Source organism: Pistacia vera, unplaced genomic scaffold (assembly GCF_008641045.1).
Source record: "Pistacia vera cultivar Batoury unplaced genomic scaffold, PisVer_v2 Contig1196, whole genome shotgun sequence".
Lineage (NCBI taxonomy): Eukaryota > Viridiplantae > Streptophyta > Magnoliopsida > Sapindales > Anacardiaceae > Pistacia > Pistacia vera.
The window spans coordinates 1-61,078 of record NW_022195244.1 but is presented as its reverse complement, the minus strand read 5'-3'; the positions used below and the strand labels follow the sequence as shown (position 1 = coordinate 61,078).

Genomic DNA, 61,078 nt, shown 5'->3' with positions numbered 1-61,078 from the left:
AATAAGGATTTGCTGGTAGAAACAACGTTGAGCTATTCTTTGTTTATTTCCATGTATTTGGATGGATTTTGTGTTGGAATGTTGTAGAAATGCTTGTAGGGGAACGCGTTTTTTATTGTTTGCACTTGAAGGACGGTAAGTATGAAAGATTCTTTGTCTAATACTGCAGACCTGTATTGGATTTATTTCATATATTCTTAACTCTAGGTGTTAAAATGCTTGTTAATACTGGATTTAATAGGGTCTGTTAAATAGTTAAAGTGGAAGAGTCTGTGGGACTGGAAGTGTAGGAAAGAAATATATGTTATAGTGATTTTGGGTTTGAAGCTGCACCTCTGGCTGATCGCAAACCCGGGGCCATATTGGGATGAAGTGTAATTTTGGCTCACATGTTTTACTTTGATGTAGGAATTGAATTAATTATAAAGTTAATAAAAGCTGTGTGTGAAAATTGAATTAAGCAAATGTTTTAAAGTTGAGCCTAAACGTTATCAAGTTCATACTGTTCTGGGGCAAACCATCAATTGTGCGATACAGATTCTTAATATTTCATCAAAATACATTTTAAACTTCAACAAACACGTAATGAGAGAGAGCCTCTTGTTTGATGGGAAAGAAAGAAAATAAAAACAAATAATGTAGGCATTATTTGTATTTATCAAAGTTAATTCAGCAAAAAAGTGTTTAACTTTATGGGGAAAACAGCTATATCCGACTTGGTTGGCCTTTCCCCTAGCCACAAGTCATCCCCCTATTTTGCCACATACGTGGGTTCGGTCCTCCAAGGCCTGTTAGAGCTCTCTTCAACCTGCTCATGGCTAGATCGATCGGTTTAGGGTCAAATAGGAAGAACTATAAGATTCCACCTCTGGAAAGCGCCTACACTAATGGCTTAAGCCGCTGTTCCCATTTCCTCGCTGACCCTCATGCAAAAGGTACGCCGTTAGAGTGAGTGCGCTTTACATTTTTAAAACTGTCAGAAACATTGGAAAATAAACTCCCAAGCAAGGTTGGGTGTTTTAAAAACCGTTACTAAAACCCCTCAAAATACTATAATGATTTACCCTCAAAACCGCTACGATGGTTTACCCTCAAAACCGCTACCTGAAACTCCCAGCAGAACTTTTGTGATCTGGTGGCTTCTGAAAAATGCTTTGGGTTTCGCGGAAACAAAATGCATACACTAAGCGTCATTTTACTATCTCTCTAAATTGATTTCATTTCAAAAACTAAAAACCAAAATTAATTCTACCATGATGATCAAGAGCTGCAAGTTATTATCATGCACAGCAGCCAGCGCCACAACCAGCAGACATCCTCCGCGGGAAAGTTCAAATCAGCCAAAGAAGATTTCTTTTGACACATCGTCTGTCCTATATGTATATATATATAATTGTGGTAATTAAATATAAAGAAAATGTTGATGATAGGACTTAAAATTAACACCAATAGTGACGATGGTAAAAGAGCAAATGATGCTTCATGAGCTCTTATGTTCGAGTCCTCCTATAAATAATAGGGATGGTCATCGAGCTTTTGTTTGGTCGCCAATTGACAATTCCAAGGTCTTGAGGGATTAATTGAGGTCGTGCAAACTGACTCAGAAAAATGACCTAATTAACTATGGACTAGTACTTGATCTACCAAGGTTTCTTGGAATTTATCATGTTAAAGAATTTCAAGATTATTTATGCTAAATAAATCATTATTTATTTATTAAAGTGGTAAATTCAAGTGTATTAGCCGTAACAAATTGGAAATTGGGCATAACCATTAACCAAGGTAAAATGTAATGGTAATCACAAAATTTTGCTTAATAAATAAAAATAGGGGAAAAAATTGAATATTCTCATCAAATAATATTGGGAATATATTTAAAACCTAAATCTACTTGTGTATTTAAAATTAACAATTTAAAAGTACAGAGATTTATTTAGAATATAGATTTAAAAAAAAAAAAATCATAATTAACATAATAACTTTTTTTTTTCCCCTTAATATGGAGGCAAATCTCAGAATCAGTTATAGGTGACCAGCCAACAGGCCCTTAAGCTTGTGATAAAATTCACAAACCCCTGATCAAAACCCTAACAATCAAAAATGAGACGAACTCTGCTAAAAAATGTTTCTCTGCTTACGCGAAACCTTCTGCACAATCCAAACCCTAATCCATCACTCATTCCACTCGCTGCTTCGACTCGGTCTCCGCTAGACTCTACTCGTCCGACTCAAACGACTCCTCTAATGACCAAGACCTCCCTGCCCCTGCTGCTGAATCCACATTGGCAGCTCAAACCCAGGAGAAGGACGTGTTCTCGATGTTCAGGATGGGGTAATAAAGGTAAAAAAGTTTATATTTGTGTTTTGAATGTGTTTGGTTGGTGGGAAAATGGAGGAAAGGAAAGCAAGTTTTCTGTGTCTGATTTTTTTTTTTTTTAATTGATCTGAAATTTATTCTGGTAGAATCTCAGCTAGGATTTATTAAAAGTTTCGGGTTTGGTTTATTTTGTATTGCTGAAATGTATTTTGGAAAAATTCGAAGCTTAGATTGAAAAAAGTTGTACCGGATTTCTGGGATTTAAATTATATGTGATTTAATGTTTGTTGTTTGATGTCAGAGCTGAAAATGCGGATAGAGAAGTATTAAAGGCGATGAAGAGCGTTGCCAGATATTCTGAAGCAATTTGCGGGGAAGTTGACAGGGAAGCATGAGGAGACTGATGAGAGTTGGTAGAGAATCGGGATGAAGCCACTGGACGATGCAAGGAGCAAGAGGTTGAGGTCGGTGAGGAGTTGTATAAGACTGATGAGAGATTGAACATTTGTATGATGCAGAGGATATGTTATGAGAAAGATGGTGAAGGATGAATACTTCTACATGGATGACAAGAAGTGGGATGAGATGATAGCGAAGGTGTCAGCAGGTATTTGAAAGACACAAGAGAATGTGAGGAAATTCTTGAGGATGCTTAGCTGGGACAAACTCTGCCAGGTACTTTTTTCTGTAACTTTCTTATTGGGATTATCATCTCATTATGTGGTTCTTGAAACAAGGTATTTATTTATTGCTCTTCGTAGACCATGCTGGAAGTAGATTCGAAACTAGATTTGTTTTACTAGCGTATTTGATGGGTAGAATTATAAAATTTCATCAATTTTCTTATGTTCATGTTTGCTTTGAAATGTTTCTGAGAACGTTTGTGATATTTCAGAGTGGAGTTGTGTTGCGCAGCAAATTCTGTATGCAATTATGCCATATGCTTTTTGAAAGATATCTGGGAAAACAATATAGCTTCCTGAGATGGCTAGTAAAGTCAAAAGGACTAGTTAATGATATTGTTAGGACCTTTCATGCTGTAATATATGATGGAATCTGTGAAGGCCTTTCAATTAGTCACAAATATTGCCTGGATCTTGCAGTTTTGCAATTTTTACATAATGGTATTATGGTCCTGGGTCACTAAGAATCTGAGGTGTTGAAAAAAGAAATAAATTATGAGTCAGGGGGGTAGCCTTGACCGGTGTTGCTAGGAAAGCTTAAGTAGTTAAATATTATGAGGCAAGAAGGTAACTTAGACTGTATTGGACGAGAAAAATTTGGTATATCTAGTGTTTTAGGATGAGATAAGTGGAGCAGTCATGTTGTTATCAGAGGATCCTGAGTCAGAAATCTATGGCGTGTTTTGAATTCCACACCTTTTATAACAAAGTCATTGAGGCGACCAGAATGTGAATTCTGAAGAAATTGACATAATGAGTTGTAGATCTGAATATGATTGTTACCTGTCTGCTGTCAACATGATGGATGTCCATTGTACATGCAGTCATTATGTGTATGTGAAAATAATGGCTGGTTTGAAATCCCTCTTCCATCCTCCCTTGTAACTTTGGGTTTCTAGTAAAAGGTTTCCCTCTTTCCATATCATGCTTTTCTGTACTGTTTTCCACTATGGTTTATTTATTTGTCAATCCCATAGACTATTTCCGGTGGAAAATATTTCCAAGTCAATTTCGTGAGTGAAATGAAAGCATTTGCTTATTTTTTGTAAATATATTTGCTAACTTTTTAAGTATTTATGACTGGTAGTTGCATATTCTTTTGTATTTGCATTGTCTGGATTTTTCCAAATTCTAATTCTTTCCCAGATGATATCAAGAAAAGTGTTGAGGAGAAGTTCAATGAGCTGGGTGATATGTGTGAAAGAGGGGAGCTTGAACCTGAACAAGCATACGAGCTGTTTAAGAAGTTTGGATGAGATAGTCTCTGGATACATGAAAAAGGTTGAAGCAGAGGGTCTTCCACAGGTTGATTTATCTGCAGTGCGGACATGAAGAAGGACATTGATGACCCACCAGGAGAGGGACAATCCTTAGATGGCAAACACGGGTTGTCTTTCTTCGTGGTGATGCTTGGCATCCCAAAAACAGGAAAGTAAAAATGTCTGTTACTGTGAAAGAGCTCGGGCTTTCAAAACATCAATTCCGTAGGTTAGAGAACTAGTTGGGAAAAGGTATCATCCAGGGAAAGATGAGCTTACCATCACCAGTGAGAGGTAAAGCCAACACACTACTAATATTATCACATTTTTTATCCAGAAAGTTTTACACTGCAAGTGTTGGTCCTTGACAGATTTTTGAGAAAAATAACTTTGCTCCTATTGCTGAAATTTTCTGATATTCTATTCCCATGAGCCCTCACCGTAAGAAAATTGGCATATTTATCATGAAATTTCTGCTGATTTGCAAGTATGAGACTACAATCAACCTATTTTTCTAAGTGCTTGGGGAAATGTAAAATATCACTGTACATTCCTCTTACCTTGACTGAATCATCCGTAGTCTTGTTTTGCTAAAAAAAAAAAAAAAAAAAAAAAAAAAAACTATCCGTATGCTTTGCCAGACTGAAGCTTTACCAATAGTAATACTCCAGTTAGACTTTTGGCACTATTTGTATTCTGTGCCGTTGAAGATAACTATAGAACATTATTCTTTGCAGGTTTGAACACCGAGAAGAAAACCGAAAAGATTGCCTAGGACTCTCTTTTCCCTGATTGAGGAAGCCGGGAAAGCAAACAAGATGGTGGAGGGATGCTCGAACTTCTTAGTGAAGGATAGAACTCAGAGCAAATCCAGCATTCATGGAGAGGTTGCATGCCAAGACAATGAGTCACAAGGACTAACTTGTGAGTGCATGAAATTTTGAATAGCAACCACATGGAGAAATAAACTTCCAGGTTGAGGACTTCAATTTCTGGATATAATTTGCAGCAGTTTCTGTTCTTGCAAATTTAGGGGCAAAACATCTTTCCTGTAGTGTATGGTGGCATCAATATACATATCATATGCTGATGCAGCTAACCGGCTTATGTTCTTGTGGTTGATTAACACAGAGATACTTATTTTTTCGTTAACAGGTGGGAGCTTCATAATTCGTTCTTTGCGCTAAAGATTCTGTGATGTATATTATTATTCAAAAAGGTTTCATTATGTATGTGTGAACAGAGCAAGGGCTTGAAAAGTTACCAAGTTGGTATAGATCTTTTGTATATTTTGATGGTATTGCCTCTTTTGAGTAGGACTAAGAAGTGAGGTTGTCAAGGTTATATTATAATATTTTTTAATAATTACCAACTACAAATTGTACCGTGGATATCAACTGAAGAAGGAATTTTGGACGACGTCAAAATCAGATCAAGAAGGAATCTTGTCATCGATGGGCGGTGTCAAAGATAGGAGGGTTACTTTCTGTGGCATTCTGTATCCACTAATTGGAAACTAAAAAGGTAAAAGTAAAGAAGAGAAAAAAATGAAGTGAAGAAAGAATTCCAGCAAGCTAAGAATCTTGATATATTTTATACAAAATAAGATGACTTGGAATAGTGCCAAGATGCACTACACAAAAATATGACAGTAAGATAACAAACAATGCGCTAATACTCGAGGAATCAAGCACGTGTATAACATTCCTCAAAGGGTACCAAGGTGGCAAAACTAAAGAGCAAGTTTAATATTGGAGCGAAAGAAGAAAATGCAGGTTCATAAAGTTGACAACAGAAACCATCCTAAGTTTCTCCAGATGGGATTATTCACAGCCTCAGAACATCATCACCAACCATTTAAAAGACTGTTAATAGTGCCATTACAGTAGCAAAAATGGAAAGCAGGCTTCTTCTTCAAGATCAAGTAAAGGAAAAATACCCAGATAGCATAGAAGCAAAGAACTAATCTTCTTCTTCTTTTCTGCAGAGAGAAGAAATTGCAAATGCTATGGGAAAATTGTAGAGTTTGCTTGTAGTGCTTGTATGTTGTGCCTTGTTGCCCCCTTTCTCTTGCTGGTGTTCATAGGCTACCATGCATGGTTGTATGGCGAGTTGCGAAGCGTTTAACTCACAGGGCTGTTGTGGATCAGATAAGATTTATGCAACATATCTCATTTCAGATATGATCTGAGAGTTGCCATATAAATCACAGTATTGTGTCAACTGTTGGATGCTCAAAGGAAATAGGATAGGATGATGAATAGACCTAAAAAGTTGCAATGTTTAAGGCAAGCTTCTGTTGAGTTTACCAGTAGTTGAGTTACAATCTCATCAATTTTGTGGCAGTTTCGCGTTATATAATTCCTTATTCTTCAGTCAGGCTATAATATTTAGTAAACTATTCTATGTAGCACTTACTTTTTGCAATGGTATGAAAGAAGACATCTTTGTAATTGTAATTGCATGAGTGATAAATATCCATCAATTATTACATTATCATTAGTTCTTTAAAAGTTTGTGATCAAAAGAGAGAGGAAGAATCAGTGGTAAATTGTTCTCTGAAATGAAAACTTGTAGTTTTGATTAAATCAAATTTTCACAGTAGAAAAAAAAAATTGCAAAATTTATGTCAGAATGGGATTCGAACCCCCTTCGGACCAGTACCTGAAACTGGCGCCTTAGACACCACTCGGCCATCTTGACTTTATATTGCTGTTATTTCATTTCGAAACTAAATGTTATATTTAGTGGTATTTTTCAAGCTGCACCTTGAGAGATACTGAAATTAAATTCAGTATAAGCCATTAGAACCACTCAAATTTTAAACTATAAAGGTTCATTAATTAATTATGAGTGTTTGTGACTGATAATTAAGAAAATTAATATAACAAAAGTAGATAAAAAAAAAAAAAAAATATATATATATATTATAGATTCTTCAAAATTAGAAGAGTTGACTTACCGTAGTTGAAATCACAAAGCTTGAATAGGGTTTATTTAAAAGTTAATGCCTAAACGCATTTAACTCGATTTAAGTGCATTGTCACAAGGATGATCGAGATAGGGATACAAATCTTCCTCCCTTTTACCTTCTATGATTATTGATACTTAATGCTAATTTTTACCTTTATGTTGCATATTATATTAATAATGCCATCTTTTAGACTTTTACCTTTCGGTCAGTATTTAATATATAACTTAAGTAAAAATATTTAATACTAAAATTCTTATTAGCACTATATTAACTCATGTAATGACATTGTTCATTAGTCATCATTCCTGAGTTGTTACAAAATCGACATTTCAAATTTTTTTTTTTTTTTTTTTAACAAAAATATCAAAACCAATTTACGTGCACCTCGATTAATTCTCAGGGGAGATTAACACAACAACATACTTTTACGGCCTCCCACTTAAATCGCAGACGTTCAAATGATGAATTGAATCTAAGACAGTTCGGATATCCACACTATCCTTAATTCACCCTAATTAGCTAGACTACCCAATTATGGGTTATTTTGAAAAATGTTGCTCTCCTTTACTAATTAATCCATATCAGCCATATGTTAATTTCTGATTTATTCATTTACTCAGCTCGGTTTCACAATCCAGTTTGTTCGGCATTTGATGTTTGAATGAGTTTATTTTATATTGTGACTTTTAAAAGCGATTTGGACTGCTTTTGTAGAAAGTTATTTTCCTTTAAGAAACCTTTCTGTTGTGAATTTGTTTAGTAATGTAGTATGTGTGTGTGACTTTTGAAAGCACAGGATATTAAGTAAATGCACTTCCTATGAATGGTTTCTAGCAATTTTTTTTTTTTTTTTTTGGGTAAAAAACAAACATATATAGCATAAACTTGACAGGATACATTTACTATAAGATGAATAAAACATAAGATTAATTTATATCTTAGTGATTTGGTGACTTCTGAAAAAACGCTTTGGGTTTCTTCCATAGAAAGGGCTTTTTGAACCATGAAGTGGCTCTTCATTATTGTAAATATTTGTATTTTAAACAGAGAAATGATATTGAACTTCATTTCCATGCATGATTTATTAAATGTAAATCATGGAATATATGTTTCTTCATGGAAACAAAAAGCATACACTAAGCGTCATTCTACTGTCTCTCTAAATTGATTTCATCTCGAAAACTAAAAACCTTAAAATTAATTCTACCATGATGATCAGAAGCTGCAAGTTATTATCATGCACCGCAGCCAGCGCCACAGCCAGCAGCACATCCTCCGCCGTGAAAGTTCGAATCAGCCGAAGAAGATTTCTCTTTTGACACACCGTCTGCACAAGAAAAGATTATAGCTGAAAGTACCGAAACAGTGACCAAAACTGCCCAGAAAACTACACAAACACCTCTAAATCCACCAACAGTATCTCCATTAACGCCACCACCACTAATAACTTCTCTCAATTCTCTCAACATCTACTCTTTCTTTCTTTTCTCTTCTCTTCTCTCTCTAATAAGTGAGCAGTGTGAATGTTTGAGAGTATGGTGTGGAAGAATGAACGCATTATTGCCCATCAAAGAAGGCCTTTATAAAAGCATGCAGCACATAATAAGGTCAATGTGTGCAGAGAAAAATTAAAGATATTTACTCAATTATTTTGCAATTGCTTAGATCTCTTAATCTCTCTTTCTGTCTTTTTTGTATACATGTTTTTAGATTTCATAACTTTATGTGATTCTTCTTGCTTGCAATAAAATGGCAGAAATTTGAGTGGGTCAACACACAGCCACTACAATCTATAATGCTTGTATTGCATATACTCCCACTCTTTCTTGTCCAATTTTTAGTCAACACATATATAGAAAGCTAGCTAACGTGACAATTATTTTTTTTTCTTAACCACAGCCAAATCATAAATCTCTCTTTCAATCAAAGTTTGTGGTCAAGCACTTGAGTTTTATTAATTAACAATCGTGGCCACAAATTTTCAATTAACATATATATTATTTAAAAGAAAATAAGTCTAGAATCACAACAACAAAAACATTCATTTACAAGGGCTAAATCTTTTCGGTAAAAGAAGAATCCCCTCATAAATACGTTTTTCCGAGGGTTTTTTATGTCGTGGCTGAGTCTTGAACTGGGGAAGCTAAAACTGGACCGATCTTATTTGTTCTTAAGTAATGACCAGTGTGATTTAAAGGGTTTAAAAATTCAATTATTTGCCTAAGTGGGTTCCTCTTAAAGCCAGCATAATATACCACAAATCAATAATTTAACATTAAAATTTGACCTTCTACTCGTTTCCACGTTTCAGTACTTGATAAAGAAGAATTAAAAATGCATTTTTTCTTCTATAATTGTAGAAATTTAAAAAGGTATTGGATCTTGCCAATATCATAATGCTCAATTTTTTCATCTTTCTCTCCATGTGTTTTATGACTTCTGTCTGTGTTTCCATTCAGCATCACAAAGTGCTACTCAACTCTCTCAATTAATTAGTTTTCAAAATCTGAATTAAGGTTTTGAATGAAGTGGTGCCCCCCTTTAACATAATTAAGTGGATAATTAACTGGTTTATCATAATTAGCTGACTAATGAAAAGGTGGTCATTTGTGTAACCCAATTAATTTAATGTAATACACATGTATTCTCGACTGCTACGCCTTTACTTTGGAGTCAAATTAAACAATCAACTGCACTAGTTGTTTAATGCTGCCAAGGGTTTTGGATCAAATGGCCTTACTTTATTGATTTCATTTGCTTTAAGCCAGAGACTTCTACAAGCTTATTAGGACATAAAATCAGAAAAATAGATCCGTAAATAATTTAGGGGGTCAAATAATAATAATAATAATAATAATAGGACAATTCAATAATTTATATAACATATCTATCAATTTATTCAAACTTAATCAAACATTCTCAATAATCTTCAAAGTAATCTATCTTTCCATTAATATAGCATTCCTAGTAATACAATATTTCATGAACCAAACGCACCCTTAAATTAATCTCAGGAAACTTTACTTGAGTCTAGATGCATGTGTAGTTCACAGAGTTAGTGCTTTAAATATATGTAACATAATAAAACTATATAAAAGTTTGAAAATTTTGATGTATAAACCTAAAAGGTAGGCCTTAATTCTTATTAATTATGAGACATTTGGATCATATAATATTTTATTATAAGGGGATATCATATTAACAGAAAGATAGATCATCTTGAAGATTACCAAGAAAGTTTAGAAAATGTGTTTGGTTGGTTAGAATAAATTAGTGAATAATATGTTTGGTTGAGAGGATAAATAGGTGGGTATGTTATATGTATTACTAAATTACCCTCCTTTTTAAATATTAATATAATATTATTTTTTGTTTCATTTTTTTTAACCCCCTACATTTGAAATTTTGCTAAAATACCCCAACCATATAAAATTTTAATTTATAGCAAAATCACCTCCACCCACCCCAAGCCACTGCCGGTAATCAGCCACCACCACCAGCCGTCGCCGATAATCAACAAAATGGCAGACGACCAGCTGTATATGGTCGATCGTGCACCGGTAAAGCCATTTTCAAGCCAGGGCTGTCAGTCGAGCCGAGCCGCTCGCGAGCCGACTCGGCTCGACTCGTTAAATACTCGACTCGGCTCGAATTCGACTCGAGTAAGTTACCGAGCCGAGTTCGAGTCTACCCTAACTCGGCTCGATTCGACTCGCGAGCCAACAGTGGCTCGTTTAGGAAATTTCTACGCATAAATACAAGTTTTTGGTTTTTTTTTTGTAATTTGACATGTAAAAGATTAAAAGGTTTAAAAAATCACAAATAAACCCTTAACCAAATAAACCCAATTAACCCAAAATCAAATCGTGTAAATTCATTCTCACCAAATCAAGAACCCTAAAACAAGAAACCCAAAACATAATTTCCTGATTATCACACCAAGCCACCCACAAACACGAGAACTACCAAATCACTGATAACCACCGCTTCTTGTTGCCTTGTTCATCGTCGACGACACTGATTTTTGTGAAGAATTTGTGAGGAGTTGTGTATCTTGACGACAATAGGTTCGTTCCTTCATTTGTAGTTGGGTTTCGTTTTTGGATTATTGTAGTTCTGTTTGGTTATTTGTAGTTGGGTTAGTGTAGAGATGTTTAAAAAATTGTTTTGATTTGGTTTAGGGAATGGACAACGACTGTAAAATTGTTTTTGGTGTGATCCGCAGTTGAATAATGAATGATGGTTATAGCTGTAGATCTTGTTCAGCTGTTGCCTTTGGCTTTCCCTTTTCATCATTTGGAGACCCCTTCAACTCTTTCTGCCTGCTTTTACATGTTTGTTTTTTTTTTATCTCAATGCTTTACCTTTGCCTGCTTTTTAGTACCAAATAGTTTCCTTTTCAATAGTGGTTTGCATGTTGTAGTTCCAGTGTCTAGGTGCAGGAAGATTCAGTAGAGAACCTCTTCAATAGCAGTACAACTTTGTTGCTTGTTTTTGTACATATAGTGGCTTCTTTAGTAAATTATGGTCTGCCTTTGTTTTCCAGCATGTTGTGCTTTTTACCTTGTTGATGACACACACTTGTAAGAGTTCACGAATTTCACATTTGTGCGAGTAAAACTAGAGGAGATTCTTGACATGTGGGTTATGCACATAGAGAAACATTTCTTTTAGTCTCATGTTTATTTTCGAGGTGGACTCTTACCTTCCTGCAAATAAGTGAAAATTAGATTGGAAGAGATTTAGGCAGCCATCTTTCTGTGAGAAATAATTACTCTTAAAATTTTCTCTAGTAAGAAATTATTTCTTCTTTTTCCTACAACAACAAAGTTGTGGCAAAATCTCTTTAAAGCTACTTTTAATTTAATCATAGCATGTGAGACATATTGGTTGGATTATTAATTAACTAAATTGAAGCATGCTGATGGCTGAGAGACCGCAATAGATAACAGGTTCATCCACTGTGAATTATAAATGTGCACATTTATGTTTTCTGAATAAATATTATATGACATATGTTTTATTGTTTCTTGCTGAATGTAACACCATTTTTGTGGTTTAATAATGCATTTGAGTTGATTCTTATTGGAAATTTATGGTTTTTTGCATGAGCCTTGTGCATTTATCATCCTGCATTCCTGCTGTGTCTACAGTTAGCTGCCCCTGTTTGTGTTGGCTGGGTTTTTTGCTGCCCTTACTTTTGCTGTTTGTGTTGGCTAGGCTGATTTGTTGTTGCCCTTGTTTTTGCTGTTGATTTTTTCTGATTTGTTGCTACCCCTGTTTTTGCTGCCATTTAGTTGCTTGTGCTAATGCTTTTTATTTAGTCACCCCTACTTGTTTTTGTAGTTAATAAATTGTGTTAGGCAGGACCATTTACAAGTTTTATTTGTTTTTTACAGGTATGGCATCCAGCAGCCACCCGACATTGGATGAAACAATGAATACGCAACCAAATGTTACTTGCTCGCCGAATGAGGATGCAAATGTTAATCTCTTTCAAAGGAGAAAGAGAACCAAGACATCTATAGTATGGGCTGAATACAAAGAAGTGGTCCTTCCTAATGGTGAGAAGAAAGCAGAGTGTATCCAATGTAAATACAAGCTTCAAATTCATGCATCCGGAAGCACTACACATTTTGGAAGACATTTACAAAGGTGTGTGCAGCGAGCCGCTTCACGTAGACAACAACATAATAATTTTCCCCCTGCTGATTCTAGTGGGGGAACATCTGTCCTTCCTGCTCTTACCAGTAAGTTTGACATGATGGTGATGAGGGAATTGATTGCACAATGGGTGCTTATGCATGAGCACCCATTTACCATTGTGGAAGAGGAGGGTTTGAACAATATGTTTAAATATGGGATTCTAGGATGGTCAAGGGTTTCACGCAATACATGTAAAAATGATTGTGCGAAGGTGTATGAAATGGAGAAACAGAAGTTGAAGACATTGCTAAAAGGTGTAAGGAGGATTAGTTTGACCACAGATTTGTGGAATTCTAACAACCAAAAGTTGGAGTATATGGTTTTGACAGGGCATTGGATAGATGATAATTGGAAGTTGAACAAAGGGGTTCTTAACTTTGTTCGTTTACCTACTCCAAAAGGTGGTGTGCAGATTGCTGATGCAATTTACAAATGTTTGGCAGAATGGGAGATTGAAGATAAGGTCCAAACGATATAAGTGGATAATGCTAGTAGTAATGATGTGGCAATTAGGGTGTTGAAGCAAAATTTTACAATAACAAGGCAGTTGAGTTGTGGGGGTAAAATGTTTCATGTCAGATGTTGTGCACACATCTTAAACTTGATGGTGCAAGATGGTCTTTCACAGATTAGGAGAATCATCGACAAGATCCATGAGAGTGTGGTATACATTAATGGTTCAGAGGGTAGGCTGAAGGTTTTTGCAGAGATTGTGCAACAATTGCGTTTGCTGTGTCGAAAACTTATCCTTGATTGTAAAACAAGGTGGAATTCAACTTATGACATGTTGGAAATTGCAATTAAGTTTAAAGAAGTGTTTCCAAGATACAAAGAAAGGGATGAGGGTTACGAACATTGTCCAGATAAAGAAGATTGGGTGAAAGTAGAGAAAGTCTGTGAGATTCTAAGGGTTTTTAGTACAATGACCAATATCATCTCAGGGAGTAATTATCCAACATCAAATGTATTTCTAAGGCAAGTATGTAGGATCAAAATTTTGTTGGATAAAAAAAGTGAAAGTGAAGATGAATTTATTAGACAGATGGTGAGAAAAATGAAAGAGAAGTGTGATAAGTACTGGGGGCAATGTAATTTGTTGATGGTTGTTGCAGCTATATTGGACCCTAGGTACAAAATTAGGGTGATTGAGTTTTCTTTCCCTAAGATGTATTCTGAAGTTGAGGCATGGGCAAATGCTACAACTATTCGGGATACTTTGTATGAGGTATATGGGGAATATGCTAATGATTGTCAGTCATCTAGTGCAGTTCGCAGAGGTACAATTGAAAGGGTTGGACTTGAAGTAATTCCCGAGGGGTCTATGGGAGGAGCTGATGATTGGGAATTTGATGATTTTCTGGATGAGGTTGAAACTATTGAGCCAAATAAATCTCAGTTGGATATTTATCTAAGCGAGGCATGTTATAAGTGTCAGGGTGATTCAGAAAATTTTGATGCTTTGGATTGGTGGAAGGCAAATGCTTTGAAGTACCCTATCTTGTCTAGGATGGCTCATGATATACTAGCTATTCCCATCACTACAGTGGCTTCAGAGGCTACTTTCAGCGCTGGTAGTAGAGTTATTGACACATATCGATCTTCGTTGTCTCCCGAAACAGTGGAAATGTTGTTATGTGGAGCTGATTGGTGTCACATTCTAAATGGAGTGAAAAAAGGAATCACGGTACATTTTTAATAATATATTTGTTATTTTATTCTACAATTACTCTTATTTCATTCGAACATTGATATTAACTTTTTTTTGTTTTAAATTTCAAATACAGAAGGAACCAGTGGAGATTCAACTTCCGAAAGTTTGAGTTCTATGCTGTTTTGATGATAATTTCGATGTATTTTGATGGACATTTGTGGTTTTTTTTTTCTTTTTTTGGTCTTGGATTATATAATTTGTTGTGTAATACATTGTTTATGTTGATTTGGATGTGATTTTTGTTGATTTAGATGCAAATTCATTAAAAATTGGATCTGATTTGTGTAAAACAAGATGACAGTTATATTAAAAAAGGGCCAAACGAGCCATAATCGAGCCAATTCGAGCTCGTGTTAAACAAGCCGAGTCACGAGCTGAATTTTCCTGACTCGACTGACTCGTGACTCGACTCGAACTCGTCTAATGTTTAACCGAGCCAGGCTCGTTTAGGGTGATACTCGGTTCGACTCGGCTCGTTTACACCCTTATTTTCAACCATGGATCACAAATCCATGGCCGTTTCTATAGCCACTTCACGGCCAAAGATGTGACCGTAAAACGGCCACAAATCTGGGCGACCATGAAACGTAGGGATCTATGGTCGTTTCACGGCCAGATCTTTGGTCATGAAATAGCCATAGAAATGGCTAGATTTGGTTGTTTCTGACCCTGGATCATAGATCCATGGCCGAAAAAGGCCTTATTGGTGCACAACCGGCCAAATTCGTCGGTCGTGAACCATTATGTAACTGGCGTCAACTGTCGGCGATGGTGAGTAACAGCCAGTGGTGGTCTTGGGTGGCTGGAGGTATTTTGTTAACTTTTAAACTTTTTGTGGCTGGGGTGTTTTAGCTAAATTTCCAAATGTAAGGAGGCTGTGTAATTGTTATTTGGTAGACATTTGAAGGAAATTGTGTTCAAAATGTTATTTAATTAAGGGCAATATAGGTATAAAAATCAGATTATCTAGTAATGTTTTAATCCCAAGGGTGGGGGAGGGTATCAGATTACCCCTACATTACCAACAATAAGCACTATTTGCAATAAAAGATTCCCATAATATTTTATTACTTGCAAACCAAACACCCGAATCTTGCAAAATAAATAAAAATTATCCATGTTATCTTATATGCCCCCGATCCAAAGGCACCCTTAGAGTTAAATCTAGCATATAAGGTTTTATTGTTTTTGTGCGGTTGAGGACCAGATTTTAAATAATCTAAGGGTGCATTTGTTTTGTTATTTCTATCCATATTCTCAATCATATTCCCAAAATACCTGTTTGTTTAATTATTTGGGAAATACTATTATATTTTCTAATTACTTTTAGACCCCTTAAGTTTATTACTTTAATTAAACACCCCTAGAAAAAAAAATATAAAAATTAACAAAAACACCCCCACCCACCCATAGTTGCCAGATTCTGGGAATCTGTCACAACGGCATAGAAACGATCCGAAATGGCTGGTAATTTGTCGATCTGGCCTTTTCTGGTCAGATCTATAGTGGATCTGGCCGTTAGCGATGGCCAAAGAAATGAAATCTTGGCCATCGTTGACCGACAACGACGGCTATATCTTTGGCAGTCGTTGACTGCCAAATCTGGCCTTTTGTGACTGTCGACGACTAAATCCACCATGGATCTGACCTTTTCCGGCCAGATCCATGGTGGATTTGGTCGGAAAAGACCATATCGACACATGACCGGCCAGATCTGACTGGTCTGCATCATAACACCATTTTCTGGGTAAGTGAGAGTGTTTTTGTCATTTTACAAAAATTTTATATATTGGGGTGTTTAGTTAAATTAGCAAACCTATGGGGTTTTTTTGTCAATTTTTAAATTTTACCTCACAATCCTCACTCTATTCAACTACCCAATATTATTCTCAAAATCTTATCCAAAATAACAAAACAAATGCACTCTAAGATATCCACAGGAAAGACGGACTCTGCTTACTATATAAAAATTTACATCAATCCATTAAAACATGATAGTAGTATAGTATTGAACGTTTTGAATATTTAGATACATAAGAACACATGAGATTGACATTATACACATTCATCTTTACAATTACAATATACATACAAGTATAACTAATTATAAAGTACAGAGAAATGTTACTGAAAATGAATTTATCAGGTTTAATAAATTAATGTTCTTTCACTGGCCCTCTTGGAATCTTATTCAGAACCCGGGAATTAAACCTTTTGAACACTTTCTTCATTTTACGCATCCCTTTATCCGCAAGAATATAATCAACATCGTCTTCATATCGCTCATACAGAAACGGCAACGTTTCCAAGCACAGTAAACCTTTAGACACAACAAATCATTAAATCATGAACATTAATCAAATTCTAATTATTAATTAAGGTACAATTAAATTTATACTTACCAAGATAAAGAAGATTTAAAAAGCTGAAATAGGTTCCAACCACAGACAGCATGTAGAGAACACTAATTGTCTGGAGAGAACACATAAGGTGTAATTAATTGTTAACAATATCCTTTAATTAAGTTAATTAATGACGCGAACAGTTGTTAATTAAGTAAATAAATGTACCAGAATGAACAGCGCTGGATCTTTCCCATATGCAATGTCGAGAAGCTTTATTACCAAATAATTGTATCTTGCTCGGAAGGTTGAAGCTACATCTCTGAATGCGGATTCACTCAGTACTATTTCAGGAATGTTCGGTTGTTTCCTGAAATAATTTACATGTAAATTGTGATGAAACATTAGCTGTAATAGCTAGAAGAATAGTTGTTTTCAATCGCTCCTGAAATTTTCTGAAGTTTCATAAAATTTAGCGAATCGCATTAAGTTAATATAAAAAAAGAAATACCATTTAAAAAATTCAGCAGCCCTGCTCCATATGAAGGCCACAAGCATTGCTGTGATGAAGATGTGACACAGAAGAGTCACGAAATTGTACTCAACAACCTCAAAAAGAAACCATATTACTGTCATCCCTATCAAGAGCGAGGCTGATACTCTTTTGTTCCTCCATAACAAGACGTCCGCAACTGAGAATTTAGTCCAGTAAATTATATATCATCGTTTTGCTGTGAATGCAGTAAGTTTAAACTCAAGTTAATGAATAAAACATTATATATATAGTACCTTTTCCTCCTCCAAGAACGGCATGTACTGGCCTTTGTCGCCCAAACAACCTTACCGGCCGCTGCCCGGTTCTTGATAGTGCTGCAGTGTCGTTCTCAGAGTCGGATGACGATGAATAAATCGGCATTGTTGTTTAATTTTCTATGTTAAATTGTTATTATGTGCTGGTGATATTTGTTCATTAGCACCTGTTTTTAAATATATGGAGATGAAGAGTTCTAGGAATGTTAAGAGAATTAAGGAAGTGGAATGAAGAAGTAAGGAATGGCTTGGAGCTTCGCTTTGAAGGTTGCTTTGCATGCCCGCCACTACAAAAGGTTGCCTATCTTGTGATGAACCCTTCTATTATATTGGCCAACAGTTGCATTAATTTGAGAGAAAGAATAACTTCGTGTCATGTCACCCTATCATGTGTACATATATTATCTTAGGAGTCTAGCACACCAACGTGTAACTTTGAGAATATATTGATGTATTATCTATGTAACATATGCTACCCACCTTAACGAGTGAGATTTGGAGAATTTCAACCATTATGTGAGTTATGATCTTTATGTATTGTTTTACTCACCTTATTTGGTTAATTCAGAGCGTGTGCCCCGACTCAAACTTAGGTATTGTCTTTCTAAACGAGATAGGGATATTATTTGGGCGATGTGGTATTATCTAACATAATTTTATTAATTTAGCATATATTCGAAAGACTCCCTTGTTATAAACTTATTATTATTTGATGGGTCTAGTTAATATGTGTTTAGCTGAAGGAAACATTACAATATCTAACTAGTAAATTGAATCTCGTTTACTTAGAAGTGGAGGCTAGGGGTGGTTTGATGCTCTAGGGATCACGTGAGCTTGAATTAAACTTTGTAAAGTTTAACTCCAAAGGTCAAAATACTTGGCCCTTTTCCCTCAAACTGAAAGCGTTTGTCTCTGAAACGTATATACCTGAAACCTTATTGGTATATATACCTCCAATTTGAGTGTCATCACTTCCTCACTGAAATGGTGACTAGTGCCCGTATGGATGGCGGAGGCAGATTAAACTATGAATGTTTGGGGAAAAAAAAAAGAATATCTTAATGTGATTATATTATAAACTGGTCATAGTTAAAGTACATTTTGTATTGATTTTCAGATGGAAGAGCAGTTTCTTCTTTGGAAAAGATGCATTCGATTTCAAGATGTCGTTTTATTAAAACTAATATTCCTTAGATTTTCTAAAGGTAAACCCCCTTTCATTCACGTAAGAGTTTATTTTCGAGGGTTCTATTCAGCTCGTTCGAAGCTTGAAGGTTGGACAGGTAAACTTCAATCTTATATAAGCAGTTAAAATAAAGATAAAATAATTGATATTATCTTATATATAGATACGTTATGTAGATAAAATTTGATAATTTCATTGAAGATCGCTTGCATAAATGTATAAAATTATATATATTGAGACATAGATCTTTGGCTTTTCTATGTTTTTAATTTTTAAACAATATCTTAAGGCTTAAGACTTTTCTTTATATATACACTGTTCTTTAGAATACAAATATAAGTTAATTACATTAATGATTTATCAATTAAAATACGATAAAAGACAATAAATCCCTCGAATATTTCGTTACATATAAATTACATCACATTATGTAGATACATTGTATTCTATATTAAAGGAGTTGTACTATTACGTACGTGTCAAATTATACCTGAATAATCTCGTTTAATTAATCATTTTTCTTAACCTCTGGAACTTTTGTGAACAATTTCTTCAATCCATGGATCCCTTTGTCTGCAAAAGAATCAACGTAGTCCTCATATCGATCATACAGAAAGGGCAACGTTTCCGAGCAGAGGAAACCTTTAGGCACAACAAATTTAGAGAAACAATTTAATAGGCCAATTCAAGCTTCAATTTTTAAATCATGGAAATTAAATTAATGTAATTAATTAAGGTGAAGATTCTTACTGAAATAAAGGAGATTTAAGAAGTTGAAATGGTTTCCAATTACGGACAATATGTAGAGACAAACAATACTCTGATGAGAAAATAAGAATAATTAATTGTTAATGAAATTATCGCCAAGCTTAATTAATATAGGTAAGCTTAATTGTATTGTAGCCTCCTAACTCTTTTGATGTAAAAAATTAATAATATTACCCCATAATTTAAAAATCAACAGAAGAAATGTACAATTAGAGTAATTTTGCCTACACTTATAGTCTTATATCATTTCAAAAAAAGAAAAAAAAATCTAACATTAAAATAAAAAAATTTAAGAACAGTCTTAATCCTTTGATTTAAGAAACTAATAATGTTACCTCTAATTTTTAAAATTAAATGTTTAGATCAAATAGGAAAGAAATAACATTGTTAGTTTTTGAGATCAGAGGATAATATTTTCTTAAACATTCTATTATATGGTTGTAAAGCATACCAGAAATATGAGAATTGGATTAATTTCAATAACCAAATCTTTTCCATATGCAAGGTCGATAAGCTCCATTAGTACCTGTTATTGTAGAATTGTGGAAGCACTTTAAAATTAATGACAAATTAAATAATTCATTAATTACACACAGAACATAATAATTTAATATGATTTGACGTAAAGTCTATTTTAAAAAAAAAAAAGAAAAAAAAAAAGAGAAATTCATTAACATACACGATAAGATTAATAATACTGACAAAATCCTTAAGACTCCTAAGGTGTAACACTCACAAATTGTCTTTGCATGAGACAATTTGATTGTCAACGTATAGGAATTATAATCGTAATTAATCTCTTTAGAAAATATACTTTTATCCCCTTTTATTAGTTGTATTTGTATTTTAACATATATATATATTTTTTAAAGAAATATAAGCTCATAATCATAAGAAAATTATAAAAAGAAACCAAGCGAAATTCTTTACAACACCTCATTTAATCTCTCGCAGAAGGTTGAAACAACTTCTCTTAATGTTGATTCACTTACTATAGTTTCCTTGAGAAAAAACCTGAGATTTTCACATAACAGTTTAATGAAGATAATGTCTTGGATATATAAAAATTACAATTCTAACAGTAAAATTATGTTATAATGCAAGAGGAAGACGTTTTAGTGTGAAGAAGAAACAAATACCGATAATCGAAATATATTTGAATTCTGAACCAAATGAAAGCTACAAGCAACATGGCCATAGAAATGTGACAGGAGAGAGTCACCAAACTGTACTCCATAACCTCGAAAAGAGACCATATCACTGTCATTCCTATCAACAGCGAGGCTGCTGCTGTTTTATTCTTCCATAACAAGATATCCGCAACTGAGAATTTAATTCAGTAATTTTGTTAATTTTTCATCGACAATGAGTTGGCAAAATTGAATTACGTAAAATACATGAGGTACCTTTTCCTCCTCCAAGAATGGCATGTACGGACCTTTGACGCCCAAATAACCTTAGTTGTTGTTCGGGGGGCATGTTACTGGCGCGGTTTCGTCCCTGGAGTTTGGCTGCACTGTTAATTAATTTTTATGTTAATTAATTTGGCGAATGTGCTTTTGAGATATGCATTTTACTTCAATTTAAATAAATGGACATGAAGGCACTAGGCTTCTCAAGAGAATTATGTAACTCCATTGAAGAAGTAAGGAATGTCCCGGGGCTTTTCTTTAAAAGAACAGAAGTTTGAATATCTTTTTGAAGAAGCCTTCTATGATATTGGCCAACCATTGCATAAATTTCGGAGAAAGAATTTAATTACTGTGTATATTTAACTTGTTACTTTTTTTGAAAGTATTTTTATTTGAAGGTGTTATGCCTGAAAAGTTAGGACTGGCGTGGACTCGTCAACAAGAGCCAATCAGGGATCAGGAAGGTTTTGTACCATTGAGGCACTGTCACGTCGCATAGTGAAGGAAGAGGTATGGTTCTTGTCAATGTAGCAGGTGAGTGCCAGACTTGCGAGTGGTTAGGAATTATCCACCTGCACGAACCCTATGCAATTTGAGCATATTTCTTGTGCAGATAACTAATGGGATGCAAAGAAGGATTTGCACGGCACCTACTCACTTGTAGACTTGTAATCATTACCTTGAACTCTCCCATTATAAATAGAGGACACCCCTCTCCTTTATGGAATTGGCTAATCTTAGACTAAAATAGCTTGCACATTTTCTCTCTCTTTTTGTATTCTCTCTAGATTATGACTCAGTTCGCTGCACGCGACGTGATTTCACCCATCTATTAATACAATAGCAGTGGATATAGGATTCGCTTTTGAGCATCCGAACCACTTTAAATATCGCTTCTCATTGATTGTTTCATTTCATATTTCCTTATCACATGTGATTTCTAAGTTTGCTTAGCACTTTGCACGTGTGAGTCATTGTTGTCAAAATCAAGCATCAACAGTTTGGCACTAGAAGGAGGGCCTGATTTAGTATCTACTCTTCATCAGAAATCTCTGACTAATCGTTCCTACCAATCAGCAAATGACTCGCGGTTTTGAACCTGAGCGAACTGACTATGACAATGAGGAAATCACCCAGGTACAAGAGGACACTTCTCCCAAAGTGTCGTAAGTCCAACAGAGTATCATGACGAATATTCCTTCAAGCTCGCGGCTCGACCCAGCCGTCATGCGTTACTTGAAAAGGTTCAATAATACTCTCCAAACAATTAGGCGAAGGCTAAGCTGTTTGGATCAGGTCATGCCACCAGAATCCAATGAGGCGGTGCCAACGCCAAAAAAGCCTGCAGGTCGCGTGAAAACGTGAAAGCCCATATTGCGCGCATTGTAACACATCAAAGAAGGGGAAAGCAAGTGGCGAACATCAGACCAGAGGGCTCTGAGGGACCAGTGAACACCGGTCGCGCAAAGGGTAGAATACCCCTGGCACTATGACTCAACGGCATGTCACAGCATGAGTCGTCCCACGTCACATCGCATGGGCACTCCCACAAAGGTGCAAGGTGGGAAAATTCCCAATATCACCTAAATGACGACCTCGACCGTCGTCATCCGAGAAATCCCAATCGTCTGCGGGTCGGTTCGGACCACTGCAGTGATCGAGAAAATTCCCCAAATCACTCAATGCCATAACAGGGCTCTAGTCAGCGTGTGTCAAGGTTTACCGAAGCTTTCAACTGAGTCGAGGAAGAGCCTGATTTGTGGTCTTTCCTCAATCGCAACCATAAGGGTCGAACCCACGTTGGGGAAAATGATCCCTAAGCAGCTTTGCTGCCTCAGATTGAGGAACTATAGTGAGCGTTGGATCAACTTAAGGCTCAACAGAATGAGTGTGGGAAGGTCGCGAAAGCGTCTCCCTTTTCTCCAACAGTGTTAGTTGCTCCTTTCCCATCGAGATTCAGAATGCCCGACATGCAGGCATTCGATGGGAATTCAGACCCACAGGATTACTGTACGAGTTCAACAACCTCATGGAACTCCACCAAGTCTCTGACTTGGAAAAATATCGTTGCTTAGCAGTAACCCTAACTGCCATGCCAGCGCTAGTTTAGGTCGCTTCTTGCCGGATCAATTAGCTTATGGCCTCAAATAAGCTCGTCATTCCTGAGACACTTCCAGGTGAATAAGAAGTTCTCAATGTAGTTGAGCTACCTAAGCAACATATGGCAGGAGAGGGATGAATCCTTCCAATCTTACATACATAGATTCCACAGGGAACTCCACAAAGTGGCTCATACTCCCGAAGAGTCAGTTCAGACTCTCATTATTGCGGGAGTTCGCCCGCAGATGGATTTGTGGAAGGAACTAAAATCCGAAGACGATGTTTCCCTCTCCCGTTTCTACAACTTCACCGAAAAATAACTCCAAATTGAAAATTCGATGGCAGTTTTTAATCGCCACGACCCCAGTCCCTCGAGCAGTGCCCCCAACCGGGGGGAGAATAGAAGGACTGATCGCAGATGGGCTAATGACGATCAGTGGAAAGGAAAAAAGCAGCGGTTTGAGCCCAAGAAATCTTATGCCCCAGTTTCTCATCGTGATCGCGACAAGAATTAGTACACTCTTCTGAACGCCTTAGTATCAGCCATTCTAGATAAGTCAAAGGAGGCCAGCTTGCTCGAAAAGCCAAAACCCATGAAGAATCCCCCCTCAGTCAGAAACAATAAAAAGTAATGCCGCTATCATAGGGATAATGGGCATCACACTGATAAGTGTCGAGCCCTCAAGCAGGCAATCGAAGATCTCATCAAGTAGAGGCACTTCAAAGAATATGTTAATGGCCCAACTCCCGTTCAGGAGAAAGATTAAGAGGAACTAGGGAAGAAGCACCGTGGTCGCAAATAACTCTATTATGTGGGGATCATCTTTGGAGGACCACACCTTGTAGGGAATTCTCGAGATGCCCAAGAGAGGTATGCTCAGGAAGCCCGTCATGACCTCCTGAGTGTAATGAGCATAGCGTCGCAACCCACTAAGGTTCGCAGAAAGGAGGAGATCACATTCTCTGAGAAAGATGCGGTGAGATTGCATCATCCCCATGAGGATGCTCCCGTTATCATGCCTGAAATAGGCCGGTGCGAAGTCCATAGGATGTTAGTGGACAATGGGAGCATCGTAAATATCCTGTTTCAGCGAGCTTTCAAGAAAATGCAATTGGACGAGGCAGACCTGAAGCCTACCTCCATCCCTCTTTATGGTTTTACTGGGCATCATCTGATTCCTAGGGGAACGATCTCGCTCTCGGTCACGTTGGGAGAAATCGAAAAAATGACCAAAATAACATAATTTTTGGTAGTAAACTGTCTATCTACCTTTGATAGAATTTTGGGACGACCTTTGCTGAGAAACTTCAAGGCAGTCACCTCCATCTACCATTTGAAAATGAAGTTCCCCACCCTAACGGGATAGGGAAAGTAAACGAATCTTAACGCGAATCTTGCAACTACTACATAAGAGCAGTACAGATGGAGTGCAAAGGAAGAGGAATACCAGTTGGCATCCCTGAACAGGCAATAGCGATCAGTAGGATCGAGCCACAGATCAGCCCGGTAAAGGATAGCATAGATTCTCGCATCCAAAAGTGTCTTCACAGTGGGCTAGTCGAGGATTTATCTGAGGTATCAGTTGATAAAAATGAGTCAACCTGAGTGTTGAGAATCGAGAGTAATCTCAACCCTCAACTCGCCAAAGACCTAACAAGTTTCCTCAAAGAAAATGTCTACATGTTCGCATGGACTCATGCTGACATGATTGGGATCAGCCCGAATGTCATATGCCATACGCTGAATATTGATAGTGTGGTCAAGCCGGTTCGCTAGAAGAGAAGAGCAATGGACCCTAAACGTTATGCTACACTGAAAATCAAGGTAGATAAGCTCATTTTGAATGGGTCCATTCCAGAAGGGCTTTAACCCAGCTGGGTTGTAAATCCGGTCTTGGTAAAGAAGGCTAGCGGCAAGTGGTGAACCTGTGTTGAGTTCACCAACCTCAACAAATTCTATCCGAATGACAGCTTCCCCTTGCCAAGAATCGACCAACTCGTCGATGCTACCTCCAGGCACGAGCTGCTGAGTTTTATGGACGCCAACTCGAGATATAATCAGATTCTGATGTATGCATCAGACGAAGAGCATACCTCGTTTGTTACAGATCGGGGGCTGTATTGTTACAAGGTTATGCCCTTCGGCTTAAAAAATGTTAGGGCAACTTACCAGCAGCTGGTTAACCGAATGTTTTCTAAGCAGATCAGAAAATCGATGGAAGTCTATGTTGATGACATGTTGGTCAAATTGTATGTCGCTTCAAATCACATAGCACATCTCGTTGAGATGTTCAGCGTACTCCGAAGGTATAGAATGAAGCTCAATCATCTCAAGTGCTCATTCGGAGTATCCTCGGGAAAGTTCCTGAGATATATGGTTACCTAGAGAGGAATAGAAATTAACCCCGAGAAGATCCAAGCTCTCATTGATATGAAAAGCCCGACCAACCGATAACAGGTTCAGAGTCTCAATGGGAGAATAGCTACTCTTAGTCGCTTCATATCAAGGGTAACAAATCGCTGCTTGCCATTTTTTAATATACTCATGGCCAACAAAAAATTCGAATGGACTCCAGACTGCGAGCAGGCTTTTCATAGCATAAAAGAGTACCTCGAAAATCCACCTCTCCTATCCAAGTCTCTCCCCAAGAAAATTCTACTCCTGTAGCTGTCCGTCTCTCAGCATGCGGTCAGTGCAACTCTTATTTAGGAGGAAAGCAAAGTCCAATGGCTGGTATATTACACGAGCAAGCGACTGCTGGATGCCAAAATGCGGTATCTAGAAATGAAGCGATTAGCTTATGCCCTACTGATCACCTCTAGAAAGCTACGACCCTACTTCCATGCCCACACAATCCATGTCTTCACCAACTATCCACTCAAGTAAGTCTTTTAGAAGCCAAAGGCTTCGGGTAAGTTAATCAAATTGGCAATGGAACTAAGTTAGTTCGATCTGCGTTATAGACCAAAAGCAACCATTAAAGAGTAGGTTGTTGCCGATTTTATTTCGGAGTTCTCGTACCAACCAAATCAGGAATCCAAGCAGCAGGCCAATGAAGTCACCCAGGAAATCATTCGAAACTTATCAACCTAGAGCCTCTATGTCGATGGTTCCTCGACCAAGAAAAGAGTCGAGGTAGGTCTTCTGCTTCTCAGTCCCGAAAGGACTCGCATCCATGAAATTCTTCGATTTGGGTTCCAATCTACGAACAACGAGGCCGAATACGAAGTGTTACTCGCTAGCCTACAATTGGCAAAAGAGATGGGGTCAAGCACGATCAGTATTCACAGCGACTCCTAGCTGATTGTCAATAAGATATTGGGAGAATATTAAGCGAAGGAAGAAAACATGATCAGTTATCTGAAGAAAGCTAAGGCTGCACTCAAGTCTTTCAAGCACTTCACGATCAGAAAGATTTCTGGAGACAGTAACTCTGTCTCAGATGCCTTAGCAAGAATAGCCTCATCGCTAGACTCAGATGCGTTGGAAAGCATTCTTATTCGATACATAAAGATTCCTAGTATTAGCTCGCTTGAGCAGGCTGTGGCTACAACAGAGTCAATTTTCTGGATAACTATGATTATTCAGTATCTCCGAGATGGGACCTTGCCCAATGACAAGACTGAGGCAAAAATCTTGCGCACTAGAGTTGCTCGTTACACACTTATAGGAGAATAGTTGTACAAGTGAGGGTTTAGCGCCCTTCTCCTCTGATGTGTAACCAATGAGGAAGTAGACTATGTTATGAGGGAGATACATGAAGGGATCTGCAGTAATCACACTATCACATGATCTCTCGCCAACAAAATTGTCTGCCAAGGGTACTATTGGCCCCTACTTTAGGAAGACACTTTCAACTTTGTAAAAAAGTGTGACAAGTGCCAGTGGTTTGCGAATATATCGTGAGCTCCTTCCCACCAGTTGATAACCATAACTAGCCCTTGGCCATTCTCCATGTGGGGGATTGATCTTATTGGGCCCATGCCAGTCGGAAAGGAAAGGGTCAAGTATGTTGTGGTTGCAGTAGATTACTTCACCAAATAGGCCGAGGCTGAACCATTGGTCGCGATCACCACCAAGAAACTCAAAGATTTCGTCTTCAAAAATATAGTGTGCCACTACGGAATTCCTCATACACTCACCTCTGGTAATGGGAAGTAATTCGACAATAAAGAATTCAAGCAGTTTTGCGATGAGTTGGAGATCCATAAAAAGTTCGCCTCAGTCGCAAAATCGCAAGCCAATGGTCAGGTTGAAGCTATCAACAAGGCCATTAAGCACACTCTGAAGGCTAAGCTTGGCGCTGCCAAGGGTAATTGGGTCGATGACCTCCCAAAAGTTCATGGGCATATAGAACAACTCTGAGAACCTCTACTTCAGAAACGCCATTCTCGCTAGCATACGACTACGAAGCTATGATCCTAGTAGAAGTAAGGATTAGTATGCTTTGGAGAGACCTATTCAATGAAACAGACAATGAAACAGACAATGAAACACTTCTGCGTGCAAGTAAGGACTTAGGTAAAGAACACCGCGGCAAGGCTCGGTTAAGGATAACATCCTACCAGCAGCGTGCAAAAAGGTTTTTCAACTCTAAGGTCAGGAGAAGAGACTTTCAGGTCAGCGACTTAGTTTTGAAAGAAGTCATTCTTGGTATAAGGGAACCGAGCATAGGGATATTAGGACTAAACTAGGAAGGCCCATACTGTATCGCCAAGGTGATATGGCCAGGGACATATCACCTCAAAAGACTTAACGGTTCCGAAGTATCGCGAGCTTGGAATGCTGAGCATCTTCGCCCCAATTACCAGTAATTCCGAACTCGCTCTTAATTTTTAATTTCCTTATAAAAATTTTCCTTGCTTGTAAACTTTGTAAATAAGATTGCTCTTAAGCAAATTTATCTTGTATGATCTTGTTCGTTGCAATGTTTTTACAAGCTTTTTGTTCGCATATGTAACATTAGTCTTGTGGAGTACACAAAATTATAAGTGTTATCACAAATGGCTAGAAAATATTTCTTTTATTTATGTATGTAATAGAGGCAAGTACAGAGAATTAGGAAATACAGAAATAAAATTAAAAGCAAGGTTATGTAGAAGCAGGAAGAAGTGATCACCTGTGTCCACCTCCAGGCCTTACGGGTGCGACCTCGGTATCCCCCAATTGGTTGTCGACCACCCGGCCAGCTGCTAAGTCCTCTGGGACATATTCCTCCTGTTGATCGTCCTCTAAAGGAGGCTCCTGTCCTTCCTCCTCCTCAATGTCATCATCAACATCCGCCATGGAAGTGAGATGTTCTGGTACTCGATCAGGAGGTCCGAAAGGTCCATCCCCAAGTTCCTTGGCCACAAGCTATAGATGGCCTAAATCACCCAGTCAACGGCCTTCCTTTCAATTTCCAGGCTTTGTCGCTTTATCTGATTAGTTAATGAAGCGACCTGCTTTTGGGAAAATTCGAGGTCCGCCTCCAGTGCTCTCTTCTACTTCTCGGTGTTTTCCCACAACCGAGCTCTTTCTTCCTCTGCCTTCATGGCCCGTTTGGAGTTTGCTTGTAGCTCTTGCTCTTTCTCGCCACACTATTTGGTGAGTCTGGCCACTGTCCTCTGGAGCTCCTTGATCTTTTCTCCTCTCTTCTCGAACTCGACCTTCTGGAACTCTATTGTGCAAAGGGCAAAATTCCTCTCTACCAGGTATTGGTTTGCCTGAATGTGATATGCCTTTGCCTCTGCGTCCATAGCCGCTAGGTCCTGCTTCAGTTTCCTATTTTCTTCCCTCAGCTCGTGGAGCCCCCCAGCAAAGTCTAGGTTGGCCTTCTATTGGGCCAAGTGCAGAGCGAGTAAAGACTGCATGAGAAAGGAAACAAGGGTTAAACTCCATTTTTTTGAAAAAAAACATAAAGAGTATGAAAACCAACCAATATTGGGAAATCCTCGATGAGGACAAGCTGCCTTACTTGGCTTTGCAGTTGGAGCGCTAGAGTAATCAGGTCCGCAGGTTGAAAAACCACGAACTCTTCAAAAGCTACAGCAAGTTGGCACTCTAACAGGGTATACACCACCGACTGAAAGTGTTCCGGAAGTTGTCTCATGGAGTCCAACACAGGTGTGTCTACCCCTGAAGAAGCTAGCATCTCGCCAACTGGCTCCTTCCTCACTTTCCTTTGGGGGATGACAGCCTCCCTATGTCCTCTACACGAGCACTTCGAGACTATTGTAATGCTAGGTATGGGCATCGGGGTTGCCCCCAAGCGAGAGGTCTGGTAAGGCTACGACCTCCCAGGCTGCGCCCCTAAGTCCTCTGACTTTGACTCTGATTTCTCAGCCTACAGCTATTTTCTCTTCCTAGTTTTTTGGCCCATGGTTTTCTACTTAAGGGCACGAGCAACTGTAGGCCGGGAAGTTTCTCCTAGTCGTTCTGTGGGTGTTTCCGCACCCACATGTGTCCCTTTGATGAGGGTATTGCCAGGGATCACCTTGGCTGGCTCAATCGGGGCAACCCGAGGAAAAACGAACCCTGTGGTCCTTATCGTCGGTCTCGGGACTCTGGGTGGTATGGTCGCTACATGAAAGCATGATTAGTGAAAAAGCTCACTGCATGCAAAAGAAAGAATTTCTAAAGTACGTGGACACTTACAAACTAAGGTTCTAGAGACGCTTCAAAATTAAAGAAACTATATTTCCTCAAGTTGGCGATAGTCACGAGCAGTCTCGCTTCACAACTTTGCTCGGGCAGATTACAGAATACTACTATTCGGTTGAAATCAGTCAGACTCGACAACCTGGTCATCTTGTTTCCTGCAAAAAGACAGAAAAGTTCGTTAGAAAGCAAAGACTGAAGGAAAAGAAAAGAAAATTTCGCAAAGTAAAAGAGGGGAAAACCTACTCGATTCCCTAAATTGGCAAACGCCATAATATTTAAAAAAAAAATTGGTTTCGTACGCCTCAACATTACTAGGGTAACCAAATATGCCTCCCTCGATCGTAGATCACTTTAAGAGGTAGAAAGAGTCTTTGTCCTTGCTCTTCTTCAGGTAATAGGAGCATGCAAGCTCCAACGCAGTCAATTAGTCGAGGCCATTCTCACCACATGCGATATACATAGCAACAACTATCATATACGTGTTGGATGTCAATTACAGTGGTACGACCTCGAAGTGATCGAGGGTCAACCTAATGAAAGGGTGAAAAGGTATCAATGCCTCGCATTTGAAAATCACCTCGAAAATCGTGATCATTCCCTCTGGAGAATTTCGAGCTGTATACGTTCTATGCTAGTAGACATCCACGTTAAGTGCGTATTGGTCCACTGCCTTTTATATTTCATCTCGAGTTGCCATTGACAGAATCTCTTACACAGGACCCACTGGGGCGTGTACGCCTGCGAGCTCGTCCCCTTGGTTGTCCTGGTTGCTGAGGCATCCATTGCTCTTATGGTCTGAAAAAAGGGCGACACGCAGAAATTACTCAGTCTTCGTATAGTATTTCGTGCGATAACGTGGAAGAACAAAAGAAACCCTAATGTACCTTCCTTAAACCCTAGAAAAACCCTTGGGGACCACCCCCAAGGATTCGGCCCTAAATTCTTACTCTTTATGAAAGAAAAAGTCTTCTCCTCACAACTGCCCATAAACATGCACCACAAAGGTTTACCAAACAGTTCATACCGGCCATTATCGTCAAGACAAGCTATCTACAAAATAGTAAAAGAAAAGTAAAGGAGAAATCCTCCTTACCTCTTGGTTGCAGAGAACGGACTTCCTGCTGTAAACAAAAGGTGTGCACTAACTGGAAAATGGGGAGACTGGTCTCGTGAGAGCTTTGTTCTTTCTCTGAAAGTATGAGTTTTGTTACAAAGCTTAAGGCAAGTCTGGGGTTTTATAGGGGGAGGATGCGACGATTGATTTTCCCTAAGGTAAGCAATGCTTGGGCAGAATACGTTTCTTGCCATTGATTGCGACCACGTGCATCAATCTGTGAGAAGAAGTAACCGTCACGCTTCGAGAATGTCAATCGACGCTTCCCTCCATTGGAATAACCAAGCGACGACTCAATTATCTCCTCCACATTAAATGCGCCCTTATCCACATTTAATGCCCTAAAATGGAATGTCGTTTCAGCATAACCTTCATTTAATGTGCATGGCTGGCACTTATTGCACACTAGACACGTCTGTCAGAATAAAGCTTATTTTATTAAACAAATTAGCTGTCAAGCGCAATGAATAACATCTGAAAAGGTCGTTTGGCCAGAACACTCTTCGCCGCGTATCGATTTTGAGACAATGCGATTCCTTGTCTTTGGTAAAAAAATGCTAAATATTATCAGGTCGCGAACCGCGGATGTGATTCGAAGCACATCGGTACTACACTGAGTGGGGCCTGATCCAAGTTGTTGAACTTGTGGAAGAAGGTCACCTCAGGTTGTTTGTACTACGCTTAGAGACATGTGCTGCGACCTCCTTGTAGCTCGGTCAGCTCGACCAAGCGTCATTCGGGAAAAGTCAAGTCGCGGCATAATAATGAAGTTCTCAAGGTTCAATCCTTAAACCTTAAAAATTGGGGGACTTCTGTTATGCCTGAAAAGTTAGGGCTGACGTGGACTCGTCAGCAAGAGCCAATAAGGGATCAGGAAGGTTTTGTGCCATCCAAGCGCTGCCATGTCGCACAGTGACAGAAGAGGTATGGTTCTTGTCAGTGCAGCAGGTGAGTGCCAGGCTTGCGAGTGGTTAGGAATTGTCCACCTGCCCGAGCCCTATGCAATTTGAGGATATTTCTCGTGCAAATAACTAATGAGATGCAAAGAAGGATTTGCATGGCACCTACCCACTTGCAGACTTGTAATCATTACCTTGAACTCTCCCACTATAAATAGAGGACACCCCTCTCATTTATGAGATTGGCTAATCTTAGACTAAAATAGCTTGCACATTTTCTCTCTCTTTTTGTATTCTCTCTAGATTATAACTCAGCTCAATGCACGCGACCTGATTTTACCCATCTATTAATAAAATTGCAGTGGACGTAGGATTCGCTTTTAAGCATCTGAACCACTTTAAATATCGCTTCTCATTCATTGTTTCATTTCATTTTTCCTTATCACGTGTGATTTCTAAGTCTGCTTAGCACTTTGCATGTGTGAGTCGTTGGTGTCAAAATCAAGCATCAACAAAAGGCATTTGAATATGTTTTTAAAAGAAATATTATCCATTAGGGTGAATTTTTTCATACTTTATCAATGGAACGATATAAGTTACAATTTGTTCAACTAGGGGACAAGTAACATTTATTTGTTGTTAACTTTAACAGAAAATTAAAAAAAAAAAAAAAATGATTTAGATGTCCTTGCCTTTTTTTTCTTTTTTTAGGTGAATTTAGTTCTTAAAATCTAAATTTCAAATTTTTTGAAAAACTATAAAAAAAAGACCATAACCAATTTTATTCAAAGGAAATAAATAAATAAAAAAAAAAAAACACAAATTAAGATATTTAAAACTAAAAGAAAATTTAATAAAATAAAATATTTATTTTGTAAAAAGGAATAATTTAAATATTTTGTTTTGTTTTTTAATTTTGATTTTAATTTGAAATTTTTTATTATTTATTTTGTAAAAAAAATAATTTAAATTTGTTCAATTACGTTTTTACCCTTATATAAAGTTAAGTCTAACCCTAAGTAATTGTTTATTGTCTCTTAATTAAACAATTTATAACTTCTGTCTTCTCATTGATAAAGTATGAAAAGTTTGTACCCTAATTGATAATATCCCTTGAATGCCTTATTTTCTTGAAAAGTATAATACCAAATGCTTCTTTGAGAAACATTTAAATTTTTTTTTAACCATAGTAAAGAACTTTCATTTAAGTTCACTAAATTATGAAAGCGCATACTTTTTGATAGAGTTAAAAGAATATTTATAAATAATCTAATATTATAGAACAGAGTTAAAAGAATTTCTATTTAATATAACTAAATCCTAAACAACTATTTTTAATTTATTTTCTAAACTTTACGTGCCCCTTAGATTTAGGATCTATTAAAGCATTTTATACTTTATTGACTTTGAAATGTACTAAATTCATAGTATTCTCAGATGATATAATCAACGGAGGAATACATATTGATCTTAGATGAATTAATATAGATAAATAGATATATTATACAAAATTTTCTTATATCTAGAAACTAGGGTGCGTTTGGTTTATTATTTTGGATAGGATTTTGAAGATAGTATTGGATAGTTGGATAGGATTATTATTACGAAGTGAAATTTAAAAATTTACGAAAAAAACCTCCTAAGTTTACTAATTTAACCAAATACCCCAATATATAAATTTTTTGTAAAATGACAAAAATACCCCCACCCACCTACAATGCCAAATTCTAGCCACCACCGTCAAAATCTGGTCAGAATCTTGCGTTACAACTCAGATTGGTCGGATTTGGTTGCACGTGCGTCGATCTGGTTTTTTCTAGCCAGATCAACCTTTTTCGGCCAGATCCGTGGTGGATCTGGCCGGAAATGGCCAGATCAACGGCCACATCTAGCTATCAACGGCCAAAAAAGGCCAGATTTAGCTGTCAGCGATGACCAAAGATATGGCCGTCGTTGACCGTATCTTTGGCCGTCGTTGACGGCCAGATCCACTGTGGATCTGGCCAGAAAAGGCCAAATCGGTGACTTACCGACCAGTTCTGATGGTTTGTAGGCCGTTGTGACAGATTCTAGCTACCACCGATGGTGGTTGCCGGAATCTGGCAACTATGGGTGAGTGGGTGTGTTTTTGTTAATTTTTAAATTTTTTTTTTCTTGGGGTATTTAATGAAATTAATAAACTTAAGGGGCCTAAAAGAAATTTAAAAAATATAATAATATTTCCCAAATAATTAAACAAAGAAATATTTTGGGAATAGGACTGAGAATATGGATAGGAAAAATAAACCAAACGCACCCTTCTATGAGTTTGATTTTGGAAATTGATTGCAAATTATGGACAAAATTTTTTTCTTTTTTAAGATTGAAGGATTCTTTGGAAAGACAAACATATATATCTTTAATTATTTGCAATATAATTTCATATACATAAAAAAATTATTCTCTTTCAGCATATGGGGTTATATGGACGCCAAGTAAAATGCTTTAAACCCAATTTTAAAATTCTAGAATTAAACTCTTCTTCCACGAACTCTCATAGTTGTCAATATATAGATAGCTACCTTTTTAATAATATTGTTCGAGTATATTCTTTCAATATCTTACACTTTATCAAGTGATTCAATTGTAACACACCGAACTTCTCATTTTCTCAAACATCAAATGTCTCTGCCATCAATCCAACGATTTTAAATACTATAATCCGCAAGTGAAACATAGTTTTCAATTTCTCCCATATAAAGAATTTAGTTCTTACATTGAATACACAAGCTTAAACTAAATAGATCAACCTCGAAGATTGGTACAAGGGAAATTTGATCCTTAAATCTCTTGCGACCATCGGCTTGAAGACCTTTGATGGTTTTGCTTATAATTATATGAACATGCATGCTTGTTATAGGAAATGTATGTTAATTAGGTTTACAAATTACATAAATTCAATCGATTTATTTTATTCATGTCTCTCTTGGACCCTTGGTACCTTGTTAATTTACTCAGCGATTGATCTGGACTGAGGTTGTTGTTTCCAGTATCGCTTGTCTAGAAAATGTAATTTTTCGATGCAAAGAAAACTTGATCGATCACAATAAGGAGAAGGGTTAATTTATGCCAAATGCTTCAACTTAAAATCAAATTATCATAGATACATTGTATTCTAGATTACAGGAATTGTACTATTACGTGGGAAATTATACCTAAATTATCTCATTTAATTAATCATTTTTCTTAACCTGTGGAACTTTTATGAACAATTCCTTCAATCCATGGATCCCTTTGTCAGCAAAAGAATCAACATAGTCCTCATATCGATCATACAGAAAGGGCAACGTTTCCGAGCAAAGTAAACCTTTAGGCATAACAAATTTAGAGAAACAATTTAATAGGCCAATTCAAACTTCAATTTAAGTCATGGACATTAAATTAATGCAACTAATTAAGGTGAAGATTCTTACCGAAATAAAGGAGATCTAAGAAGCTGAAATGGTTTCCAATTATGGTCAGTATGTAGAGACAAACAATGTTCTGATGAGAAAATAAGAATAATTAATTGTTAGTGAAATTCTCGCCAAGCTTAATTACTATAGGTTAAATTGTATTGTTTCCCCCACGTAGCCAAAGTGTACTCAGTGGGGTCATTTGACCCCATTGAAATTATGAAATAACTAAAAATAGGTATATATTTTATAGTAATTAATAATTTTGATCCCATTAAATTATGTTGACCCACTAAAATTACTCATATTTTATTGATCCCACTAAAATTACTCATATTTTATTGATTTTGGAATTCGAAAATACTCATATTTTTTCACGTTTTCTCTCTTCCTCAATTCCTCTCTTCTTCTCTCATACTTTCTTATTCATTGGTTGGATTAATCCAAAAAGACTATTCATTTGGAGGTCATAGGATAAGATGATGTTCATTTTTTGTTATCTTGCTTAAAAATCTCTTATTCTATCTTTTTTAATTGATGAAAGATCAAGAATTATGTTGCCCTAGGTTGTTTTTATCATTTTATGTATGTAATTGACATAATTCAATTATGGTGTAGCCAAAGTATAATTTGATATATATAACTTCTAAAATTAAATTTTTAGAATATAATTTTTTATGCTTATTAATTCAATATATATTTTATTGTAAATTTATCAACTTACATCTTTTGATCCCACTAACTAGAAATCTTAACTATGCCCTTGGTTGCCCCCTATCTATGGCATAAAGAAATATAACCCTTTTGATTAAAAAAATTAATAATATTAGCCCATAATTTAAAAAACAACAAAAGAAATGCATTAAGGTCATTTTGCCTACACTTATAGTCTTATATCATTTCAAAAATAAAAATAATAATAATAATAAAAAAATCTAACATTAAAATAAAAAATTTAAGAACAGTCTTACTCCTTTGATTTCATAAACTAATAATGTTACCTCTAATTTTTAAAGTTAAATGTTCAGATTAAACATTAAAGAAATAACATTGTTAGTTTTTGAGATCAGAGAATAAGATTTTCTTAAATCGTTCTATTATATGGTTGTAAAGCATACCAGAAATATGAACTTTAGATTATGTCCAATAAGCAAGCATATCACAATGTATTGGAGTTGATCTTTTCCATATGCAAGGTCGATAAGGTCCATTAGTACCTGTTATTGTAGAATTGTGGAAGCACTTTAAATTAATACAAATTAAATAATTCATTAATTACACACAAAATATAATAATTTAATATGATTGGCTGGAAAGTCTATTTTCAGAGTAATAATACTCTTACAATCTAGTTTTACAAACTTTCTCTCATAACTCCGACCTCACAATTGATCAGTTCGCAAATAAGTCTTGCTTTTCTATTTACGAGTTGATCAATTGCAAACTATCACGTCAGTGTTATGAGATAAAGTTTGTAAGATTAAATTGTGAATCAATTTTTATTCTTTCAGAAAAAAAGAGAAATTCATTATCATATACTATAAGATATAATAATGCTGACAAAATCCTTAAAGACCAATAGTTTCAGAAGGTGTAATTTAAACAAACTTTTTTTTACATCTCAACAGTTTTATTAGTTGTATTTCTATTTTAACATACTTTTTTTTTCTTTTTAAAGAAATATAAACTCATAATCATAAGAAAATTATAAAAAGAAACTAAACGAAATTCTTTACAACACCTTATTCAATCTCTCGCAGAAGGTTGAAGCAACTTGATTTAAAGTTGCACAGAAGGTTGAAACAGCTTCTCTTAATGTTGATTCACTTATTATAGTTCCGTTGAGAAGAAACCTGAGATTTGCAGATAACAGCTTAATGAAGATAATGTCTTGGATATATAAAAATTACAATTCTAACAGTAAAATTATGTTATAATGCAAGAGGAAGATGTTTTAGTGCGAAGAAGAAACAGATACCGATGGCCGAAATATATTTGAATAATGAACCAAATGTAAGGTACGAGCAACGTGGCCATAGAAATGTGGCAGAAGAGAGTCACCAAACTGTACTTCATAACCTCGAAAAGAAACCATATCACTGTCGTCCCTATCAACAGCGAGGCTGCTGCTTTTTTATTCTTCCATAACAAGATATCCGCAACTGAGAATTTAATTCAGTAAATTTCGTTAATTTTTCATCGACAATGAGTTGGCAGAATGAATTATGTAAAATATATAGTACCTCTTCCTCCTCCAAGAATGGCATGTACGGACTGTTGACGCCCAAATAACCTTACCGGTTGTTGTTGGGGCATTGTTACTGGTGCAGTTTGGCTGCACTGTTAATTAATTTGGCGAATGAGTTTTTGAGATATGCAATTTACTCCAATTTAAATATATGGACATGAAGGCTCTAGGCTTCTCAAGAGAATTATTTAACTCCATTGAAGAAGTAACGAATGTCTCGGGGCTTTTCTTTAAAAGAACATAAGTTTGAATATGAAGCCTTCTATGATATTGGCCAACAATTGCATAAATTTCGGAGAAAGAATTTAATTACTGTGTATTATTTAACTTGTTGCTTTCTTTGAAAGTAATTTTATTTAAAGGCATTTGAATATATTTTAAAAGGAATATTATCTATTAGGGTAAAAATTTTCGTACTTTATCAATGGAACGAAATAAGTTACAATTTGTTCAATGAGGGGACAATTAACATTTATTTGCTATTAACTTTAACGGAAAATGAAAGAAATGATTTAGATGTGTCCTTGCCATTTTTCTTTTTTTAGGTGAATTAGTTCTTAAAATCTAAATTTCAAAAAATTTGAAAAACTAAAAAAAAAAAAAAAAAAATGACCAAAACCAATTTTATTTAAAGGAAATAAAAAAAATTAAGAAATTTAAAACTAAAAGAAAATTTAATAAAATATTATTATTTATTTTGTAAAAAGCAATATTTAAATCTTTTACTTGTTTAGTTTTTTAATTTGAAAATTTTTAATATCTATTTTGTAAAAAGAATAATTAATTTTTTTTCAATTATGTCTTTACCCATATATAAAGTTAAATCTAACCCTAAGTAGTTGTTTATTGTTCTTTAATTGAACAATTTATAACTTATGTCTTCCCATAGATAAAATATAAACAGTTTGTACATTATTTGATAACATCCCTTTAAAGAATGCTTTTATTTTCTTGAAAAGTATAATACCAAATGCTTCTTTGAGAAACATTTTATTTTATTTTTTAATTCAAAGAATCGTAAAGAACTTTCATTTAAGTTCACTAAATTTTGCAAAAGAAATATTAACCACTTTTAATTATTTGAAAGTGCATGCTTTTGGATAGAGTTAAAAGAATATTTATAAATCATCTAATATTATAGAATAGAGTTAAAAGATTTTCTATTTAATATAACTAAATCCTGACCACCTATTTTTAATTTATTTTCTAAAAATTACGAGCCCTTAGATATAGGATCTATTAAAGCAATTTATACTTTATTGACTCATGAAATGTACTAAATTCATAGTATTGTCAGATGATATAACCAAGGAGGGAGTAAATATTGATCATAGATGATTCAATATAGATAAATAGATATATTATACAAAATTTTCTTATATCTAGAAACAATATGAGTTTGATTTTGGAAATTGATTGCAAATTATATATAGACAATTTTGTTTTTCTTTTTTAATATATTGTGAGAGTATATTCTTTCAATATCTTACATTTTATCAAGTGATTCAATTGTAACACACCAAACTTCTCATTTTCTCAAACATCAAATATCTCTGCCATCAATCCAACGATTTGAAATACTATAATCCACAAGTGAAACATAGTTTTCAATTTCTCTCATAAAAAGAATTTAGTTCTTACATTGATTTATACACAAGCTTAAACTAAGTAGATCAACCTCCAAGGTTTGTACAAGGGGAATTTGATCCTTAAATCTCTTACTTCCATCGGCTTCACGACCTTTGATGATTTTGCTTGTAATTATATGAACATGCATGCTTGTTAAAGGAAATGTATGTTAGTTATATTTACAAATTGCATAAATTCAATCGATTCATTTTATTCATGTCTCTCTTGGACCCTTAGTACCTTGTTAATTTACTCAGCAATTAATTTGGGTTGAGGTTGTTGTTTCCAGTATCGCTTGTCCAGAAAATACAATGTTTCGATGCAGAGAAAACCTGATTGGTTCCCGCAAGGAGAAGGGTTAATTTATGCCAAATGCTTCAACTTAAATTCAAATTATCATAGACAAATAAAGTGAGGTGAGAAATATATACAAAGATAAAGGAGACTTAACGAGCTGAAATAGGATTCAATCATGGACAATATGTAGAGAGAACTATTTGCCTACACATAAATATAGAGATATAGGAGAGAACGTAAGTGTTCAATTTCGATATACTTCTGTCAATTATGTGAAAATTAACTTAGAATGGTTTGTCAACTTTTCTCTAGTTTAATTACAACAAACCAGAATCAAGAGTGTTGGATTTTGCCCATATGCGATTCTGAGAAAGTTTCCTAAGACGAAATCAAATCTTGAGCAGAAAATGTGAGCAATTAATTCTCTAAATCTGGCTTCAAAGTAAGTTATTCCGAGAATGTTGAGGGGATCCCTGCAAATAATCTATATGTCAATATGGATCGATGAAACTAAACCAAAGATAGAGCTTGTAACATTAAGTTATAAAAATATTCAATTTGTGTGAATAAATGAGTACCAGTAGAAACTTGTAATAAGCCAAATCCTTATGTAAATTATAAGTATTAAGGAAATGGAAATATGACAGAGGAGACCCACGAAATTGTACTCCATAACCTCAACAAGAAACCATATCACTGTCATTCCGATCAAAAGCGCGGCTGATTCAGTTATTTCCTCCCGAAGAAAGTAAACTTCGTCTGTAAATTCAATTCATGCTAAATTTTCAAAACCTGACAAAGCTAATAAATAATACATGGACATGCACGAAAATCGTAGGTGGGATGAACACTATAACATAAAGTCGATGTTCATGTCTGTCTCAGGTCTCTCCAATAAAATTTTATCATAATATCGAATAATAACATAAGTTAGACAGTTAAGAAGATAATACCTTTTATTGTTTTAAAACTGGCACATGTTAACTGCACCTAGCGTGGTGCGGTTTCATTCAGGGATGAAGACATGGACATGGTGGTTTAATTTGCAGGTAATTTTGGTATAGTTTAAAATATATATGAAGGTGAAGGGCTCTTATAGACTTGTTACGAGAATATATTTACCAAACGAAGAAGCAAGGAATTTTTGGGCTTAATTAGCTTTCAATGTACAGAAAAGTTTGCATAAATTTTATCTCAAAATGCGAGAGAAAGAAATAGCTGTTTGCGTGTCCTATTATTTGTATCGACATTGAGAATTTCTTTTATATATATATGCATGTTATATCTTCGATGTTATTATATGCATTTAATTTATACCAAATATGGTCATGAAGATATAGACAAAAAAATTTCGATCGAGGGGGCAAATTTAAAGAATAACATAATTTGTTATCAACATTGAAAATAATTAATAAATTTCTTTAAAATTGAAATAAGTTCGTATTAAAAAACAAAAAGTTGAAGACAAATAAATAGTATCGTTCATAATTTAGAATGCTGTTATATAAAATTGAATATCAAATTTAAAGATGCTGCTGAATGACAGCTAAGTAATATTTTTCTATACAGTGCCTACCTATTTATAATAAATTAGAACTTCTTTTAATAAATTTTATTTAGGGTTTTTAAAAAATAACCATATTTGTAGGGGCTTTTAGTAAATAACTAAAATTATGGACCTTATAACTTATATCAATGTGACCAACTAAACTTAAGTAAATACAATTTTGCTTCACCCCTAGCCTCCCAACACTTTATCACTAACCCTATCAATTTCTAATTCTCATTAGCAAAATCTCACACCCAAAAGCATGAAATAAAGTCAGATCAGTCAGTATATCCAGGTGTTAAGATCGATCCTGACTTTAAATTTGTAGATTTGAATGTTTTTTATAGATTCAACTTAGAACAATTGTGTTCTTTTTTTTTTTTTTTTTTTTGTGTAATGTAGGTATTGTTTTAAGATTTAGGAGTGAATAAATAGTGTAATGTTAGTTATGTTGTGGTAATAAAGTATATTTTGTGATGCATTATTTGGGAAATCACGTATAGAAAAAAAAACTCAATAGTTGATATGAAAATTTTAGTTGACGTGAAATTTTGGGGAATTGTTCATGGCAAAGTCCCGGTGTGATTTTTTACACTAATGCAGAGATTTCACGTTAATAGTATGAAAAATCACACAACTCAATTTTTATTTTTATTTAAATTTTTTGTCATTCAAATTTTCTTATATCTTCTGTATTTATATCGCATGGTAGTTTAAAATAGCACATGCGGTTGTTTTGGTTGGGTACGGAGGACAATGCACAACTATGAACGATAACATAATGAGTTATGTTGAAGGAAAACATAAAATGCTTAAAATCTATCCTGATATGACGTATGATGGATTGGTTGAGTTGTTGAACGATCATCTATGTATTGGCCGTAGAAAAAATACTATCTGAATAGCTATGAAATTTTAGGATGCAATCAATGGAATGTCTTACGATATCAAGGATGGTAATGATATTGCTTCTTACATTGCCTTTTGTTAGAACAACGTCAATTTTTTCATTCATATTGGAAATTTGAAAAGGTAGTCTTCCGTTGTGGGTTTGGGAGCACATATATTTGAAAGTGATAGTAACAAATGTAACGATTCATTATATATGAGCGGCGTGGGAAATTATGCAAAAATGGTAATTGGTATAAGCATTAGAATTTTGGTTAATTACTAAAAGCTCCCACAAATATGGTTATTTATTAAAAACCCTTCTATATTTACTACATCAGAACTACATCTAACAATCTAAATATCCAAATAAAATAACATATGAAACAAATAGACTAAGAGTTAGTCATATTAATCCCCTCAAGGTAGGATAAAATAAAACAACAAAANAAAAAAAAGGGATACTTTTGGAGTTTATATCAAAAGGAGAATATTTTAAGTGCAATAGGTATTATTCTTTGCTTAAATTTTAAGGATTTTGTTCTAGTATATATTGAAACTAGAGTAAAGAAAGAAAAAGATGGATATATAAAAATTCTCAAGTGTCGATTATTTGCATTTTAAGAAACACAGATAATAAATATAAAAAGAAAAAAATTTCAATTTTCAAAATTCTCTAAAAAATTTTGTCTTTTGTCTTTTAATATTAACTTGTAGTAGTTAACCGTCAACTATTACCGATAAATGAAATCCTTATTATAAAGATATTCAAACGGGCGAAAGTTTCTTGTTTGAATTAAAATGAAATTTAGAGTTTCTTGTCATTCCAAAGTTTGTTATATGTTGACCAATTTCTTGGGGTTTGGACCATCAGAGAATAAATTTCAAACTTCTTTTAACATTTCGATCCACTTGTTTTGATAGTTGTTTTATTAATTAGGATGAAAAAAAAAAAAAAATAGTTGGGGAATATTGCTTTATTATGGTCTCTTTATTTTTATTTTCTTGAAGTTTAGTGTTTTGTAATCTCCATGCAAAACCAGAATGGCCATCCAGCTGAAAGATAAAAGTGACTAATAAAGCATACAACCTTAGAGAGAAGACAGTCATACTATTTCATCATTCAACTCTGACTTTCTTTTAAAGATCGATGCAATCAGAGAGCATAAGGAGTTCGATCAGAGAGCACAAAGAGCTCGATCAGAAAGTACGGAAGGAGTTCGATCAAAAAACGTGAAGCTTGTTCTGAGAACACAAAGAGTTCGATTAGAAAGCGCAAAGCTTGATCTGAGAACTCGAGATCAACAATCTGAGCGTGCAATCCGCAATCTAGCCACGCGATCGAAGAGCTACAGATCAGCGATCTAAGCGTGCAATCAGCGATCTAAAGCTGAAGACCAAGACGATCTGAGCGTGCGATCAGAGACCTGGCCACGCGATCGGAGAGCTAAAGATCAGCGATCTGAAGCTAAAGATTAAGATGATTTGAGCGTGCAATCAGCGACCTTACCACGCGATCAGAGAGCTAAAGATCAGCGATCTGAAGCTAAAGATCAAGACGATCTGAGCGTGTGATCAACGACCTGGCCACGCGATCGGAGAGCTAAAAATCAGCGATCTGAAGCTGAAGATCAAGACGATCTGAGCGTACGATCAACGATCTGGCCATGCGATCGGAGAACTCTGACGCGTGCGATCTACGATCTGGCCACGCAGTCGGAGAACTCTGACATGTGCTATCTGCGATTTAGCCAAGCGATCGAAGAACTCTGATGCGTGCAATTTGCGATATGGCCACGCGATCAAAGAACTTTGATGCGTGCGATCAGCGATCTGAGAACTCTGACGCATGCGATCTACGATTTGGCCACGCGGTCGGAGAATTCTGACGCATGCGATATGCGATCTAGCCACGCGGTCGAAGAACTCTCACACGTGAGATTTGCGATCTGGCCACGAAGTCGGAGAACTCTAACGCATGCAATCTACGATCTGGCCACGCGGTTGGAGAACTCTGCCGCATGCGATCTACGAACTGACCACGCCATTAGGGAACCTGGACGTAGGTTTGTGACCTGCATGGGCCACCAAACTGTTGACGCTTGATTTTGGACACCAACGACTCGCACGTGCAAAGTGTTAAGAGAGCCTTAGAAATTACACGTGATGGATCCATGAGATTTGGATATGGTGCTCAGGTTATCTATATTGCTGAAACATAAATAAAAGATTGGCAAGAGGGGGTTTTTATAGTAGTTCGGATGCTCAAAAGCGAATCATATGTCTACTGTTATTTTATTATTCTCTGGCTATTTCTATGATATTGCTCGTAAGGGATACAAAGATGGAGAAAAGCTTTGATTAGAGAGAGAAATAATGAAATGAAGCTCAAATATATGCCTAACTCTCATCTGCGCAACCCCTCTTTTTCGTGAAGAGAAGTGTCAATTTATACACCTCTGAAGTCAATGTAATGAGTGTTTTGCAAGTTGTCTTGACACATGGACAACTCTCATCCGTTCTTCTCTTAAAATGAGATAGGGTTGATATAAGATATCTTTGAGGCGGTATAGACTTGCAGGAAGTACAATTTGTCTTTTAAGCATTTATTGAGCTGACATCATGATGACTTTTTAGGTATAACAGTATTCTTCTATTCATATAAGATCAAGCCATGAGTAAAAGCTTATGAATGCTTTCTATTTTGACTCCTAACTCTCTCAACTCAAGTTTCAATTAAAGCGCCACAGAAACCATGCCTTCTCCTTCCTCCTTTCAGTTCATCTTTCTCAATTACGTTGTCGTCCCAATATTATGGGCGGCGGTTATAGTTTTTTGTCTGTGGTGTTATAAACGCTGCTGCTTAGTTTCTCCATCATCACAAGATATCGAACAAGGAACCCCACAAATATTTTAGAGCGTGATCATCAAAAGGGAAAGGAACAGAGTATTGGCGAAGTTCGGTGGAGTAGTAGTTTTAGACAAAAAGGTGAAATAAGAAATTGGAGTGAGTGTGTTATATGCTTGGAGGAGTTCGAGGAAGGAGACGACTGTAGTGTTCTTTCAGAATGCAAACATATTTACCACAAAGCTTGCATAGATAGGTGGGTGATCCAGGAGAGACACTGCCCAGTTGTCGTTCTTCTGCTTCAATACAATAGCAAAAGATGGTTAGAAATAATGTACTAATTTATGGATTTTATTTTCTTTTGTGTAGATAATATTACAACAATTTTATGAGATTGTTACTGAGAAAATTCAAGAAATACAAAAGCCCTTAGGCCTGTTTTGGATTGAGGGATTTTATACAATCCATGGATTAGATAAATTATATTGTTTGATTTAAATATAAAATTCATGGATTGTAGATTCAAATTTCCATGCTCTCATATTGGTTAGATGAATATAATCCATAAATTTGATAAATAATTTCCAACTTTACTCTCAATATCCAAAACCAACAAAAATTCAACTTTCATCTAATTAAATACAAGTTAAATTATATTTGATAGAGAAGTCCAATTATAATAAATAATTTTTTTTGGAATTGGAAAAAAAAAAAAAAAAAAAAAAAAAAAGAATTCCAAGTTAATATAATATATTATCAACTGTCTTTATTCATAATTCAATAGTTGAATAATTTCATATTAAAACATATAACATAACTATACCTATATAGAAAATTATTGTCAATATAATGCAATAACACCATGTCCAAAAACATACGAAACTTGTTAGAACATCAGCAAGTTTCATCATAGCATATTAGTGTCACAAAGCACTAAGCATTACAAAATAATCAATAGCAAAAAAGCATAATCAGTTGCTAGTTATGCATGTGGGATCATAACAAAAAGAATCACTATGAGAAATTGAAATAATAATAAATCTGTTTGCAAATAAAAAATTGAAAATTATTAATTAAAGGAATAGAAACTCAACGGATAGGTTATTTCTTTAGTATACTTTGAAGATATTGATGATGTAAAGAAGAAGAGCTCAAAAAGAGAGAACGGAAGATGTTGATGATGTAAAGAAGAAGAGCTCAAAAAGAGAGAACGACAAATATATTTCTTTTAATTAGGATAAAGGGTAGTTACTATGATATTAAATTATTAAAAATGATAGTATTGGAAAATTAAAATATTAACAAAATCCCTCATTTTATTAAAACTGATGGGTTTCAACTTAAAAAAAAAAAAAAAACGAAGGATTTTACCAAATCTATAAACTTAACGAAATTATTTATTTAGAATCTCCCAATCCAAACGAGGCCTTAATGATTTTTATGTACATCTTTAATGAATAAAATATATTGTACATAAGAGAGACAATATTTTTTGTTAGTTATGAATATGGTATTTGACTAAACTAAAAATAAATAAATAAATTCAATATTTTCAAAAGTGTAGAAGATTTTATTTTTTTGAAATGGATTCTTAAATGTCCAAGAAATGAAAAATTGAGAAAGAAAAAGAAAAACATTTAATTAAGGGAAAGAATGAACAAATAAAATTAAATTATACAAAAAATTGTAATAAAAAGTAACAAATTTTTAAATTTTTTTTTTTTAAAGCTATTACTTATTAGCAAAAATTTCTTCACCCATATAATGTAATATTTGAGGGTCACTAAAATTAGCAACGAAAGCTTTCTTATGAACACATAACAAGATAAGGATTAGCGACCACCTATGACCTATGTGTGCACCCATACAAACACTAATTATATCCATTACAATAAGAGTACTCAACGACTTTTTCGCACCCAAAAAAAAAAAAAAGCTTAATAGCATTTTCCACCCTCAGACTTTTAATTATAAGTGAGGATAGAATGGTCAACAAGCATTTAAGCACTCGGAGAAGAAGAAAAGAAAAATGATATCGCACGTTAGCAGCATCGCAACCAATGGTTTTTGCCTTTTTCGGTCAATCTCGGCACTCAAAATCACTTCCAAGACGACCCACAGAATCCCCATCACCTTCCTCTACAAAGACCAAGCCTCCATTTGCCGTCAACACTCACCATTTCCCACCCACCACCTCTATTCGCACAGCCGACTCTTCAAGTTGGATTTCTGGTCCCTTTTTTTGCCAGACATTCCCCTAGACACCACTATCACAGTCCCCACAACTCACTCTATAAAACTCTTACCTCTATCACCGTCCCTTGCTTGCTGATCGCCAGCCTTGCATCGCACGACATTTCAACTTTCAATTCGATTTTCGATCGTTTTCAGTGTTAGAGATCCACCTTGAAACCACCACCACAATCCTCATCTTCCCTTCTCCAAAACTCCTAACAGCCTTAACCCCATTTGCTCGTCGATCCCCATTGTCCTCTTCCTAGGGTTCCGGTTGCATAATGAACTTGGGGTGTGTTTGATTAATGAAATTAAGCAAAATCGTAGGTTGATTTGCCAATTGCACGCCGTTCGCCATTCTCCACCACCTAGGGTTTTACTGTTCACATTTTCCCAACGCCAGTGGTGAGAGAAGTGTATTTTTGTCTTCACAATGAAAATCACTATATTTCCAACCCAAACTAGAGAGAAACATAATATTTGAATACTAAAATGGTTTTTGAAAAGTCCGGGGTGGAAAAGTATAATGAAGCTTTTTTTTTTTCATTAAGCTTTTTTTTTTTTTTTTTTTGTGGGAAAAAGTGGTTAACTCTTATAATAATTGCACACAATATTTACATCTTAAAAAGATTCTTACCTTTCACATTTTTTATTATATTTTTCATTCAACTTGACATTTATCAACTTATATGTATTGAGTAATGCTACAGTCACCGAAGGTTGCGCACCGAATTTATACACCGAATGACGTGACAAAATCTTGACCGTAGATTCAATATCAGTTAATATTAATCAACGGTCAAGATTTTGTCACGTCATTCGGTGCACAGATTCAGTGGCTCTATCATTTTCCTATATGTATTACGGTGAGCTTTTTAATAACCGCTTTAAAAAATGAGTGTAGAGAGTCATTTTATTGGGTTCAAATGATTATTTAGAGATCAAAACACTACATTTTCAAGCGTAATGTTGGATACACAAACTGGAAGTTAGACTGCCAATATTATAAACTAAATAGAAATGTAAAACACCAGGCCGTCTTAGCTCAGCGGTAGAGCGCGTGGCTTTTAACCACGTGGTCGTGGGTTCGATCCCCACAGACGGCGATATTATACAAATTTTGTAAATTATTTTATTGTTTTTCAAAAACATATATTTTCAGAAAACATAAAAGCAAGTTATTCTATCTTCTTCTTCTTTCATGGTAATCTCATAATTTTTTTAATTTCTGCAATCTCTTATTGGGCTATTTCTCTTCTCATTAAGAATCTCACACCTGTATATTATATTTAAACAATATCTAATCTGTTGACTGAACTCACATACTTAGCCACAGCTGACAAAAGCAAATAGCACTATACTAAGTTAAAAACTAATACAAGGCCTTATAAATAGTCATAATGACGAGACAAAAATAGGGGCAAATACAAACCCAAAAAAATAAGTTAGGCCCACTCTTTTGCTTTTCCGTTTAAATTACAAATAAAAGTTGAATTAAAGTTACAATAATCACCGCCCTAACGGCACAAAATATCATCGTATTTGCCGCCACCGACTTTTCTACCTTTACTTCTTCAACGGAAGAGTAATCACATGCCTCGTAACCTGCCACAGTCCAAAATTTCAAATCAAATAAAGGTCCACTTAATTACATTTAAAAAAAAAAAAGAAAAAAAAAAGCAACGGTTGGGATGATTTATGATGTACTTGGATTCGTGGAAGTGAGGACTCCGGTGTGGCCGAAATCACAGCCGTAATCGTGTCGTCCATTGGCCTGATAGTATGCGTTCATGGCATATGATGCATGTGACCGTATGTTGTTCGGATTGAAACAGGTCCCACCAGCCTGTATAGGCTTGCAGTCCAATCCAGTACCGCACACGTAGTCTATGTTCGCCTGTAGCTGCGCATCAGTGGCGTCTGATTTCGGCACGCACCACTTCATGGCCCCTGATGGTGGCTGCGCAGCCGCTGATGGTGGCTTTGAAGCAGCTGATGGTGGCTGTGCAGCCGCTGATGGTGGCTGTGAAGCAGCTGATGGTGGCTGTGCAGCAGGAGAGGTGGGACCTTGTGCCTGATTAAAGAAAGAAAAAAAATGCGTTTGCGTGATGAATTCTGAATACTTTTTACTTGTTTAAGCAAGGAGCTTTTAATTTTTAAATAATGTGACAAAAATACCACTCGAACAAACAAACATTGTTCTTGGGAAAGGTGTAGATATACAACAGATGAAAGGGTAATTCTGTGAAATAACAGCTAAGAAAGATAGCATCTGTTTTCCACAAAGGTGCCTGTACATTAACCTAAAGCTGGCATGTGTCAGAAGATGAAAGGAAAATCGTGGTGCGTAATTGTGGCTGTTAGTGATCGGAAAGAACACGTTTTTCCCTGACTTCCATTAAAACACGATTCAAACAGTCAAAAACATAAATTCAACTCTGCTCTGTAACACAAATGGGTTCCTGTGCATGGATAGTTCAATTGCAAGAGAAAAGATGTTATTTACAGACTAATAACAGTAACATACCTGTTTACTGCGTAAAATGCCCACATCGTAAACCGGACTGAAATCGGGTTTAAACAACCCGAAATTCTGCTCCGAAATAGACGGTTTCAGATTCTCATTGAACAAAGCGAAAAGGTAAACCTCAAAACTCCGATTAGGCATCAGAGGCGTCCCTTTACCGGCGTTCACATGCTTCACAAGGTTCCCATTATACGACAGCGCGTTCTGTAAATTCGAATCCGGTTGGTTCGGATCACCCGCCGACGGCCAACCGGTCTCCCCCACTACAATATCCACATCACCATAACCGACCTTCTTCATTGCCGAGTAAACAGCGTCAAGCTGCGCATCAAACATGTTTGTGTAATTTTTCCCCGTCGCTGGATCAAAGATGCCGGCGTTTGGCTTAAACAAAGCGTAGTTTAGCGTCTGTGGCTTAAAACCAAAATACGGGTACGGGTTAACCATAAACGGCGATTTGGTCTGATTATGAAACTCGAGTATCTTAGCGAATACAGCTTTATCATAACCCTTTCGAAATCTTCCCGCGCTTGGAGGCTCAGAAGCCGATAAAATACCCAGCGAATTAGGTGTAGTTACTTGGATACTGCTCAACTTCGCCAGATCGAGAGCTGATTTTAGAGCTCTCATGCAAGGCAGAAGATGAGCGACTAGGTTTTTATCCAACGTGGCCAAGACTTCGTTACCAACGGTTATGTATCTGATGATTGTTTGAGGGTGATGGGGCAGAATGTTATTCGCGATCCAGGACTGCGCGGCCGGCAGTTTGGCCAGAGCAGGGATGTCGCCGTTACCGATGGTAACGGTTACGGAAATGTTAGTGTTGGCGAAGGCCCGCAGGAAATCGGGATTTGCATCGAAGAGTTTGACGCGGTTAATGCTGGTTCGGGTTTTAAGGAAGTTGGCGACTTGCTGAGGTGGCGGAAGGTTATTGGCGATGGCTCCGTAGTTGATGCCGATGGAGTAACTGGCAACGGCGTTGCCGGGGCGGAAGGTGAGGTGGCATGAGATAAGTAAGAGAAGAAGTTGAGAGAGTTTAGTTAGAGTAGCCATGGTTGAGTTGAGAAGTGAAGAGATGAGAGTGGAAGAGTTAGTTTTGTCTTGCATTACTGTTAATGTTGGAGTGAAATGTGAATTGGATAGAATTATGTCTCACGCGCTTTTGTTGTTGCGTGGAAGGATTTCATATGACGATTGAGGAGAGGTCGGTAGGGGTAGGGGATGGGATTAAATTTCAAAACTACCCTCGTAGTTTCATTATTATTGTCAGAATATATTTATAGACAAAGTCTGAAAATCATAATACACTATCTTATAACTTTACACGTGGTTATCAACCGGTACAGTCAATGTTACGTAAATACCCTTTTATAGTTTAAAAAATATTCGGGTGCTTTTGTTTTATTATTGCCTATTATATTCTCAAAATATACGTTTATTTAATTATTTGAGAAATACTATTATATTTTTTAATATTTTTAAACCCCTTAAATTTATTAATTTAATTAAACACTCATAAAAAAAAATTTAAAAATCAATAAAAATACTTCCACATATCCATAGTTATCAGATTCTGACAACCACCGTCAATGATTGTCAGAATCTATCACAACGGCATAGAAACAATCAGAATTGGCCGATAATTCATCGATTTGGCCTTTTCTGATCAGATCCACAGTAGATCTGGTCAACAATAGCCAAAGATATGGCTGTTGTTGACGGTCAATGACAATCAAATCTTGGTCGTCGCTTAAGGCCAAATCTAGCCTTTTCCAACCATTGACCGCCAGATTTGACCTTTTTCGACTAGATCGGTGGTGAATCTGGTCAAAAAAGGCCATATCGACACATAATCAGCTAGATCCGATCAGTCTGTATCGTAACATTATTTTTCGACCAGATTCCGATGGTGACCAAAATCTAGCACTGTGGATGAGTAGGGGTATTTTTGTTATTTTATAAAAAATTTATATATTAAGGTATTTAGTTAAATTAGCAAACTTATGGAATTTTTTTATAAATTTTTAAATTTTATCTCGTAATACTCATCCAATATTATTCTCAAAATTCTATTCAAAATAACAAAACAAACCCACCCAATTTATTTTCATATTATGAATTATTCAGTGACAAACATTTTTTGTCTTTTACTGTTTATATTACGAAATTATACGAATCTTTTGCAACTTAACTTACAATACAAATCCATGTCCATCCGTTCAGGGCCGACTGATGGACTCACGTAACTTGGTGGGTAGGCAATCAGCCCACACGCAGCTGTTGTAGCCATTAGTTGGTAGCATAAGCGGCACAGCAATTGGGCAAGCCGGTGTGGTTGGGTAGAAGCCATGGAAAACCGCAGCTGAATATCCAGTTTCCGTAACGTTTAGTTTTTAGTTAAAGTGAAAATGGAAAAAAAAGTGAGGAGATTTGTTTGGTTACTGTAGAATAGTAAGAAAGAGAAAGGAATCCATTAGGTTTATGGGAAAATGGAGAGAGAATTGAAAAAGAAAAATGAGTTTGTTTGGGGAGAGAAAATGTAAAGAAAGGGATGGGTTTAAGTGATTATTTCTTACCTATAAGGTGGTCGGATATATTTTCTTTAAACTTGGGGGATTTAGTAATTACCCTTAAAAATTGTTAATAAAGAGTGAGTTCAATTTGTGCCCTTCAAGGGTTAAGGGTCGGTAACGGCGTTAGGTTGCAGGGTTACTTACTATTGTTTTGTGCATATTAAAGCTAAACGATATGTACTTATAGTCTGTCATAAAGATAATTTGGTATTCAAAATATTTGAAAATGATAATTATCTACTTCCTGTTTAAATTTGTTAATAAAATCCGTTTAACATTTTATATCCATTAATTTTAAATTAATTTATAAATCTCTAATTTTTTTATCCTATTTTTTTATTTCATTTTTCTCTTCTCTCTCTTATCTTCTTCTTCATCTCTCCCTTCTCTTCTTTCTTTTTCTCCGTCTTTCCCCGCCTCCCCTTCGCCCTTTTTACTTTTCTTCTCCCTCTTTTCCCTTCTCTTTATTTCCTTTCTTCTCCGTCCTTTCCCTCCTCCCCTTCTCTTTTTTCCTTTTCTTCTCCTCTTTTCCCTTCTCTTTCTTTCCTTTCTTCTCGTCTTTTCCCTTCTCTTTTTCCTTTTCTTCTCCCTCTTTTCCCTTCTTGGCAGATCTAAAACATTGCGAAACATGAACCTCAACCGTGGGGCAAGTTGTTGATTTGTGGTCAACTCCTTCAACCTACTAAAATAGACATCAGTGACACGCCTTGATTTTGGGCTCTCATCCAGCTGCTTGCCAATGGTGTTAAAAAACTGACATATTGCCTCCACATTCTCCTCAGCTGGGCATCCTTTGCTGTCACTTCCCAAAAGCTCCTACATCACACAAGAAAGATAGTAAGCCACTAGGCTAATCAATGAACTAAAGGAAAGAAAGAGAAGGGAAAAGAAGGAGAAGAAAAGGAAAAAGAGAAGGGGAGGAGGGAAAAGACGAAGAAGAAAGGAAAGAAAGAGAAGGGAAAAGAGGGAGAAGAAAAGTAAAAAAAGAGAAGGGGAGGAGGGAAAAGACAAAGAAAAAGAAAGAAGAGAAGGGAGAGACGAAGAAGAAAATAAGAAAGAGGAGAGAAATGAAATAAAAAAAAATTAGGGATTTATGGATTAATTTAAAATTAATGGATATAAAATTATTATATTGTCCTTAGTTAGACGGATTTTACTAACAGTTTTAGATAAAAAGTAGGTAATTGTCATTTTCAAATCTTTTGAGTACCAAATTATCTTTGTGATAAACTTTGGGGTCGCCTAATATTAATTTCAAAATAATAAAAGAAAGTACAGGGGTAGTTTAAAATTTGTCTAATTGTTATGTTTAATTTGTATAGGACAACACGCTGCGGTGGTGGTGGCGTGTACACTTAGGGACGTGTGAAAGTGGAAAGACCCAAAAGAATTTGAGTGATAAATAAGCTAAATTAACCACATATGATTACTTGAACGGATGAATAAGATTAGGGCAAAAATAACCCTAAACTATATTAATTAATAATTATAAATATTCAAAAATTGCCCTCTACCCAACATTTCAATCTCTTTCTCTCTCTTTTCTTTTTTAACTTTCTCTCAATCTCTCTCTTTATATATATATATAATATATGTTTATATTAGGTTTTTTTTTTTTTTTTTTTGGTGATTGAGGGCGTCCGAGCCAGTTCACACACATTTCGACTAATCTCTAGGACCCTGAAATTAATAATCGGGTCAACTTTCTTGTGGCAACCCCCTATTTGCAACAGAAGGGAATCAAACTCAAGACCTCTTAAATAATACATCTAAGAGTTTATATCGCTTCACTCGACCACCCAATGGTGGTTTATATTAAGTTAGTATATGTTGCTATTATGTTAAAATAATAAATAAAAAAAATTATGATTTGTGTATTTTGTCGAATAAGACGAACCAAAGATTTGCCCACTTCATATAATGCAAACTTGGGTCGCTGGGTTAACATTAAGCGGAGTGATGAGAATTTTGGAAATTGTAACTGAAAAGGCAGCTACACAAGGGTATTTATATACAAAGATGCATATATTAATTAATATAGTTAGGTTTTCAAGGTGTGTTATTTTTATTCGATCCCTCTAAAATTTGGTTAATTTTAATGAATGATGCCATGGTTTCCTAATTGCAGCATTAAATCATACAAAAATGTTGTTACGGTTTTTCACATCAACGAGAAGTACGCGAGCCTTCTGTGGGAGTTCGCACAAAAGGTTTGCTCGAGATCATAAAATATGATATTGAACCAATGAAAAATAATAACAATAATGCATGTAAATAAAAAAGAATAGACAAAAACAATTTTTAAAGTAGTTTGGATACAATACGTAAATCTTACGTCTATTGTTATCTTATTGATGTGTTTACAAAAGATATATGCTCTTAAGAGAGACAACTACTTTATATCTACTGCAAAAAATGAGATTCTAGACCATTGATTTGGTGTGGGAGATCCCTATTGTATTGTTGCATGAGTTGGTCTAACTCATGAAGCAACTCTCTCATCGCATGACACGTGGCCTGACAAACCACCTTTTATTGGAGACTTACTAGTGAAATAATCTTCTTATAAGGTGACACACTACATGAATGACAGTTCAACCTTGAATCTTACTATTGAAGTAACATATGACAGTCTTACAAGTGAAGTAACTCCTTTCTGGTGTGACACACAACCTGGACAAATGCGTTATCACAGGACACGTGGTGAGAGTTCATGCACGAGTTCCTTAGTCACAGGACACTTGTCTAGGATTCATGCATAAATTTACGGTATAACAAAAAATATTACAATTTAAATAATAACATTGATTGAAAATAAACCTAGCTTGATCCTCTTCTTGACCATATAAAATCGAAGTTCATAATATGAAGCCTTGTTTTGTTTGATCCAATAGGTTGATAAGGGTTTTCAACGGGACTAAACACATTCAATAATCTGTTGAATCTTTTCTTTTAATCATGCTGTTTTGAGAAGAATCTGGTTGTTTCCCATCGGAAAAAAAATGTATGGTTAAATTGGATTTGTATAGGTTTGGGCCAATGATTGAGGATATTGTGAGGCCGGTCATTTGAACAAGGGTTTTTCCAGGATTTTGATTGATAGGTGTATTGAGAAAGCTAAAATGTTGTGCTATAGAATTGAGAAATGTGTTGGCCTTATGCCCTTGGATCTGTTGACTTTATTCTTAACCTTTACGTCTCTCTATAACCACTTGGGCCAATGAAAATAAATTCCTCATATACAAAATGAAAATATAATATTGGGACAGGAGCTATTCTCAGTCTCAGCACGTGCGTAGTGGCACAACAACCACTGCTGTTTATTTCTTCATTTTGGTTTGGGCTACTTAAAGTTGTTTTATTGACAGACACAAAGCACTAATTTCAAGAGTTTGCCGGAGACATTTAGCATAATGGACTGGACAATCTTGTTGATTAGCCCAGTCTGATACTCTGATATAAACAGTGACATTATCTCGTTTTATGCTAAAAAGGTGCGTTTGAGTATTTTGGATATATTTAGAATTGGATGAAAATAATGAGATCGGATTTAAAAATTAATAAAACGTCTCTAAATTACTAAATATCTCTTAATAAAAACATTTAGGATTACAAAAATACTCTCATTCATCCATTAAATATTGGCAGTCGGCCACCACTATTAGAGGGTGATTGGATTTATCGTATCGACGCATAACCGACTGGATCTGATCGGTTGTACATCGAGATGGTCTTTTTTCAACCAGATCCATCGTGGATCTGGTCAGAAAAGGTCAGACCTAGTCATGTTTGGTCGTCAACGATGGCCAAAGATGTGGTTATCGTTGACGACCAGTTACTGTCAAAGATGTGGCCGTCAATGACTAGATCTTTAGTCGTAGATCTAGCATTTTTTGATTAGATTCACGATAGATCTAATCAGAAAATGATAGATCGACGCACTATTGATTGGATTATACCAGATTCTGGTCACCTTTCGATGATAGTCGTTGATATCTGGCAAATGTGAGTGGGTAGAGGTGTTTTTTTTATTTTTAAACTTTTTTAGGGAGGTGTTTTATTAAATTAATAAATTTAAAAGTAATTAAATAAAATATAATAATATTTCTTAAATAATCAACCAAACAGTTATTTTGAGAATATGTTTAAAAATATGATAGAAAACAGTATACCAAACGGACCCGAATTTTCTTAACAATATTGAATTTGAAGAATTTATAATACAAAAAGAAAGACAAATGTCAGGTAGATTTAGTAAAGGCAGACTACATGTACGGTAGCCCCAGTTGGATGAGCGTGCAATGCCAGATCAAACGGCTAGAATATTTCCAACTCTAATAACTTTTATCTTAATAGTATTATATTATGTTTCCCCCATGATATAAGCTGTCGCAATTTAAAGTCCCCAAAATGAAAACCCCGTGATCGCCATGTCAACCTCCACTCCACCACCACTGCCCCATGACCCGAACCTAAAATCTCAACAACCCGACCCACCTGTTCCCCTATCCTCCTCCGCCGATTTCCCACCCGACCCGCTACTAAAGTCCGGATCCTTCATCACCGCCAATTCTCCAACTCCTACCCCCACTGCTAACCCTCCCACCACCACCACCACTGCCACCGCCACAGCCGCCAGCACCACTACCAGTGCCCATACTCAAAATAAAAAATCACCTAACCAAGCTACCTCAAATGGGTCAGAATCTCAGAGTACGCCGTCAAAGCGCCGGCCACCTACGGCGCCGCCGCCGGAGACGCCGGAATGGTTGCCGCCCGGTTGGTTAGTTGAAGATAGGGTTAGGAGTTCTGGAGCGACAGCTGGACTTATTGATAGGGTTAATATTCTCTATTCTCTGAAATATTTTACTCGCTTCATGTTTAATTGGGTTTTATTTATGCGGAAATTGAGTTTATGTTATCATGTTTTTGCTAATGTTTTATTTAGATCATGCAATAAATAGTAGAAATATCAATTTGTAGTTTATTGGCAGGGTTGTTCTTGTCTAATTTTATGCATATGTTAAATCTCTCGTGTTCTTTTATTTGATTGATTCTCTTGAAATAAAATTGGATTTGTACAATGGTTTGGTAATTTGGTGCATCAGTATATGCCCCCTGATGAATTAAAAGTTGGCATTTGATGCCATTTAGTTGATTTTTTGCAATGGGCAAACTTGGTTAGGTTTTTTGAATTTACTCAATGTTCGTGGGCTGGTTAATTTGAGTTTTTGAAGTAGGTAGAAATTTTTTGAAAAAGGCGTTAGGGCAGTTCTGATTATCAAATGAGTCCTTCGCTCTTGCAAATCATTGATGTTGCTTTTATCTGTAATTTTAGTTGGTTTATGCTCATCTGTGTCAGATTCCTGAAGTCACGAAGGCTGAAATTATCCTGAATTGTGGAATTAGATATACTATGCCAGTGGGAAAGCACTTCTTCAGCGCAGAAATAGAGTTGATGTATTACTGCATCAGGCTAAAAAGCTTTTTTGAGGGACAGATGATAGAAATAATTTTTACACTTTGGCTAATAGTTTTTCAAGAAAGGATTCTGTATTTTGTGATATCTTTACGAGGTTGAAATCATTTTTAGACTGTTTAGGCATTACTGCAGATGAGATATATCATTTACATTGTGAGAAGTGAGGTTAAGTTCTCTTCAAAGCATCTGTGAATAATTTGTCGACTGTGTAGGATATTTGTTTAGGATCTTAGGAAGACTTGCTGATTTGTTACAAGAGAATGAATAAAAAGTGCTACATAGAAAAAAATATATTGGGGAAACATTTCTTTTGATGGTGGAAGTTCAGACCCAACCTAATATCTCTTTATCTTGTGCAGTATTATTTTGACCCATCCTCAGCCCGTCGATTCAGATCAAAAAAGGAGGTGCTTTACTTCTTGGAAACTGGAACTCCACGTAAAAGGAAGAAAGGAGCGGAGAACTCCAATGCTGATGTGGATGTGAGTACAAATGAGGACTTTTTGTTTTTGTTGAAGTTGTCCAAGATCAATGTTATTCATTTTTCTTGCTGTCCCTTTTTTCTTGCACGCACTTATTCTTTCCATTCTCTGGGGAGCCATAAACAGAAGTCTGGCACAAAAGGCAAGACCGTCCCTGCGCCCACACCAACACCCATGCCTGCGCCCGCGCCCGCGCCTTCGAACTTCGATTATTGCAATGCACCTGAAAAGATCCAATGGGTGCTGACAAAGACTTCTGAAGATACCTGGACTCCTTTCATTGGGAAAGACAAGGTGCCTGAAAATACTAAACGAGAATGGGCTGTTGCATTTACATTCCTATCAACCAGCAATGGTGGTAACAAAATGTCTTGAAGGCATTTTTGCTCAACCTTGATGTGCATTCTAATTATGATCTCGTATCGGATATTATTCTCTCAATCTTAGCCCTTATTGCTTGATATACCAATTTTGGTTAGTTTATATCACCGCCTTGCTCAACTGACCAACTAATTTTCATTTTTTTAGCCAAAGATATCAAAGATTGTAAGATATAGGGCCTTCCATTATTGTCTTACATTAGCTCGGTTCCTTTGTTTGCTTTTTCATCTGCAAGTGGGCTCCAATTGTATTAGCTTCACCTTCTTTAGACTCATAATTAGCAACTTAGAAGTTTGTCATTTGAATATGTATGGGATAGTATTCTCATGTGGATTCGGCACAGGCATTCATCAATTCATGTGTGTGAAATGCCCTATCCTTTCTTATATGTATGTTTCTGTTCCGCCTTTATGTTGGGGGGTTCTGTTAGATGGCATCTATAGATTTGAAAGTGTTGTCCAAGAATGTACAATGGGGTGAATGACAATGTATCAATTGAAGGTTCAGGTTTTTGTATTAACTTAGTAATATAGTTGCTGTTTTCTCAATATGCACTTCATGTATGCATTGAGTTGGTTGAATGGAAACTATGTAGATATCTTAACCTAATTTTTTACCTTACTGTTTCTAATGTGATGCCAATGCCAAGTGCAAACCATGGTGTCTTGACCAGCTAGCTTGCCATCTTATTCCCATGCTTCAGTGAAGGGTGAGTCTTTTTTCATTTGTTTCGCCCATGATGAGAAATTGAGAACCAACAATTGACAAGACTAGGAAGATGCTTCATCCTTCAATGAGTATCTGACAGTACAGATGAATGTTGCAGTACTTCACAGAATACAGATGAATGTTGCAGTACTTCACAGAATACGGATGAATGTTGCAGTACTTCACAGAATCCCATGATCCCAATTGGGATGAAACTTGAGAAGCTGTGTTAACAAACTGTATTGCAAGTTTTTGTATCGAAATTTCTGTCCGTCTCAAGACTGATGCTGATGCAATACTGATTGGACTCTCCTTGACTACAGGGTAAATCTGTTCTTGGTTTAAGAAAATATCATTAACTTCTGAGTTATGGACACTAAAATTTTACATTGAATTTTTGTATCGAAGGATATGACAACCAGTCAGACGCAATCACGTTGGAGTCTTTTGTGAATGAACGGTCGTCTAACATTTATGGATGTTTGCCTATATTTAATGGACTTCCGTTCATATTATATAGATGGGTGTCTATTTACTATGGACGGGACGTCCATCCAAAAAATTTTAAAAGAAAAATAATGGACGTCTATCCATCTTATATGGACGGGTGTCTATTTACTATGGATAGACGTCCATATAAGATGGACGGTCGTTCAAAAAATTTAAAAAAAATTTACATTCAATGGACAGGTGTCCCATTTAGATGGACGCATGTCCATTGTTTAATTTAAAAAAAAAAAAATTACATTCAATTTTTGGATATACATAGGATAAACATTATTGGATATGTAATTGTAGCAGAATTAATGAAAATGGCTAGAAGAAAGATGGAAATTGATTAATTGTAGTGCAGATTTGTAGTCCATTTAGTAGGTGGGTCATAAGCAGATTCCAAATCACGTGGGTCATAAGCACATTCCAAACTAAACAAACATGTTTATGCAATGACCATTTAAGCAGATTCTGTAGTCCATTTAAGCAATGAGGGACGTCCGTCCACTGAATAATGAACGGGCGTCCATAAATTTTAAAATTTGTTAATATTAAAAGATGGACGCCCGTCCTCTTATAAGGACGACCGTCCATAACTATGGACTATGGACGGTCGTCTTTATAAGAGGATGAGCATCCATAAATAATTTAAGTCAATTTTTTTTAGTTTAAACTATGAACGGATATTTATTCTAGGTGGATGGCCGTCCATATAATATGAACATGAGTCCATTTCAAATGAACGGTCGTCATAAAATATTTGTTAACGTGATACGTGACTAGTCTGATTTAATAAACACGTTATTCAATGTAAAAATTTGGTGTAAAGCGTCGATGCCCCTAATATTTTTCTTAACTTCTAGTCGATTAATTTGGTCCCGTGTGTTGAAATTAAAGGAATATTCTACCCTTTAGAAAGGTAAATTAAAGAATTTTATAGGTTAGATCCTATCTGGATTCCACATCCTTAATTTTCGTAGTCTGGCATATTAAATGCAGAAAATTGATTGGTTGAACTTGAATGAAGCCGTGGCCCCCCTATCAGCTCTTCTATACAAAATTACAAGTGTATAAACCTTTCCATCCATGATAAATGGAGGGAAAAATAAAAAGCAAAATTTTATAAAACAATTTGACTATATTCCAAAATCAATTTGATAGACCGGGTTCAAGCCCCTTGTCAAGACTGGGCTGCATGTGATTAAAACTTAATAATCGATGCTATCTATTAATAATTTCTCCCATATGAATATAGTGATTAAAATAATTAGTGTTAAATGTCAAGAAATAACTAAAGGCTGACAAATTTAATAAAAGAGAACAGTATTATTTTTTTTTTTATGATCAAGATGTTCGGATTAGTTTATACACAATTCAGACT

At 35.9% G+C, this 61,078-nt stretch overlaps 6 protein-coding genes, 1 long non-coding RNA gene, 1 other non-coding gene and 1 pseudogene across 9 annotated transcripts; 4 read left to right on the top strand and 5 right to left on the bottom strand.

The window, feature by feature from the left end:
• Positions 1–2,854: 2,854 nt before the first annotated feature.
• LOC116112076 lies at positions 2,855–5,180 on the top strand (annotated as a pseudogene).
• Positions 5,181–13,543: 8,363 nt separating this feature from the next.
• Positions 13,544–14,759, top strand: LOC116112066 (zinc finger BED domain-containing protein RICESLEEPER 2-like). The gene is made up of 2 exons (XM_031398255.1): positions 13,544–14,623; positions 14,724–14,759. Exons 1-2 carry the CDS (start codon positions 13,544–13,546, stop codon positions 14,757–14,759), a joined length of 1,116 nt encoding a protein of 371 aa, XP_031254115.1.
• Positions 14,760–16,603: 1,844 nt separating this feature from the next.
• Positions 16,604–18,000, bottom strand: LOC116112144 (reticulon-like protein B9). Its single transcript, XM_031398326.1, has 5 exons — positions 17,782–18,000; positions 17,504–17,684; positions 17,221–17,362; positions 17,053–17,122; positions 16,604–16,970 (listed from the first exon to the last, which is right to left on the bottom strand). The coding sequence occupies exons 1-5, from the start codon at positions 17,906–17,908 to the stop codon at positions 16,807–16,809; spliced, it is 684 nt and encodes a 227-aa protein (XP_031254186.1). The 5' UTR covers positions 17,909–18,000; the 3' UTR covers positions 16,604–16,806.
• A 1,496-nt stretch (positions 18,001–19,496) lies between these two features.
• LOC116112059 (reticulon-like protein B9) lies at positions 19,497–21,235 on the bottom strand. The gene is made up of 6 exons (XM_031398242.1): positions 21,163–21,235; positions 20,896–21,079; positions 20,692–20,770; positions 20,208–20,282; positions 19,739–19,808; positions 19,497–19,630 (listed from the first exon to the last, which is right to left on the bottom strand). Exons 1-6 carry the CDS (start codon positions 21,233–21,235, stop codon positions 19,497–19,499), a joined length of 615 nt encoding a protein of 204 aa, XP_031254102.1.
• Positions 21,236–35,136: 13,901 nt separating this feature from the next.
• Positions 35,137–37,711, bottom strand: LOC116112050 (reticulon-like protein B9). The gene is made up of 6 exons (XM_031398231.1): positions 37,602–37,711; positions 37,337–37,520; positions 37,100–37,211; positions 36,477–36,575; positions 35,377–35,446; positions 35,137–35,270 (listed from the first exon to the last, which is right to left on the bottom strand). Exons 1-6 carry the CDS (start codon positions 37,672–37,674, stop codon positions 35,137–35,139), a joined length of 672 nt encoding a protein of 223 aa, XP_031254091.1. The 5' UTR covers positions 37,675–37,711.
• Positions 37,712–39,865: 2,154 nt separating this feature from the next.
• On the bottom strand, positions 39,866–40,575 carry LOC116112045. The gene is made up of 3 exons (XR_004125163.1): positions 40,486–40,575; positions 40,111–40,291; positions 39,866–40,005 (listed from the first exon to the last, which is right to left on the bottom strand). It is a non-coding gene; the product is annotated as an uncharacterized LOC116112045 (long non-coding RNA).
• A 7,511-nt stretch (positions 40,576–48,086) lies between these two features.
• On the top strand, positions 48,087–48,158 carry TRNAK-UUU. The gene has a single exon. It is a non-coding gene; the product is annotated as a tRNA-Lys (tRNA).
• Positions 48,159–48,370: 212 nt separating this feature from the next.
• Positions 48,371–50,721, bottom strand: LOC116112042 (glucan endo-1,3-beta-glucosidase-like). Its single transcript, XM_031398218.1, has 4 exons — positions 49,580–50,721; positions 48,760–49,126; positions 48,566–48,657; positions 48,371–48,388 (listed from the first exon to the last, which is right to left on the bottom strand). The coding sequence occupies exons 1-4, from the start codon at positions 50,684–50,686 to the stop codon at positions 48,371–48,373; spliced, it is 1,584 nt and encodes a 527-aa protein (XP_031254078.1). The 5' UTR covers positions 50,687–50,721.
• A 5,831-nt stretch (positions 50,722–56,552) lies between these two features.
• On the top strand, positions 56,553–59,045 carry LOC116112127 (methyl-CpG-binding domain-containing protein 5-like). Of its 2 annotated transcripts, XM_031398315.1 has the most exons (3): positions 56,553–56,990; positions 57,994–58,116; positions 58,243–59,045. In XM_031398315.1, the coding sequence occupies exons 1-3, from the start codon at positions 56,583–56,585 to the stop codon at positions 58,489–58,491; spliced, it is 780 nt and encodes a 259-aa protein (XP_031254175.1). In that variant the 5' UTR covers positions 56,553–56,582; the 3' UTR covers positions 58,492–59,045. The 2 variants fall into 2 exon arrangements, with proteins under 2 accessions (XP_031254175.1, XP_031254180.1); XM_031398320.1 differs by lacking the exons at positions 57,994–58,116; positions 58,243–59,045 and adding an exon at positions 57,515–57,987.
• The last annotated feature ends 2,033 nt before the right edge of the window (positions 59,046–61,078 follow it).

Coding starts and splice junctions, on each gene's coding strand:
- LOC116112066 (XM_031398255.1), top strand. CDS start 13,544: ATGGTGCAAGATGGTCTTTCACAGATTAGGAGAATCATCGACAAGATC. Junction 14,624..14,723: donor GAGTGAAAAAAGGAATCACG/GTACATTTTTAA, acceptor TTTCAAATACAG/AAGGAACCAGTGGAGATTCA.
- LOC116112127 (XM_031398315.1), top strand. CDS start 56,583: ATGTCAACCTCCACTCCACCACCACTGCCCCATGACCCGAACCTAAAA. Junction 56,991..57,993: donor CAGCTGGACTTATTGATAGG/GTTAATATTCTC, acceptor TATCTTGTGCAG/TATTATTTTGACCCATCCTC. Junction 58,117..58,242: donor ACTCCAATGCTGATGTGGAT/GTGAGTACAAAT, acceptor AGCCATAAACAG/AAGTCTGGCACAAAAGGCAA.
- LOC116112050 (XM_031398231.1), bottom strand. CDS start 37,674: ATGCCCCAACAACAACCGGTAAGGTTATTTGGGCGTCAACAGTCCGTA. Junction 37,212..37,336: donor CAAATATATTTCGGCCATCG/GTATCTGTTTCT, acceptor TGCAAATCTCAG/GTTTCTTCTCAACGGAACTA. Junction 35,447..36,476: donor ATCTAAAGTTCATATTTCTG/GTATGCTTTACA, acceptor TTTTCTCATCAG/AACATTGTTTGTCTCTACAT.
- LOC116112059 (XM_031398242.1), bottom strand. CDS start 21,235: ATGCCCCCCGAACAACAACTAAGGTTATTTGGGCGTCAAAGGTCCGTA. Junction 20,771..20,895: donor CAAATATATTTCGATTATCG/GTATTTGTTTCT, acceptor TGAAAATCTCAG/GTTTTTTCTCAAGGAAACTA. Junction 19,631..19,738: donor CTTAAATCTCCTTTATTTCA/GTAAGAATCTTC, acceptor TTGTGCCTAAAG/GTTTCCTCTGCTCGGAAACG.
- LOC116112144 (XM_031398326.1), bottom strand. CDS start 17,908: ATGCCGATTTATTCATCGTCATCCGACTCTGAGAACGACACTGCAGCA. Junction 17,123..17,220: donor ATCCAGCGCTGTTCATTCTG/GTACATTTATTT, acceptor TGTTCTCTCCAG/ACAATTAGTGTTCTCTACAT. Junction 16,971..17,052: donor TTTAAATCTTCTTTATCTTG/GTAAGTATAAAT, acceptor TTGTGTCTAAAG/GTTTACTGTGCTTGGAAACG.
- LOC116112042 (XM_031398218.1), bottom strand. CDS start 50,686: ATGCAAGACAAAACTAACTCTTCCACTCTCATCTCTTCACTTCTCAAC. Junction 49,127..49,579: donor GCATTTTACGCAGTAAACAG/GTATGTTACTGT, acceptor TTCTTTAATCAG/GCACAAGGTCCCACCTCTCC. Junction 48,658..48,759: donor CCTCACTTCCACGAATCCAA/GTACATCATAAA, acceptor GGACTGTGGCAG/GTTACGAGGCATGTGATTAC.